Source organism: Callospermophilus lateralis, chromosome 6, assembly GCF_048772815.1.
Source record: "Callospermophilus lateralis isolate mCalLat2 chromosome 6, mCalLat2.hap1, whole genome shotgun sequence".
Classification (NCBI taxonomy): domain Eukaryota; kingdom Metazoa; phylum Chordata; class Mammalia; order Rodentia; family Sciuridae; genus Callospermophilus; species Callospermophilus lateralis.
The window spans coordinates 114,379,908-114,451,142 of NC_135310.1; the positions used below are offsets into that span (position 1 = coordinate 114,379,908).

Genomic DNA, 71,235 nt, shown 5'->3' on the forward strand with positions numbered 1-71,235 from the left:
TAAGAAGGCTCTGGATGCTCTTCCCAGGAACATGCATTGATCACCCAAAGGCCAGCAGGCAATTGGAAGAGTTCACTCGCAGGCCTGGGGAAACCACCCCTCTGTGGGCTCAGGAGACAGATAAACACTCCTCTGCAGGTTAGGCCCCACAGGCCAGCTTCTCCAGCACACGTCCCTTCAGTTCGAGGAGAGCGATGACAATAAAGACAACAGTAATGTGTGTGATGATGCTTTTATGCTACCTCTGAGATGAATGGCACGGATGGACTCCACCTGCACACACCCCATGTATGTTCTTTGGGCCTCAGGGCAAAGCGTCTGAAATCCTTCCCATCCTCCTCCTCCTCCTTTATCTACGCAATCAAAGAACCGTACTCCTAACGATGGTGGTCATGTCCTTCTTGCGTTATGCTCATATCCCTTTGTCCTCTCTGAAGGAGTCCTTTCCCTGCAGGTGGGGACCACCCATATGTGTCCCGTCACTGACCGACCCTCTGCACAGAATGCCGAGTCTTTTGTGTGGGTTCAGTGTTCACTGGGTGGATAAAGGGGTGACGGACAGGTGCTCACGTATAGCCAGCCAGTCCACAATGGGATGCAGCTGGACGCTGGTCAAGAGCTGTGCACCTGGACTTCTCTCAGGCTCCCGGCATGGTTGCTCCCCCATGCATACCCACACAGGGACACGGGGGAGGATGCCCCTCGGATGAGGGGTTCCTCCCTCCCCTCCCCTGCAATGTGCTCAGGGGCCTTTGACATTTAACTCCAGTGCAATTGGTTTGTTTTCACCAGAGTTTAAAATACCAACAAATGTCAGCCGCCTTCCCAGTGTGTCCATCACCCGAGGCTCCACCCTCACGGACCCTCAGGTCTCCACAAATCAAGGGCGAATGGCTGAGCGCTGGTGAGAGGGGTGTGCAGGCTGAGCATGGCCTCAGAGAGGGTGGTGTCAGAGATGGAGAAGGGCCAGGAGAGGTCCGTCCTGCAAGCGTCTGCAGAGGGAAAGATGGCAGGACGTCCTGTGCTCCTCGGTGTTCCAAAGGCCTACCCGCGTGTCCTGAAGCTTCCTACTTCCTTGCACCTGTGCAGATCCATCTGCCCACTGTGTAGGTCTCATGGATGGGGTTGGGATGACCCCATATACTTTGGGGAGTGATTTAAAAAAAAATTTAGATTTCTTTGGGAGTGATTAAAAAATGCAGAATTTATTCCTATGAAACAGTAATAAGTGAGGTAGTATTTTATTTCTCTCTCAGGTGACAAGTTCAGGGAGCAAGGCTTGTCTGTGTCAACAGACAAGAACCCGGGTCAACAGTGCCATGCTTACACAAGATGTCATCACCAGGAAACTGGAGAGAAGAGTCTATGGGCACTATTTATGCTATTTTCATGACTTCTTATGAATCTTAAACTATTTCAAAATTAGAATTGGTAATGAAAAGAAATTGCAGGAAGTCTTCAGGGCTATATGGAGCTGTCATCATCATCTGGTATCTGGGTCCCTCTTTTTTTTATGTTTTGCCTCCTTGAAACATGGCTATCACCTCGTGGCCCATGATGGCTGCTCAAGCTCTACACATTGGCCTATCTCCCAGTCAGCAGGAACAGAGAGGAGCTAGGAAGAGTGTGGACTTTCTAAAGGATGCCCGTAGGCATCACAGACCTATAACTCATTGGCTAGAATTTAGTCACATGACCATGCCTAGGTACAAGGGAGGCTGGGAAATGTAGTCTTCTTCTGGGCTGACCTTGTGGTCAAATAACACTTGGGGATTTTTATTATTATTATTATTATTTCAAATTGATAGTTTATAAATTGCATATTTTAGGAGGTTAAAAGTGAGGCTATAATTTATAAGTATGATAAGGAATAATTAAATACTCAACATTTGGTGGTGAAAACATTTGAAATTTATTTTCTTAGCAATTTTGAAATGTGAAACACTCTATGATTAATTATATTCACGGTATACACCTAGAGGTTCCTAGCAGGGAAAGAGGACAGCAGGAGGTTCTGCACAATTCCCTTGCAGGAAGGGCCATTTATCCCTCCGACAGCAGCAGGAAGTTGCCCCCACTTCGTTTCTTTAGCCAAAGGCCCGCCTCCTCCCCTGCTCTGCAAGTCCTCCATGCAATCTCCTGGGCTCCACAGGGAGCTGAGCCAGGGGCCTCGGTTTCCTAGGCTTGCTTGTTGTCAGATGGTGGGGTGTGCAAATGTGATGTGAATTGGGAGAACCAGGCAGGCTCCCCCAGCCCTGCAGTCCCTCCACACACCACAGACGCCATTAGGGACCCAGTGCCTGGGTTAAGGCAGTGCAGATCCTCAATTAACACAACCAGCCATTAATATTTCAACTACCTACTTAGCTGATCTTTTTGAGTATTGCAGCAAGACAAGCATCTTAAAAGGTGAGGGCTGAAAGAGGATTCATCATCTCATCGTCCCCAAATACCCCTCCTATTTTGCATTGGAAGCAACAGGGTAACGGGTCTGGCTTGGCCAGCTGTGGTCACATGCTGGCAGAAGTGGGTCTCTTTCGGCTTCAAGCTCACCCTGACCACATGACCTCTAGATCATTATTCATTCGTCCTATCTGAGGCTGGCTGGGGTGGGGTCTGGAGAGGAGCTCTCACTTGCTGAGCACACTAATCCCCACAGAATCCCAGAATCCACTACCCCCTCTCAAGACAGCTTCCTCTGTTCATGGTCCCGGTGGGAGGTGTGGGCACCTACCCAGCTCTGCAGGTGTGAGTCAAGATGAGGCCCCACTCCACCCCAGGTGTGAGGGACAGTGCTCAGGAGCACCCAGGCTCTCGGTCTCACTGCGAGGGCACCTTCCTGGCCTTTGGCACATCTGGCCTGCCCACCCCCAAGCTCTGGTGCATGCTCCTTATGATGGTTTGGATGTGAGGCAAGAAGGTTCAGAGGAAAAATGATTGGGTTGTGAGAGGCTTAACCCAATTAATCCGCTGCTGGAGTTAACTGAGTGGTAACTGGAGGCGGGTAGGGGGTGGCTGGAGGAGGAGGGTCTCTGGGGGCATGGCTTTGGGTATATATTTGTATTTGGCAAGTAGAGATCTTCCTGCTTCCATGTGAGCTGCTTTTGCCATGATGTTCTGCCTCACCTTGGGCCCCGAGGAATGGAGCCAGCCGTGTATGGACTAAGACCTCCGAAACCATGAGTCCTCAAACTTTTCTTCCTCTACAGTTACTCTGGTCGGGTCTTTTAGTCACAGCAGCGAAAAAGCCGACTAAAACACTCCCCATTCTCACTCAATTAATTATCAGTTATTGTCACTGCTTGATAATAAAGTGATTGCTGTTTGGCGAGCTTCGCCTCTGTTTCGTTGGATGGTTCCACTGGAGGAGAGCATGGTGGGCCTAAGGGTCCCTAGACCCTATTGACATCTACAGGGATATGAGTGCCCACTCACTAGGAGGGCCACCTGGGCAAGTCTTCTATACTCCAGCCTGGGAGTTGCTCATCTCACCTGTAAAGTGGGGCTGGTGCCCATGCCCACCTCCCGGGTGGAGGCCGACAAAGAGGGTTACAGCAGGAAGCGCTTAGCATACAGTTGGCCCTCGCTAGCCTTTGCCATCAGATGAGGAGGAGGAGGAAGAGGATCTACATTTGAAGTAACAATGAGTGACAATTGGTTGAGCTAAATGCCAGTCAGTCACCTTCTGAGAAGTTCACTGAAAGATAAAGATTGAGGACAAACTTTCAAGATTCCAGTTAGGTCACCTGGAAGCACCCCTGCCCCGCCCCCAGAGTGGCAGCTCTGCCTATGGAGATGCTAAAATGGCAGCCAGATTTGGAAAGAGAAAAGAAAGACCGAGGGCGTGGCCCATCTCAGAGTCTGTGGTTGGTGTCACAACATAATGGCAACTTTAAAGGTAATTAGTATCTCCCAAGTGTGGTGGCACATGCCTGTTATTCCAGTGCCCCAGGAGGCTGAGGCAGGAGGATCTCAAGTTCAATTTGCCAACCCCTGCAATTTCAGTGAGAACTTGTCTCAAAATAAAATAGTACTTTAAAAAAAAAAAAGGGCTGGGGTGTAGCTCAGTGGTCAAGTGCTTGCATAGCCTCTGTGAGGTTCTGGGTTTGATCCCCAGTACCACACGTACACACACAGGGGGTAAGCAATGTCCAAATTTATACAGGACCAACTGCGACATACTATGGGGACATGCTTTGTTGGAGGTTAATAGAAGTTCCTGGGGTCTTCTGTCTTGCACAAAGAGGAAATAGAAATTCTTGGAGAACTACGATCATGGAGAAGGAATGGAAGGCCCCAGGGTGGCCAAAAGGGAGCCTCCGTCTGAGGGAGTCAGCCCCCCACCTTTCTCAAGTTCCAGTTTGAGGAAGAGGCTGCCAGCTTTTTCCTCCTGTCACTTGTCCCCTGCCCCATACAACTCTCCCTGCCTCTGGAAGAAGGAAATTGTGTGTCTTCCCTCTCGGGAGCATTTCTGTCTCGAGTGTAAGAGATGGAAGCCTCCCAGAGGACAGAAGGGAGCTCTCGCTCAGACGGCAGGGAGCTCAGCACAGCAGGTGCTCAATAAATATTCATAGCTGATAACGATTCAGCTCAATAAATAGTGCAGCCTCCTGGCCGCAGCAGAAGACAGCACTCAGCAGCCGTTGGTGGTTAGGAACCAGAGGGGTGGACGTTCTTAAGAGACCTATGGTGACCCCAGAGGAGGCTGGGACCTCTCTCCTCTGTGGCCCCCATGGTCACAGTAGGTGGCCAGAAGTGTCAGAGCAGGGTTGCACATTCCTCTCATGGGCTCTGGACCCTTTTGCCTGTACCCTTGACCACCTTTCTCCTGGACCAGAGACCTGCACCCTACCCCGCCCAAGCCTGTACCCAGGGGTGGCAGGTGGAGAAGAGTTGGTGGCCCAGGGTCCCGGCCTTCCCTGTGCTCTCCTATCCACACAGCCCACGACATCCAGCATTTCTTCAACTAGTGGCCCAGGTCCCCCAGGAGCGCTGAGTTCTGCGATAGGGCTTTGCGGTTTCACGTTCTATTTCAGTGGCAATCGAAAATCCATTCTGTACCCAACTTCCATCTGAGAGCAGCCAGTCCACAGAATAAGAATTCTACCAGGCAGCACCATTTTGAGATTTCACAACGTGCCTCAGTGTTTTACCCAGTGCATCCGCCCAATGAGACAATTTTACAGATGAGGAAAATTGAGAGCCCCTGAGAGGTCAAGTAACCTGCCCAAGATCACACAGCTGGTGAGAGGTAAGGCGGGATTCGAGGTGAGGTGAATCCCTGGCCCATGAGGGCGAGCCCATGTGTTTACCTCCTGTCACCTCTCTGCTAAGTTCTTAAGACGCACTTCTTATACTTGGGCCTCCCACAGGGTCTTGCTTTAAAGGGGATCTGTAATGGCCCCCTTGGTCAGCAATGCCTCTCCCCAACGACACCTGGAACCTCTGTTCTGCCTTCTAGAACATCCCCATTAAGCACCTCGCCCTTGCATTTGCTACATAGATCCTCCCATCTGTCACTCAAGGCCACAGTCAGCGGCACCCATTCCAGGAAGTGTTTCCTGGCTGTGAGGAGGAAACTTCTGCAGAATTTCCATAGCATGTTGTCCCTTCCTTTTCTACCATGGAAACGGTGTCACCTGTGATGGGGCAGGGCACACCTGGGCTGGGGTCTCTGCTCTGGCTCTTGTCATGGGTCATGGAACACATTACATAAGCTTCTGAGCCTCCGTTTCTCTGTCTGTGGAATGGGCCGACAGTATTGCATTCTGGAATGGTTGGCATGAAGTAGCACGTGTCGAGGGCCAGAGTCACTGTGAATATTTCCCTCCTCCCCTGATCACAGTCATTGTGGGGCGTGTTTGTAAGCTAAGCACCTTTGAGAAGAGGGAGTCGGCCCATCCAGCCCTGCCTGTCCCTCCCGCCCCGTGAATGAGCTGCCTGACAGGAGCCTGAGGCAGGGTCTGCCGAGGTGCCGCTGAGCAGAGCGTGTCCCCCTGTCTCAGGGTAAGGTGGGGGTGGGTGGGAAGGAGGAGTTGATTGCAGGGGTCTGGATCCCGGCTCCAGATGAGGTCTCAGGGAGGAGGCCAAAGGAGGGGGGAAGAAAAGCGATGGAGAAGAGAGACGCAGAGGGAAACGCAGCACCTTGAGAAGAAGGGGGGAGTCTGTTTGAACTCCAGGATGTTGAGGGAGACAGCCGAGGTCTCACCCTGCACACCCGAGGGCCTGGGATGGGCTCTGGTGGGTGCTGGGGTGGCCTGGGACATCCTTGCTCCCTCCCCAAATCTCATCAAACTAGGGATGGAAGTGAACTTGCATTGATGGCCGTCCCCATCCCCCTATTCAGCCAAACTGCCCAGGTGAGGAAACCGAGGCAGGAAGAGGAGAAGCACCTTGTGGAGGCCCAAGGCAGGGCCAGCATGTGGCCTGGTGAGCAGAGCTCCTGCCTCGCTCTGTCTGCTACCCTGTAGGTGAGAGCCGGATGCTCCTGTTCCAATCCGGAGACGGGCGGTATTAGGAATGCAGAGAGCAAATCCTGGGGTAATGGAGCCTGGTGTTTGCAATAAAAATTTAAATGCACCGTCCTGGTGGCAACAGTGGCTTTTATCTGATCAGCCTGTCAGCGCTTGAGAAGGCTGGATTCTGTAAATGGCAAAACCAAATTGAATTCATATTTACTGCCCTTGAGTCTATGGGGCTTGTTGTTTCCAATGGATTAATTTCTCTTCTTTCTTTTTCCTGTCTCCCCCTCCTTCTTTTTTCCTTGTATTTCTGAGGGGTTTTTTGTTGTTGTTGTTGTTGTTGTTGTTGTTGTTTTAATTATCCAACAACTCTTTGGGACAGTTGAGGAGGGGAAGGCTCTCTGGTCATTCTCCATTTGCCCTTCCATATTAACTCTCTACCTGTATTGGCAGGGCTCTGGGCTCCAAGGGCTGCTCGGCCAGGTCCAGGCAGGTGGGCTCCCTGCCCCCTGGCTCCTGGCTGGGTTTGGCCCTGGAGCCATCAGCAGGAGGTGGGGTGGGAGCGAGATGCTCATGCCCTTCACTGCTCCCTCCCAGGCGGGTGGCCAGTTGGTCCATCTGTGGACTTGGGCCGCAGCTCCTGGACTGCAAACTTCTCCTTCTCTGTGGCTAGGCTGGATGAGTTTTTGAGGGCGCCCCCCGCCATCTCACCCCTTCAAGCTTGGCACTGAGAGGGTGAAGGGGTCCCCATGCTGCCAGCCTTGGGTGCTGTACCCCCACTCCTGCTTCCTCAATCCCACCCAGGCCTCTATCAATCGTCCCCTCCTTTCACTTCCTGCAGGTGTCCCTTTGATTCTGTCATCTGCTTCCTCCCAGGACCCTGATTTTGTGTCGGGGACAGAGAGGAGTAGCATAACAAAGGTGCTAGGTTGGGAGGAGCCTGTCCCATCCGCCTTTGGCCAAGTGGAAGGGACGGGGAGGGGCTGGGGGCTCCCCCCACACCTGGTCTTCGGGAGGTCTCGGCAATGTGTGCAAAGGGGACAACGAGGACACACCAGCCCAGCACCCTGTGCCCTCAGAGGCCCTGGAAGTCTTGTCCCACATCCCATCCTGCCCCTGAGCCTACTGTGGCTTCCTTGTGACTTACGTCGGCGGAGGGACCTGGGGAGAGCTCTGACGGCTGAAAGGCGCTGAGCTTCTGTGACTCGGGCTCTCTCCTGTGAACCCAGGTTGGAAAGGCCAGGCCCAGGCATGGCACGGGAGCCCCCTGGCAGAGCACCTGCCTGCCACCTGCCAACAGGTGCAATCCAACAGGCAAACACACACCCATCGAGAAGCAAATTTCATTCTCTACATTCTATTTGTCTTAATAACTGTAAGTGGTATCAGGAGCCTGATATCAGAGGGCCCACTCATGACCGCCGGCCTGTGTGAGGCCCGGTTCTCAGAGCAGACTCTGAGCTGTCCTGAGACTCGGAACGGCCCGTGTCCCTGACGAGGCCCAGATATACAGCACTGGGAGGGGTGTCCAGGAGACCAGGCCTCACAGGGCAGCTTCCTGGAGGAGGTGGGGGGACATTGTGAACATCTGCCTCGGACCTAGGAAGCAGGACTTTAGTGCTTGAGATAAGGGAAATGGACACTGCCCCATCTTCAGAGGGCCCCAGGCTGCTGGCAGAAACACAGCCCCTCCCTCTAATGATCTTCAAATCTGATGTCCCTCACAAGATGTCACTGCACAATCATGTCCCCCGGTCACAATGGACTTCAACACTATCTCGCCTGGGCTAGCCTCCAGCCTGGGGGGGTCGAACGTGAAAAGCCAATTTTAATTTTAGCCTGAGCCAAATGTAATGAGGAGAGTAAATCACAGAGTGAACATTCTCCAGCCAAATGGAAATGAGGTTTGGATGATCTGCTGCTTTGAATTATTCACCCCACTGCCCCTTTGCTAGCCCCATCCTGCAGAGGACCGGGACACGTGGTCCTGGGGCAGAGCCAGAGGGCACTGGGAGGGCGGCGTGCTGGGCAGTCTGGGGCACCTGTGATTCAGGTGTGAAGCGTGGAGATGGCGAGGGCTGGGTCCTTGGGTTTCACCTGCTGGAGAAGACCCGGGGCAAGGGACAAAGTCCTCGAGAGTCCCCAGTGACCGGAAACAGACCCCCGGGTGTCCACATTCTCCATCCTGGCTCTCTAGGGTGAGAAGGTCATGTCCCCTCAGGTTTCTAGAGCTACTTCCTAGCTGAAGATTTCGAGTGATGAACCCCAAAAGATGCTTGGAATCGGGGCAGGGGCGGATTTTAGAGAAAGAACCTTGAGAGTCACAACTGAACCAAAGCAGAAGTCTGTATGTGTGTCACCTGAGCCCCTGCGGCTCACACCTGGGGCTCGAGTGGAGGCTGGCAGGCAGGAGGAGGGTGAGTCTGAGGCTGAGAAGGATGCAGAGAGCTGCCAGCCGTGGGCTGTCTGTGTCCCCAACACAGGGACAGATCACAGGCAACCATGGAGATTAATGCATTTGAAGGTGACAAGGCGGCAGCAAAACGGCATTTGTTTCCATCAAAGCCAAACCAACCGGCCGCTGTCCCTCTCCTTCCTCCTGCAGCCTCAGTACATCCGGGTGGTTTGGGGAACCAGCCCTCCTCCACCCACAGGGGCCTGGTCATGGGGGCACACCCTTCCCTCCCTCCCTCAGCCCCACTCATGCCCCGCCGCTCTGTCACACGCACACACACACACACACACACACACACACTCAGAGGCTGTCACTCACACCCGCTGTCCCACCACGACCTTCCTCACAGGCACGCCCAGACCCTCTCCACGCCAACTCCTCATCACCTCACCCCCACACAGGCCTGGCCATGCTCCATCCGCACTCGGAAGGTCACTAACACAGGGGCTCCCACCAGGTCACGGCCACTCTGGGCAGGAGACATTTCCATTAAAGGGTGGCCACCCATCATTCGTGTGCAAACTGAGGTCTCCTTCCTCCAGTAACTTGCTGGGTCCGTTGGTCATTGAGAAGAAGCCGCGTGGTGTTCCTAACGGTTTTCATTCTCCTGTATCTCACATTGCCACGGTGCCCGGGCTGTCGGTAGCTTATATAATGACAGCTATAATTAAGGACTTTGCCTTGGGCTGGCTTCCTCAGAAGTGGAACAAGGATTTGAAACGAGGGTTTGAGTGTAAGTGGTTTATTTGGGTGATTTCAGGAAACATGGGAAGAGAAGTGGGGAAATGAGTCTGGGCCAGGGAAGGAGGCCAGCAGACACTGCATTAAGGAGCAGGTGACTTCAAGGGAAACTGAGACTCGGTCCCACTGGGGTTCTCTAGGGGACACTGTAGAACATGCCTCAGTGTTGTCTCTGCCAAGGCAAGAGGGAATCGAGGTATTCATCCCCCGTCTCCTACTAGCATTGGTGGGGGACTGTCCTCCGGGTGGAGCACTCATTCTCCAGCAGACCTGGCCAGCCCACAAGGACAAGCCCTCCCCCTGCAGCAAGTCAGAGGGCACAGGCTGTGACAAGTACCAAAGGCTGTGGCCATTCCTGGTAGAGCACCTGTTCATTCACTCATCAGACCCATCCGGGTGCCTACTTAGTGCTGGGTACTGGGCTTGCTACTGGGGATTCAGAGCTGAACAAAATTCAGTCCCTGCCAAGAAGGGGGTCCCTGGTGAATGGGGGGTAGAAGGCAGGCAAACACATAATTACCTTGCAACACAATAAAAGCCATGGTGGATGCCGTGTCAGAGAGGCGTAATGCTGTCATTGAGCGCGGGGAGGAAGCGTTCTGTGCTTAATAACTTAGGCTAACAACTGCTTATCTTGCACAATAGAAGTTTAAACAGCCTCAATGGTCGCCTTCTTCCCTTGCCACGTTTTAGACGTTGTTTTCCCTTTTCTTCGCTGTTGTCTGTGCCAACAGAGGCTGCTCTTCTTCTCTGGTTTATGAAGGGGTTTGGCGGTTCAATGTGTGGCTCCTTGTCTCCACCAAGCTAGTGATGGAGTGGGCCAGGGGCCTCTGGGTGATTCTCTCTCTCCCTGTCTGTTTTCTTTCTCTGGAAGCCAAGATTCCAATGTCAAAATCGGGGCTTCTGAGGTCACGGGTTGTGCCTCTCCTGTCCGGCCAGGGCTCTCTTCTTCCCCAACACACACTCATCACACACCTTCTTGTGGTTCTAGAAGGATCCCTGTAAGTGGTGGTGCTGGGGAGGGGAATGGGAAATCCGCTTCTGAAGCCTACTGGCTTTTCTTGCTCTTAGAATAATTGTGGTCCAGATTGTCACTTTCCGAGTCTCTGGGCACCGTGGGGCCCGGGATCCCCCGACCCCTTGCCCCAGAGCCAGTGCCCCAGGCTCCTCTGGAGTGGTGTGAGTAGGAGCAGCAGATTGCTGGGAGGGGAGTTGGAGAGGAGCTCAGGCAGGCAGCTGCCTCTAGGTGGCACATCCCAGCCCCTCCCACTCTGATTAATTCACACTTTCCCAGCCTGGAGCACCCTGGAGGGGCTGGCTCTCTTTACCTGAAGCCCGAGACAAGCATCTTGCTTGATTTACAGGCTGGAGGGGCGGGTGGCTGGGGCTGGTTGCTAAGGTATCTTTTAAATGGAAATCAGGGTGGAGAGATGGCACAGACACTGAGCCAGCCATCTGCTAAATGCTGCTCCTTCTGTCTGGAGCAGCTTGGAGGTGATGCTGACAGGGAGGCGGCCCCAGGAGGGAATGGAGGCCGCGACTGGGGTGGGAATGACGGGGCCTGCAGTCCTCTGGCCCAGGAATGGGACCTCTCCTTTCTGCTTCCATTCTCTGTCCAAACCTTTCTTTTTTTTTCCTTTTGTTTTAAATATATAATTCTGTCTGGAGCCTTTGATTACAAACACTCAGCCTTGTTTCACAATTCTGTATTCACGGCCAATGCATTTCTCTCTCTCTGTGCGTGCACGTGTGCATGTGTGCACGCCTGTGTGTGCACGTGCATGTGTGTGGGGTGTGTATGACTCATCTCTGTTGGAGCCTTGACATGCAGGTCTTTCTGAGCCGGTGCAGTTTCTGAGAACCTCCGTATTCCTTCCAGGCCTTTCTCCAAGACTGTAGTGGAACAGCTGGGGCATCACCAATTCCTAGGCAATCCTGTCGTGGAAACAGCCAGTTTCTCTGGGTATACCCAGAGAAGCCTCCAAAAGGGGACTCCTGCACTCTGAGCATGGCGTGGAGCCAGGCAATCCTCAGTGTGAATCGTGGTTCTTCCCAGGGTAGCTAGGGGAGTTTGGGGAAACCCAACCTGCTTTGAACCTCACTGCATAGTGGTTAAAATGTTGCTAACAGTGCCCAGGGCCACAAGGAAAGGTGGGGCAGGTTGCTCACTGGCCTGGTGACAGCACTCCCCTTGCAGTTTTTCAAGGACTCATGAAGAAATCCAATCAAGGGAGGGAGGAGATACTGTTCCTACACTGGATAAACTCCCAAGCCTGAGCTGACTGGGGACTGCAGGCTGGAGCCCGGAAAGAGTTTCTTCCTCTTCCTGCTCATCTGATTCTGCCTCTCCTGGTGTCCCACCCTCTCCCCTAGTGCCAGTGCACAGCCTTTCTGAGCTGAGGAGCTCACCTGGACTCCTCCTACAAAGCCGATCCTGACATTTGATTCCAGCATCTATTCCACAGTCTGGCTTCTGATCTCAGTACAGCTCCCAGCTTTGCCCACAGATAATCCTCTGGCCCTTCCACCTACTTTCCTTTGTGATCTTGTACCTGGTCCCAGCCCTTGTCTCCTAATGGCCACCTCGCCCGTTTCCCTCCACCACCCCCACCACCGGGGCTGATGGAGTGACCTACCCGGGCTGCCTCCTCCAGCCCCTTCCCACCCCGGATTCACACCATTGCAGAGTCTCTCAGTTCATTGTCTCCCTCTGTTCTTGGGGTTTAAAGTGCCTTTTGTTTGACTGTTAGAAGAATGTGTTAAGTGACAGTTCTCGGAATACAATTTTAATTAAGATTCAATAGTCACTTCTCTGTCAGTAATCTTCCATGCTGATTACTTAAAATATATTTACCCGGCTCTATTATGTCACAGATTTGAATTCATTAGACATTTGTTAATCCCCCAAAACTTTTTTTTTCTTTTTTTAAAGTGTGGTTGTTTAGCATCATTTATAAAGACGGAGCTAATTGAAGTAATAGGCCCTGGGCTCCAGCTCGGGCTCCAGGGGCTGCATCCCAAAGTGGCCTTCCTTCCCTGCTTGCTGCCACCTCCTCTGCCAGCTCCTGAGGGCAGCAACAGAGCCACAGGATGTGGCAGGCAGACATCCGCATGACCCTGGTGTAGTCCATATGGGTCACCTGCCCAGGACACAGAACAGCTGGGGAGGAAAGAGGATCCCAAGGAACAAACGGATTCATCTGACAAATATTATCATTTCTTTTTTTGTATCAGGGATTGAACTCAGGGGCACTCAACCCCTGAGTCACATCCCCAGCCCTATTTTGTATTTTATTTAGTGACAGGGTCTCCCTGAGTTGCTTAGTGCCTCTCCATTGCCAAGGCTGGCTTTGAACTTGAGACTCTCCTGCCTCAGCCTCCCAAGTGGCTGGGATTACAGGCGCTAACACCGCGACTGTCAATATTATCATTTCTGAGCTATGCCACAATGATCCAATGTCGGGCAGCGTCACTTGGCCTCACAACACCGCAGCAGTTACTGACAAGGGCTTACGAGGAAGACAGCCTTCCTCATGGGGCCACAGAGCACACACAATCACCTCCTGCCATGTTAGCCAGGGGCTTCCTTGGTTCTGGCTGTCCCTGACCCGCAAGGAGTATGGGGTACCTCTCAATACAGTCAGGCGGCCATGGCAGGTAAAGGAATGTCACCTCCTTCACACTGCATCATGGGGTCCAATAGCTGGAAAGCCTGAGAGGACTCAAGGCACAGGGAGAAGACTCCGGTTGCTCAATCAGGCCACAGCTGAGCAGGGACCCAGAAGGCCAGAACACGTGTGAGCACAGCGCAGGGTAGCAGGTGGGAAGCTACCATCTCTCCACATGGCGGGATAGATGTACTTACATGGCAGGACGTGGGGCGGGGTGGGTGTGCCCACCTCAGCCAGGAGCTTGGTGAGAATAGGTGCTGGGGGGCGGGGCAGCTGCCCATGGGAAGCCCAGAGCAGAACTGGGTGGAATTAGGCATTTGGTAAATGCTTTCAAACAGAGTCCCCACAATAAAGAAGATGAAAAGAAATTAAAATCCTCTAGAACAGAGGTCAGAAAACATTTTACGTGAGGACAAGTAGTAAGTATTTTCAGCTTTGCTGGCTACATGCTATCTGGTGCCACTGTGGTGGGAAAGAAGCCCTAGACGGTATGCAAATGAATGAGAGTGGCTGTGTTCCAATAAAACTTTATTTACACAAACAGGTGGCAGGAGAGATTCGGCCTTTGAGCTACAGTTCTCATCACTGTCCATTATGGAAACCAAAGTCCATCTGTGGTGGACAAGCTTTTGACACGTGCGCTAAGTATAAAATACACACCCGATTTTGAAGATTTCATACAAATAAAAGAATGTTCAACGCCTCATTAATAATCGTTTTGACGATATACTCAAATAGGATTTTGGATATAGTGAAATAAAATATGTTATCAAAATTAATCTCACCCATTTCTTTTTTAGGTTTTTAAAAATATAGCCGCTAGAAAATTTACAGTTACATTTCTGGCTCACATTGTATATCTGCTTGACAGGGCTGTCTTTAGAGTACCACTGTCTCCAGCTGAAACGAAGGGTGAATCACTGGCCCTTGAAGGGTCTCAGGTGGGGATTTACCCTTCAGCAGGCCCCATAATGGAATTCGAATCTACATGATAAAGATTCTGATTGGAATAGTGTTTTAAATTACTACAGTATACATCCCTTTTTTAAAACTCTGCCAGTTTTTTGTGTGCAGCAATGGTCTTCACATTAGGACCTCAAGATGTTAATAACTGTTGCTTACGAGGGATATCTTTAGGGTTTAAAAAATGGGAGCAAAGTGGAATTAAATGTTAACCAGTGTCTGACTGCCGCAGCCTCCCTCAACTCTTCTGAACTGGTGAAATGGGTGTAGAGCTTCTGCAAGAGCAAAGGAGTAGGCAGCACTTCCCCAGCTTATTGGCCTCAGAAGGCGGTTTTGCAGAATCCTAATTAGCACTCCTAGAAGGCAATTTGAGGAGTGCTGGTCTGCAAGATGCTGCACAAGAGTGTGCATGATTTTCCCAGAGTCCAGCTCAATTGGTTGTTTTTAGTGCCACACAAATAAGGTTCAGAAAGTTGCTCTAACATGGATGACTGAGAAAACTGGAGGATTAGGAGGCACAGAGGCTGCAGCCAATGGTTGTTCCACTCTGCCCTAGAGAGTAGATTCATGCAAAAGTGTCTACTAAGTGCCAGTGGTGCACACAGTGGTAAGTAAAAAAGAGCCCCTTCTCCTGGGGGCTTTGTCACCAGACAGTACTGTGTCTGCCAGAACCTGTCTGAGTCACTGGGGACCCTGTGCCCCTCCAAGGAGCTGCTCTTCGTGCCCCCCGACATAGACCGGAGGATAGTAAATTAAATAGGATGTTAGAAGATGGTAAGAACTAAGGAAAGAAGAAGGACAAACACTAAACCAGACAAGTAGGTGAAATATCAAGTAAAGTAGACCATGGAAGGTTCCAAAGAAGAGAGACCCAGCAGGAGAGAGGAACATGCTGAGTGGGGGACCACAGGGGAGGGTTGTCAGGAAGCCAAAATGACTTTTGAATGAAGACCCCAGGAGACTCTGTGGCTACCGATAGTCCTGGCCTGCATGCGTGGGCAATTCCTTCCTTGTAAAGGATGTCCAAATACGTGAGGGGCGACACAGAGGTCCCTGCAGGAAGAAAGTGCTCAGAAGTTTGTTCCTTTGCCTCCCTTCCTGTGTCTCTCTTCACTCCCCACAACTCTCAAAGATATTGTGCCCATGTATAACTGAAAAAATATTTTTAAAAAGTCTAAACCAACTAAGCAGATAACACTGTACTTCAAAAGACAGTTGTAATATACCTTCAAACTCAACTACCATTGGATGAACCCTTGATATGGTATCATCCATCCATCCATCCATCCACCTACTCATCCATCCATCCACCTACTCATCTGTCCATCTATCCATCCATCCAACACATATTTGTTGATCACCAACTGTGTTCCAGGCACTGTGCTAGATGCTTGGGATACAGCAATTCTTGGAGCATGGAGCTGGAGTTCTAGCAGCCGGTATAGGAAACAATCAATAAGCACAATAAATGAGTAAATTAAATAGGATGTTAGAAGATGGTAAGAACCAAGGAAAGAAGAAAACTAAGACCTGAGTTAGTGGGACTGAATGAGAAGGCAGGAGAGCTCGCCTGGGCACTGCCAGCCTCTGCCTCTCCCTGAGGCAGTGGGTTGGGGGAGGGAGAAAGCTCTGAGAGGGCATTAGGAAGTCACTTCTTGACCTTGACCTTCTGTGCCCCCCTTTCAGGCGCCAAGGCGGAGTGACCAGACCATGGAGACCCTGCTTGGTGGGCTGCTGGCGTTTGGCATGGCGTTTGCCGTGGTCGATGCCTGCCCCAAGTACTGTGTCTGCCAGAACCTGTCTGAGTCACTGGGGACCCTGTGCCCCTCCAAGGGGCTGCTCTTCGTGCCCCCCGACATCGACCGGAGGACAGTGGAGCTGCGCCTGGGCGGCAACTTCATCATCCACATCGGCCGCCAGGACTTCGCCAACATGACGGGGCTGGTGGACCTGACTCTGTCCAGGAACACCATCAGCCACATCCAGCCCTTCTCCTTCCTGGACCTGGAGAGCCTCCGCTCCCTGCACCTGGACAGCAACCGGCTGCCCAGCCTGGGAGAGGACACCCTCCGGGGCCTGGTCAACCTGCAGCACCTCATCGTCAACAACAACCAGCTGGGTGGCATCGCAGATGACGCCTTCGAGGACTTCCTGCTGACGCTGGAGGACCTGGACCTCTCCTACAACAATCTGCATGGCCTGCCCTGGGACTCCGTGCGGCGCATGGTCAACCTCCACCAGCTGAGCCTGGACCACAACCTGCTGGACCACATCGCCGAGGGCACCTTTGCCGACCTGCAGAAACTGGCCCGCCTGGACCTCACCTCCAACAGGCTGCAGAAGCTGCCCCCAGATCCCATCTTTGCCCGCTCCCAGGCTTCTGCTCTGACCGCCACGCCCTTTGCCCCGCCCTTGTCCTTTAGTTTCGGGGGGAACCCGCTGCACTGCAATTGCGAGCTGCTTTGGCTGCGGAGGCTGGAGAGGGACGATGACCTGGAGACCTGTGGCTCCCCGGGGGCCCTCAAGGGGCGCTACTTCTGGCACGTGCGTGAGGAGGAGTTTGTGTGTGAGCCGCCTCTCATCACACAGCACACACACAAGCTGCTGGTCCTGGAGGGCCAGGCGGCCACGCTCAAGTGCAAGGCCATCGGGGACCCCAGCCCCCTTATCCACTGGGTAGCCCCCGATGACCGGCTGGTGGGCAATTCCTCAAGGACCGCTGTATATGACAACGGCACCCTGGACATCCTCATCACTACGTCTCAGGACAGCGGCGCCTTCACCTGCATTGCCGCCAACGCTGCGGGGGAGGCCACGGCCACCGTGGAGGTATCCATTGTCCAGCTGCCACACCTCAGCAACAGCACCAGCCGCACGGCGCCCCCCAAGTCCCGCCTCTCGGACATCACCGGCTCCAGCAAGACCGGCCGAGGTGGTGGAGGCAGCGGGGGCGGGGAGCCTTCTAAAAGCACCCCCGAGAGGGCTGTGCTGGTGTCCGATGTGACCACCACCTCGGCCCTGGTCAAGTGGTCGGTCAGCAAGTCGGCGCCGCGGGTGAAGATGTACCAGCTGCAGTACAACTGCTCCGACGATGAGGTACTGATCTACAGGTGAGCGAGTGGCTGTGGCAGAGGCAGGGGCTGCATCTGGCGGGAAGGAGGAGGGGGCCACCAGGGTTTTGAGCTGTTGCCACCTGTACCCCTTTCCCCCGGGTGCCTGTGGGGCTCACCGTACCATTCATGCAAGTAAAAGGAGATAGATTACTACAAATCTAAGAAAAGGACCTGCACAGGGTAGTGTGCAGCAGAACTGAGCCCTTCAGTGGCTGTGGTTGCTGGTCCTTGGTCTGGAGCCTCTGAACGTTCTGCTAGGAGCCCAGCTAGGCATCCTACAAGAGCCATGAGGAAACCTCTTGGTGGAAAGAGGTCCAAGGAGGAAGGCACTTGGCCTTCGCCTTGGTTTCTGTGCAATTGTGGTAAAAGCTTTTGTCATGGCTCTTCCACTTGCTAGTCATTTGATTATTCTGGTCTATCTCAGTTTCCTCATCTGTAATTTGGTATCATCTACGCCTGACTTAGTACGTACATCTGGTGGCAGAGAGTTACATCAGACTGGCTAAAGAAAACCGAGGGCAGGGGGAGAGAAGGAAAAGAGCACAGTAATGTGCTGATTTATGTAATTGGAAAGTCAGGATCCCATTTCAGGCTTAGCTGGGTAGAGGTCCCCACAAATGCCTTGCCTTTGTTTCTGACCTCTCCTACATTCTGTTTCCTTCTGGACTGGCTCCACCCTCAGGCAGCCTCTCTCCTTTGGGAGACCTCTGCTAGGTCTTCTAAGCCACCCTAGAGGGAGAAGAGCATCCCTTTCTGGGTTGCGCTCTGCTGTGTGGGGCCAGGGTCTCAGATGAGGTTCATCCTGCCATCCGTGCTGACCCCACTGGGCTCCATTGTGCTGATGGAGGTGGAGACAATGATGGTGACCTTGCAGACTTACTGTGAAGGTCAAGGGGATCATTTCCTAAGCCTGGTAGAAAGAAAGGAGCAGAAAGCTGCAGTAGCTGCCTACCTTACTTGCAGAGGGACACACAGAGGCCTAGGGGCCCATGTTTCATTTTACACATGCTGGTTTGAGAAGGGAGCCCATAGGCTCCACCAGACAGTCAGAGTCCCCGGGACAAGAATCCTGGATCCATCATTGAGGACTTTGTGATTTGCCTAGTCTCTGGATGGGAAGCGGTGGGAGAAGAGAGCTCAAGAGGGAGAACAGGTACATGTGATTGAGATGGAAACCAGAATGGGACTAGGGAACTCCCCCTCTCCACATCTGCAGGACTGCTCTGCAGTTTCATATCTCAGAATGGAAAGGAAGCAGTATTAGATTTGAACTCCAACATATGCACATACATATATATATATCAAAATATAGAGAGATATATCATTCAACTTAAGAATACATGTATTGTTCTACTTATAAAAGCCATAATCTTCGTAGAAAATTTGGAAAGAAAAGAAAAATTATAAAGAGAGAAATAAAAATGACTTGCAGTTTCATTATCCAAATGTAACCAGAAGCATTTGGAAAGTGCCTTCCGTTTTACATCAGTTCTAAGTGATATTTATGGTCAATCTAGTATATGCTATTATATCTTAATTCTTTCCACTCAACATTACAGCTGGCTTAGTTCCCATGATATGAACATATTTTTCATTTCTCTGGACCATAATTTATTTAACCAATCTCCAATCCTTGGACATCCAGGTTGTTTCCCATTTTTCCATATTAAAAGTAGCACAAGGATGGATATTTTCGTACATAACTATGTTGCTGCAACTTCAGTGATTGCCTTAACCTATTTTCCTAGAGTCGAATGATGGATTTAACAAGTCAATTTCCATGTTTGCACGTACATGTGAGCGCTTTCCGACCCTTCCCTGGTGGTGGGTGACGGTGACCCCCACTTGACCACACCTTTGCCGATATTGAGTACACAATGCCTTTTATCTTTGCCAATTCCAGAGATGAAAAATGGAACTTGTTTTAATTTACATTCTTTGATAACTTAGGAGGCTGACCTTTTGAAAATAAGTCTATTTCTTCCCTGGTGAATTTATTATATGGTCTTGACTTTGATAAAAAGCATGAAGGGAACGAGCCACCAGCTCTGTGGCTGGCCCTGGCATGGGGGGAGGGAAACACAGCTGAGGATTGCAGAGAAGACGTGGGCATCTAGGCAGCGGCCCACCCATGTCACCAAAGTGATGTCTCAAAAACACACTGGGGGTTGGGGGAAGGCAGGGGAAGGCTTCAGGTAGTCTTCCTGGAAGAGGAAGTTTAGATATACAATTCAGTCTTATCTTTAAGAAGACAGACTTCCAGAATTTGGGAGAAAAATGTTAAACGTGGGTCTGGAGCCAAATAATAGTGAGAGACTCCCTAGCCAGCATGTTTGCAGGCTTACTGTGTGTTTGATGCTCTCAGCTTTGTAGGTACTATCTCATTTAATCCTCCTGCACACACCAAGAAGCATAAAAGGTCAAGAGAATTTGACAACTCCCAAGGTCACTCAGCCAGAAAGAGGCAGGGCTGTTGCTAGAGTTTAGATGTGTGTCCCTCAGAGGTCCGTCTATAAAGGCCTGGTCCTCTCCCTGGTGGTATCAGAAGGTGCGGTGGGCCTCTAAGAGGTGGGGCCTCATGGGACATCCTTAGGTCTTAGTGCCCCAGAAAGGATTGTGGGGCCCACAGAGTCTCCCTTTCTCCCTCTGAGTGGTTTGCTCCCACCTGGCTTCCAGTCACTGGCATCTGATGGCCTCATCAGAGGCCCAGAACCAAAGGACTCCTAACTTTGGACTTGAACCTCCAGAACCATGAGCCAGATACACTTTTTCTCTTTATTGAGCTAATTGCTTCAGCTACTCCTTTATGGAAACACGAAACCGAGCCATAAACCATATGTGTACCCTGGCCCCTGCCTTCAATGGCCAGCTCAACCACTGTGGTCACTGTCGTCATGGGACCACGGCTAGCAGACTTTAATCAAGAAACTGGGTTTTTAGAAAATGAATTATCCCCATGAGGAAACAAACAAACAAACAAACAACAACAAACCAGATGTCAGCAGGCTGCATGGACTCTCTACCAGGCTTAGGTTTTAACCAGAAGATGGACCAAAGGAAGAAGGAAAGTCCTGTCGGAAGGTGAATATTAAAGGCAGCCCCAAAGCAGCACCAAAGCAGCCCCAAAGGGCGTTTTAGTCTGTATTCATAGCAGGAAGAAATAATGCTGGTCAGGAAAGAGGTTGCAAGGCACAGATAGAGGCAAAGATGGGCACCTTCCACTGGCCTCCATCTCCCCCAGCAAGGAGAAGGGCACAGCGGGGTGGCGCAGGCTGCCCAGAGGGAGGCCTTGCCGTGAGTGCTGTTCTAAGGGCTTTAATGCACACAAATGGCCCTAGTTCCCGAGGAACCCCAGGGGGTCAAACCGATTACTCTGCTTTATATACAAGAAACCTGCCCAAGGTGTTCCTCTGCAGGTAAGTTGCAGAGACAGAATCCTGATGCTGACAGTCTGTGCTTGCGCAGAGCCCGTGCAGGAGGGATGAGCCCGGTACCACGGAGAGGGATGTCCAAGCTCAACAGACATGCCTCGGAATGTCAAGGACGAGTTCTGGGCTCCTAGGCCACGTTCCAGGACTGAAGAACACAGAGGCGAGAGGTGCAAGCCTTGGTGTGACTTTGAGATAGACGAGCAGGAAGAAAGACATTCTGGTTTTCAAAGAATGAACCCGATAAACCTTATGGTGCAAGACTGGGCATAAAATCCCTAGAAAATTCTAGAAAGACTTTCTTATTAGATGGCGGTGAACCCTTGACAAAGACTGCTGAGCCATATGGGTTCACAGAAGACAATTTCTTGCCCAATTATTGGAACCCATGTCTTCAGGAGACGCAGTGGGCTAGTAGTTCTCGACCTGGTTATCCCTTGTTATGTGCCCCCTTGACAGTCCTGAGGACAGTGCTCCTGGTGGACATTCTCCCTACTCAGGGCTCTCCACTGTACCCACCTGGTGCTCCACCTCTGGGGTGACCGCTGAACTGAGCAAACATCATCAGGGTTTCCACTGGACGAGTCACTACCACAAACAGCGTATTACAACTGTGTGGGATGTTGGCAAAGCTCCCTGCTGTCCCAAGGACAATATGGAGAAACTTGACCTCCTGGAGGGGACTGCAACTGGTCAGACACCCACACTGACTCAGAAGTTGATGTGAACGTGCCAGAAGGCCGTGGACTTGCACCCCAGCGGCTGTCCCCATTTCTGTGCAGCTCGGTGTCTTGTTGTTGGAACGGATATCTGCAGAGAAAATGTGCTTAGAAAATCGTCATATCTACCAGTCTATCATCAATCTGTCTGTCTGTCTAACTATCCATCTGTCTACCCACCTGCCTATTTTGGTTCAGGGACTCAATTGCAATTGCCCAAAGTCAAGGTGAGGAGACCCTGCCTTGCTGGGGTTCCGGGTGCCTAGGCTCAGAGTTGACCCTGCTCTGGAGAATCCCACAGTCACCAGTGCTGGGGGCCTTCAAACGCTGCCCTAGTCCTCAGCTGTGTTAGCAGGAATCCGCTAACAGACCGTGGGAGGTTAATGGCCGTCCTGAGTCGTTCAGACCCCCATCACAGCAGGGCCGTGAGAGGGTGAGTTCAGGACGGCCCAGATTTGGGAGTCACGTTCACACACTGCCTCCAGAGGCTGTGGATGAGTGGGATCCTGGAGGCTCATGGGAGACAGGGTGACGTTGACCTTGGAGATGAGAGGACGCAGGAAAGAAATCCTGGGTCCTTTAATGTACTTGAAGAACTTACGGGTGGGAGAAGAGAAGCTCTCTCTCTCTCTCTCTCTCTCTGTCCCCATCCCAGGGATACCAAGCCGGTGCCCTGACTTTAAGGCAGGAGTGGAAACGTGACCTACATGATCCTGGCCCGCTGAGGCCGTCGCTCCACTTCAGACTTCCACGGCTCCCTGAGCAGGACCAGGAGGCTCCCGCTAAACTCACCTGCTTCTACGGATTGGAACCACTGTGGCCTCTGGTACCCCAGCGTTAGGGACCCTGTCTCATAAGACCTTGATAGAGGGTCAGAGGGTCCAACCCAACCTGGACATAGGTCACTGACAGGTCACCATTGAGCTACCCCAAGGTCCCACAAGAGCCCCGGGGAACTGTGAGCAGTGTCTGGACACAGGAGCTGTAACCCGCGTTCCAGGGGGCGCCCTGCAGCCTTGGGTCACGCCAACACCTGCCCAGCTCCTGCGGGATCCGGTCTGACTGTGCAACCACGCATGGCTCTTGTGTCACACGACAAGACCCTTAATTACCCACTGGCTCTGGCTGCCCTCCCAAAGCATTTGTCCTCCTCGAGTACACATGGTGGACCCTGCAGGTAGACACTGGGACATGCCGTCCACAGACAGTCCTCGAGCAGGGCCTGGCCTGTTCACCAAGTGACTGGGGACAGCTGGCAGTCACGTCTCTCATGGTCAGGGCCTGCCTTCTAGGTCGGAGCCGGCATCAATGGCGACATATCACGAAAGAGGAGCAGACAGGGGATGGGAGGGGCGTCCCCCACTCCCTGCCCCAGAGAGAGTGACAACCCATCCAGCTGGACCTCATCCCTGATGTGACATGGGAAGTTAAGTGCCCTGCATGTCATTATCAGCCCGAGTGACATTCACAAACACTTGTCTCTAAGAGTCGTCAAGAACATCTGTCACCAGGCGTGACGTTGGAACAGTCCCCAGGAGGGCCAGGGGACAGCAAGCATGCTTGCAATGCACAGTGTGGAACTAGCCAGGATGCTGCTCTCCCAGCCCTACCGCTAGGTCACAGCCCGGGTCCCCTCCAAGGGCAAGGGAGGGTCTGTGAGGAGAGGGACCCTGGAGGGACCCTGGAGGAAGGGCAACCGCCCTCCCACCCTGCTCTACCAGGCTTCTCTGCTACACCCTGCCCACCCTGGAGAGAGCTGGAGGCTGTAACTCTGGCTGCTGCTCCCATCTGGGGAAAGATCAAGGAGACAGATTGAGCCAGTTTCCACCCCACCAGGACCTTCTCAGTCACGCCCTGGGGGAGCTCCAACCCCAACCCAGGAAAATATGGCCACCTCCACCATCAAGTGGAGGAAAATTTACTAATGAACCTGGCACCCAGGTTCTAGGACATGGGGAAGAGCTGGTAGGGACACATGCTCCCTCAAGGGAAGGGGGCGTGCCAGGACAGGGCTGCCACCAATCGCAGGAAGGTTCCTGGACTCAGCTGTGTCCCCAGGCTGGCTTCTCCTGAGAAGGTGGGTTGAGCTCCCACAGGCAGAAGAGAAAGGCAGGCACAGGAAATGGGGTGCCTGGGGGAGAGGCAGCTCCTTAGGCAGAGCCCAGATCAAAATCAGCCTGCCCTGAATTCCACGTTTACAGATTTTGTCCTGCTGACCATTGAAATCTGACATCCACAAGAAGGCGCCGGGCAAAGAATATTGTGCCCTCTTCGCAGGTGATAAAACCAAGTCTCCGGTGAATTGAGTAGATCCTTCCCCACCATGCCAGGCTCTGTGCTGCAGGCCTTCTCACGATGACCCAGAGTCTTCATCGAGCCTGGAGATGAGGGGTGGGTGGGGGACAACAACCAGGACCTCTCTTTATCCTGCCAGAGTCCACAGGGATCTTCTCTGTCAGCTTCCTCGCTTCCCCATGTTTCCAAATTCCAGCAATGTTGGCCCAAAGCAGAGACACGGGTGGCAGTGAGAACAACGATTCCACTGAGAAGCAGCCGCTGGGACCACCTGTAGGAATTATGGGCAAGATGGAGATCTCAGCATCCCATACCTCATTTCAATGGTGAGAAGTGGCAAAGTTGCTGGAGGTCTCACAGAAAAAAGTGGGTGAACAGAAAAGTGGATTTAACCTGGCTGACATCCACAGGAGTTTACATGCCCCTCTGTTAAGAGAAGTTCAGTGGAAGAGAGTGCCCAGATCTTTCTATCTTTCTCCCCTGCCTTCCTCTGCACACAGTTTCTGTCTTTAAGGTCTCCTCATAGCACATAAGAGCTGCTGCAGCTCTAGGTATCACAGTGCTCTTTTAGGCAGCAGGAAAAACGAACAAAAAGAAAAGCAAGAGGACAAAGTGAGAGATTTTTCAGGAGCCCCACCCAATTCCTTCTGTTCACACTTCAGTGGTGCACATGTGCACATTTCTGCAAGGGAGTCTGGGAAATTTTGCACAAGGCACCCTCAGTAATCCAGAGAAGATAGGGAGACAGCCAACCCTTCCATGGCTCCATGACCTTTGCTTGCACCTCAGCTCCATTGATTACTAGTCCTAAGACTGTACAAAAATCTCTTCTCTGCTCTCAGTCTTCATTTTTTTCATCTGTAAAGTGGGATGATTCCTTTATGTCTATTTCATAAGACGGGTGTCCCGGAATGAAATCACAGTCATCTGGGACGCACTGGTACCAGTAAGTGCTCACTGTGGTGAGGAGCCTCCCGCTTTCCCTGCTTGGGTGCTTCTTGTCTCGGTTGGCCAGGATGCCTCTTGGGTCTCCATTTTTCAAAACCTAGAGAGCTGTAAACTCGGAAAAGAATATGAAGAGAGATCTGTTGTAAGGGCTCGAGGTCTAAGGTGTGCCTTTTAGAAATATTGGCAATTCAGTTTGCAGCTCTGTAAAACCCAAAGGAGTGAACCTCTAGTGGTGGAATTTCAAACCCACTGCGGGCTCCTGCACAGGGGAGACGGCACCAGGGTGCCTTCTAAGAGCACCTTAAACCCTATCATTGGCCCGTCATCAGGTCCCTCTCTGCTCAAGAAGGTGACACCACTCAGATTCAAAAGCCTTCAGGGCAAGTGTTCCGAGGTGACTGATTTCTCTGCGTGTCTTTCCCTGTTTACTCTCAAAAGAGCTCCTCTCTGAAGACAGGGATGACCCACAGACTGAGGAGATCACAACACACAGCCACCTCCGGCCCTCAGAGGTGAGGCTGATAACTCTCTAGTAAGAGAGGACGGGAGCCACCCTGTGGTAACCTTCGACGTGTGTGGGCAGTCGGAAGGGCCGGATGGAGATACCCTTGTCTTCCTACCTTGAAACACCAGAGCATGTTTGCAGGGGGAGGGGCTGGGCTGGGAGGAGCATCAGGACTCCCGGATGGTCCTGCTGCTGATCACTAGAACCACACTGAGCCCTCCCATGACACTAGACTTTCCCCGGCGTGCGCACAGGACCCATTTCCTGAGTCCACCGGGGTCTGTATCCAGTGTTCCCAAAGCTCTCGTGGTAACTGGGCGTAGTCCCACGGTACCCAGGGTAGTCAGGGGCTTGGGCAGTGCTGATCAACAGAGCTTCTGTAAATCCGTAGCTGGGGGTTTGGTCCCTAACTCCTAGGGACAAAAGGAGCCAGGAGACCCAGGTTGGATCCTGACTCTACCATGCGCTGCTCCGACCTCTCCAGGATTTTGCTTCCTCTATAACATTGCACGTCCAAAGAGGAATGTCTGTGAAAACCCCTCGGAAGCCAGAGCCTGGGCAGTGTGGATGCTGGAGCCATTTCTGTTAGCTGAGTCTGGGGCTCTAGAGGTGGAATCCCTGACTTCCCTTGTTTGAGCCTCAGGCTTCTCATCTGTGAAATGAGGATGATAACAACCATCCTGCTACCTCCCAAAGTGCTTGTAGAATTGGAAGGAGATGACAGACGTGAAAGAGGACATCTTCAAAGCATAGACGCACTTCTAGCTGCAGAGATCTGATGACAGCAGCTCATCCAGACCCAAGGTTTGTTTCTGTCCTGCGAAAGAAGCCCATGTCCAATGGAAATTAGTGTGACCACTACCGAGGATGGCATAGAGCTTCCTCGAAAAGCTACGACGACTAGAACTGTGATGCTCCAATGTGGCATTCCTGGGTTACACCTGAAAGAACTCAAGCCAGCACAGGTAGAGGCTCTGTTCACAATGGCCAGTCATAGAATCAGCCTGGAGCCCATCTATAGATGCATGGAGACAGAAAATACTCTCTATATGCACAGTGGGGTTTCATCCAGCCATAAAGAATGAAATCCTGCCATTTGCATGAAAATGGATGGCACTAGAGGACATCCCGTCAAGCAGAATAAGCCAGACACACACCAGTGGACCAATATCACGTCTTCTCTCATACATGGAAACTTAAAAATAATAATAATAATAATGAGCTGAAAGTAGAAGAGGGACAATTAGGGTCTGGAAAAGGGGGTCAAGAAATGGGGAAAACAGTAGATAGGAGGGTGCATGCTCCAAGCTTTCTACACACATGTATGGAAAGGCCACCTGGAAGCCCTTCATTTGTATAACTGACCTGTGTTGATAATAAATAAATACCAAGCAAAAGCAGCTGGGGGGGGGGTGTTCCTGGGATGCTCTGGGAGCTCCCTGGGCCTGGGGAACTGAGGCAGGGCTCACTGTCCTGTGTCTGCTGACGCTGTGCCCGGGGCTTTCTCTGCAGTGCCAGGCCATGGCAGAGCTGGCGTCCCCAGGTGCAGCCCCTTGCCTATTACAGAGACAACGGGGGATGGATCCCCAGCTTCCTCATGATCTGGGAATCGGAGGACAGCCGCGGGGGGTGCGGGGAGGGCGGGGGCATGTTCTAGGCCTGTGGGGTCCATAGTGGAAACCTGCCTAACAAGACCGCCTGTGTCGATCCCTTCTGATTCCTTCACCAGGGCTTCTGAGTCCGCCTCCCGAATAAACTACTGCTACCCAATTTTGTCCGCCTCCTGGGAACCCAAAGTGAGGCTCCAGTCTCCAGGATGTGTCAGCCCCTGTAATGACCGAGCCCCGGAAGCCCCGCCCCCTGACTCTGCTCTGAGTCCCCCCAGTCTGCCAGGGAAGCATGTGATCAGACCCATGGACAGTCCCCCAGTGAAAGTCAGCCTTGTGCTGGGAAATGAGGAGAGGAGGGTGCGTGGCAGGGGGCTCAGGGCCCTGTCACTAATGTCCCTCTCCACCTGCCCACACACTCCCTGAGACCAGCGGCCAGTCTGGGGAGCCGAGGCCGGGCTCGGGAGGCGGGTGACCTGGGCCTCCTCTCTGTGTTGCTGAGTTGGCTTTTTTCTCCTCTCTGGGGACACCAGGACACAGAGGGAAGCTAGGAGGGATGTCTCCGTTCTCGCCAATTAGCGGCCTGGCATGTGTGTCGGGGGTGAGAGTGGGCACCCTGTGGGTGACAGAGGGCTCGGGGCCAGACGTCCAAGGGATGCCCATCATCTTCAGATATGGGGGAGTGAATGGGAGGAGTCCCAAGAGCATTATGGGATGTGCCAAGCCAGGCCAAAGGCGGGTCACAGAGGCACATCGTAAGGATGAAGGTGCCCCCTGATTATTCAGAGAAGGGTTATTTCTAACCGGGCTGGGCTCCACACGTGGGTCCCCACTTGTTCTGTGGCAGTGGGGTTGAGGCTGTGGGTACTGACCTGGACCAACTCCTAGTGCCTGGTAAAGAAGACGAGGTGTCAGGAAATCCAGCGTCACCTAGAGCTCTGACACCCGGAGCCTCTAACCAGGTCCGGAGTTAGTGATGGTACCTTAAGGAGCCTTTCCGCTGAGTAGTCAGCCTGGGAATGAGTTGCCTGGAGAAATTTGTCCTCTCGAGCTTTCTCAGGAGCTTGCTGAAGTACCTCCTGTCCTGGGCCTGCAGGGCCATGTCGGGGACCTCTGAGACCCCGAGGAGTGGAAGCTGCACCCTGCGGTACAGGTGGGGTTCCGAGAAGAAGGGAGGGTGTAGCTTTTCAGGTGGAGCCACTGAAGAAAGAGACGAGGGGGACCGTGAGGCCCGAGCGTAGGTGTGTAGGTCAGCTGCTGTGGCTGCGGGAATGTCACCCAGCACGCCGTCTCAGCATCTAGTGGCTGCAGCGGCTAACATTTGACTTCCTCGTTCGTGGTTCTGAGGTTGACATGGGTTGAGCTGGTCTCTGCGGGCTGGGCTGCGCGTGGCTCTCAGTTCCAGGTTGGGATCTCCTCACCGTGGCTTGTTCGGGAGGACCAGGGGAGGCCAGGTGTCATCCACGTATATTTTTCTCATGGTGAGAGGAGAACAGGGTGTGCCCCTGTGGGCAAGCCAGTGGCAGGGGCAAGGGTCAGGCTGCTGGCGTCGCATCTGCTAGATCGTATGTTAGCCGAGGCACGTTCCCTGGCAGACCCAGGGCGAGGGGCAGGGCAGGCATTCCCCCACCCCTCCTCCAGGCCAGGACGAGGCCATGGTTATATCGTGCAAGTGAAGAAACAGGACCAACAACTCAGGAGAGCACTCCTGACGTCCTGGGCCGACAGGCTGGCTCTGGGGCCGTGGCTCTCAAACCCGACCAAGTGTCAGAACCAGCCGTGGGCTTGTCAACACAAAGCAGGACCCGCCCCTGATCCAGTCAGCCTGGAGGGGTCTCTGGAAATCGGCATTTGGAACACGGTCTCTCAGCGAGGCTGCCACTGTCCTGCTGGCCTGGGGACCAACACTTTGAGAACCCTGGGTCTAATGAGATGACAGGAGGTTTGTGCAGGGAGGTTGGAAGAGGGCAGAGGCAGGCCTTGCCTGTCACCCACGGCTGCCATGTTCCCGAGCTCCTGCCACATTTCCTGTGAGTTCTTGTACCTGGTACTCACCACTCGCCCTGAGAGGTGGGACCCGTTATTTGTCATTTGGTGGATGAGAACTCAGCCCCAGGGAGGTGATGGGACTTTGGGCTTGCTCGTGTTGGCAGCAAGGAGCCAGGGCTAAGTTCTGAGGGGATAAATGACGTGTGCTTAGGAGAACTCTGGATTTGGCACTGATATTCATTGATTTCAATATTCACTTATTCAATCAACAAATCTGTATTGAGAGTCCAATCCAGACTCAGATAGGCAAAGTCCTTGCCTTCAAGGATCTAGCATTCTTATGGGGGAGAGAGAGATGGGATTAAAAATGTGCGCCAGGAGACAGGCTGGGGCTACTATTTTATACAGGTGGTCAGGGATGGTCCTGCTGAGGAGTGACATTGGAGTAGAGATCAGAGTGGAGTGGGAGAAAAGGCCAGGCAGGGGAAGCAGCTGGTGCAAAGGCCCTGGGGCAGGATGCACTCACAGTATTGCAGAGGCAGCAAGGACTCTGGTGCCTCTGAGGGAGAAGGTGCAGGGAGTGAGGTGAGGTCCAGGCGGGGCTTCAGCAGCAGGGCCACACAAGCCAGGGTAAGGTCTTGGATTTTATCCTGCAAAAGGTAAGAGTCATTGAGGGGTTGAAAGCAGGAAATAGGCATCATGTGACTGAGAAAGAAAATTCTGACTGCTGCAGGGAGAATACACTGTCGCCAAAGGGTGGAGCCAGGGGACCCGCTGAGTGCGGGTGCTGGGAGCTGAGCTGTGTCTGGACCCTTCTGCTCCTCCATGTCCACATCTATAAGATGGGCAGCAGGACCCGGTGTCCTTCCGGATGAGCTCAGCAGCGTGTTGCAATGGTTTTTCTGGCAGAATCTTTGGGCCTGGGACCTGGATGAGGCCCAGTTCACCATCCGAGTGGAGAAAAGGAGTTCGTGCCCTCCCTGAGCAGGGCAGAGTGTCCCATGAGGCCCCTGTCCCAGCTCCTCAGCCATCGTACCCCATCCCTGACGGGGGGAGTAATGATTTATGTTCTTGTTGAATTAGCTCATTCGGCACGTGCCGCGGCGCTTCTGATCACAAGTCCCCTTCTCTAGTGGCTCCTAGGTGCGCGTGTGCCGGCGTCTGGCCACAGGATGGAGGTGGCAGTTGCAGGTTAGAAGGTGGCCAGGGTGCCTCCCTGTGGAAGGACAGGCAGGGGTGCTGCCGAGGACAGGACTGGGCCCAGGACAGGATCCTGGAAGCTCGGGTGCTTTGGTGGCAGCCGGCACTAAACTCCAGAAAGATATTTTTACCACCTGTCAAAATGCCACCGTGTGAGAGCCACTGGCTGCTCCCCAGGGCTGCTCTGCTCCCTGTCCCTGGCTTTGAGTGTCACTGGGAAGCAGGTCTGAGTAGAAAGGGGGGGCTTGGAAAATTCGCAGGTTGGCGTGGCTTGTAATTATTAGTCTGCTCCTCAGGGAGGGGGCTGGAGGATGTCTCTGGCTTGTGGCCACTGGGTCAGGCTGGGTCCGCCACCCCTAGTGTCCCTGTTTAGACTCAATCCTATTTCCCGCCACCCTACCTGGAGTGGGCCAGGAACAGGAGCCCGTCAAAAAATACTTTTTCACGGATCAAAGGGACTGAAATCTCCCCATTAGAGGTGCATTTCTTTGCATGTGAAATGTACAGAAACCTGGGAGATGCAGAGGTGGCTTCCTCTGAGTCGGGCCAACAGGGGATGCTGACTCTATTGGAGGACACAGTGGAAACTCTTGCAGCAGCAGGAAGGAAGAGGCCAGAAGAGGTGACAAGAGACCTCAAGCCCAGTTTCCCAGTGTGGGCAGACTGAGAGAGCTGTAGACAGTTTGGGAAGAGGAGCCATAAAGCCAAGGTCCTTGGATCAGCCCAGCTGCCAGCTCATCCCAACTGTCCTGGACTCAGTTCTTCTGTCTTTAAAATGGGCCTCCTTCTTGCTGCATTCACAAGCTGAGAAATTCCCAAGTGAGAAAGGGCCAGTTCAAGGTCACGCAGACCATCCCTCCCTGTGTGAGTCCTACTTGCCCACACTTCTGCCACCCGTCACCCCTCACCCCACTACCCCTTGGGACGCTGACTGGTCCCATGTGGAGTAACTCCCAGGGACAAAAACTACCCCACATTTTCCCCAAGGCCCACACCCCTACACGGTGCCAAGGGTTAAAGAGCCCTCCTTAGTACAGCTCCCAAATCCATCCCCTCGCCTCCTGTCCTGAGATCCTACCTCTGTCCTCTGCAGAAATAATTAAAGTAATTCTTCTGTAATATGTCCATGATTGTCATGGTGCACCCAGTGCTGACTTATTCAGATTAACCTCTCCCCCTGCCGCCCTCCACCCTGCCCTTTACCTTTAGGCTTATGAAGTCAGGTCTGGGCCCCAAGCATGGGGACACAGGGCCCTCCCGCCCTCCAGCAGATCCTGTTCCCTGGGAGACAGACAGACAGACAGACGGTAAATAGAAATGCGGGCGGGGTGGGCACATCAGGAGTTAGGGCCCAGTGCTGTGCCTGTGACAGCAGGTGCTGGGGACTGTCCCAGCCCCGGGAGTCAGGGAAGGGTTCCAGGAGGAGGGACGCATGTGCAGCAGGTCTGGGCGCCACTGTGTTCCTCCCGGGGCTGTGTGTGCCTGAGGTCTGTCTCCTGGGGCCTCGCCTCCATTGTGATGACTCTGCAGTCCCAGGGCCAGCCCTGGGTGGACGCTGGCCACAGCCTAGCCAGGGCTAAACAGGCAGAGGCAGCCCCGCCCCGTCCTGGGCGGTCCTCGAGAGGCCACGCCCACGAGGCCACGCCCCTCACACTGCTCTGGGCCCTCCTGCCCCTCCGCCCTAGGCTGTTTCCAAGAGGAAGTGGCCCGGGGCCCTGTGGCAGTTCCGTGGTGGGGTGCAGAGGGGAAGTCAGTGTCTGGGTGTCACAGCAAACCGTCCTGGGGACCCAGGGCCTCTAGCTCAGGTCTGATGTTGACTTTTGGTCTTCAATAAAACATTAAAAGTTGCACTCGTCTCAGTTCTGCGTGTTCCAGATTGTGCATCTTTGAGTGGATTAAAACCATGAGGCCAAGGGATGGACATTAGGTCACAAGTGCCCAGTAAACGTGGGTGGTTTCTCCCCCAGTGACGACGAGGATAACGGCCAGCTGTCCTGAGAGCTGTTACCGCCGCTGATCAGCTCATTTAGTTCATTCAACATCCCGACCAAGAAGGGCCTGAGATCAGCTTCACTTTGCAGGGAGCACAATTTTCCGGGGCACAATTTGGTTAAGAAGTTTTGCAAAGTCTCAGCTGGGATTCGCACCCAGCTGGCTCCAGGCCTTGGGGGCAGCCTCCAGCACCCCTCTGAGTGCCTGCTGAGTCCTCCCACTGCCCCAGCATCTTCACAGCTTCCCGGGAGTAGCTATTACGCCTGCTTTACTGGTTGGACTCTCTGGGACCAGAGTGGGTAAGCTGCCTGAGGTCTCCCAGCCAGGAAGTGGCAGGTTCAGAATTTGAATCCGGGCCTATCATGCTCTAAGGAGCACTTGGCCACTCTTCTTCCTTCCAGATCTTGATAGGATGGTGAGGAATAAGTTGTCTTGGGGTCACAGGTGATGTATTTAAACTAGAAACTAGTGACTCCATTTCCTTTCACACTGTCGCCTTCTCTACTAACAACCTCCAAATCATCAGCCTTTTGTCACTCAGAGTCACCATGAGGAAACAAGTGATGTATGCACCAGACCAACCCACCCCATCCATCCACAGATACAGAGACAGGTGGGTGCTTCAGGAAGATTCTAAGTTAGACACGTGGAAGAACTTCCAGACAGTACTGGTGATGCCTGACAAAGTCTTGGATTGGAAAAAGGAGGTCTAGGGTACATAGAGAGCCTGGAGGAATCCATCTGAGTCAGGCTGGCTTTTTTTTTTTTTTTTTTTTTTTTTTTTTTATGAACCCAGGGGCGCTTTACTACTGAGCTACAACCCCTGCCTCTTTTTTAAATATATTATTTTGAGCAGAGTCTCGCAAAGTTGCTGAGGCTGGCTTTGAACTCACTCACGATTCCCCTGCCTCTGCCTCCTGAGCCTCTGGATTACAGGCGTGGGCCACCGTGCCCGGCTTGGCCATGCCCTTGAGAGTTCTCATTTATAACGTGCCATTTGGACCATGGCTGCCCCTCCCGGTTGCCGCCGTCTCCCAGGCTCAGATGAATCGGGTCATGGTCCACCCCAGTGATGGGGCGGGCCTGGGAGAGAGGGAGGAGATTTATGGTTTGGCCTTTGCCCTGCAGGCGCCAGCATCCCCCAGAGCTCCTGAGGGCGTGCGGGGCTGGAGGATGGCACCATGAATCTCTGACAGCCATGGGGCTCCCGGCGGAGGATGTCCAATGGAGGAAGCAGCCCATAGATCACAGCTGGGCTGTTGACCTTGAGTCTTAAACAAAGTGAAGAATAAAAGGTCATATTTATTCCATCAGAGCCACGGGAGCCTGAAATACGGGAGTGTGAGTAAAGACGGTGGTAAATCACTCACCACTCCGGGGAACTCGCCCGATCTGTCTTCCACCGTGTCACCCGCTGGGCCACCAGGCATCCGCATGCACAGAGGTGGAGGGAGAGAAGATGTGGGGGCTCCGGGGGACCCCAGAGGGTACTCACTCTGGATCATAGCAGTCCTGAGAGTCAGTGGAATTCACAGACCTCTAGAATGTCCCTCACCTCCAATGTCACCTTCCCGTCCCGCTTAGCCTGACACCCGGGTGGGGCTCAGCCTGTCCCCCTCACCGATGCTTCCTGTCTCTCTTAACCTGCTGAAACACCTCTTCATTTGTCCCTGGCACATCCCGAGTTCTAACCTACGGAATGAGTTACTCACGCACAAAGATGGTACCCTGCGCCTTCTCCCTCCACCTTCCCACATCTCCAGCCCCCTCAGGCCAGGACTTGTGTTGGTTGTGATGACTGCTGTACCCAAGGGCCCAGGACAGCTCCACCTATCATGTGACAGGTGCTCCGTGGACATTTTTTAGATGGATGACTCTCTGGGAGTTACCTGAGAGATGGTCTGACTCCGACCCCTCGCCATGCCAGGGAGAGCTGAGCTCCGGAGGAGGAGGGCACTGATGGGGGTACAAGCTGGGCGGAGGGTCCAGACTCCTGCTCCCAGCCAGAGCTCCAGGTCCTGCAGGGTCCAAGCTGCTCCGTTTCCACATTGCTGTCCATCATGTTCCATTAACCACCCAGAGGACCCAGGGCAGCCCAGGGCTGGGAAGGCGTGCTTGCTTCTTACCTTGACTTACAAAACAAGATAGGTGACAAGTTGACTGATAACACACCTCCTAACCCAAAGGGGCCCCAAACTATGTGTTCCATTAATTGGGGAATTCGGGGAGTTTCTTTCCTAAGAATTGTAGGGGTGGGGTGGGAAATGGGGAGGGGTGTTTCCTAAGCACCACCCCATCCTCCCGCCTGGCTGGATCCTCCCCACGGAGGCTCATCCCCCCCTCACCCCCAAGCTGCGGTGCCAACACATCCATTGAGCTGTGTGCCAAGCTCCGTTCTCAGCGCTTTCACTTACACATTCATTAAACCCGTCTGGGAAGTGGCGAGCTCCTGCCATCGTCCCCAAGTTAAAAATGAAGCAAATACACTATAAAAGAAACGCTCTGTTCCGAGTGCTGGGGACACATGAGGAAGCAGGACGACGGGAGAGGCTCCTCTTCCTGGAGGGACCGGGTTACAGCATCGTCCGGGAGCACGCTAGGATGGAGGTGCAGGGAGGAAACGGCACAGCAGGGGAGGGGCCCAGGGGACTTGGGTGGTGGGAAAATCACAGCATTGAATAGGGTGGCCACCCGGGACTGACTTGGAGGGGGTGAGCTGGCGGGAATCCCTGGGAAGGGATCTCAGGCAGGGGAGCAGCAGGGAGAAGCCCCAAGGCTGGAGAGCATCGGGACCCTGCAAGGAGGCCAGGGTGGCTAGAGTGGAGGGGGGGGGGCAGGGTACGGTGGCCCCTGGAAAGACGTTGTGTCAGGGTTCATCCCTGGGGACACATTCACAGATGCTCACAGCCTGAACCAAGAGCCTCTTCCCGCCTCAGCTTGCTCTCCCAGGGGTGCTTCCACACTGAACGGTGAACACACTTACCCACTGGCCAGTGGACACACACCACACACACTCATGCACACACGCACACACTGGACAATACACACAGCTCTCCTCCCCCCACACCCGGCTCCACTGCCACCCTCCTGCGTGGGTGTGAGTGTTCCAGAGAGGAGCAGGGCGACTCCTCCCCAGCGTCCTTCCCTCTGCCCAGCCACAGCAGGAGAGGGGGACAGAGCACCAGGTTCTGGGGCCTCAGACCCTGCACCTCGTGGAAAGCAAGTCTGCGACTTTCTCATGTGTAATTCACTCACGTGACCACTTCTAAACTAAAGGTCTCAGGCCTGCACGCGTCTTCATGCAAGGACAATGACGCCTGAGCGTGGCTCTGGTCTGTGTTCTTCATACCATAGGAGCCACCTGCGGATGGGGTCATGACACTGCTGCTTTTAGTTACCCTCAGTCAAAACTAGGACTGTGTGCCTCCCAGCGGGGGGTGGGGGGCGCCTCCACGCTCCTGGATAAGGAGTCAGGTGCCTGATGAGGCTCATCTTCCCCCAGCACAGGACCAGACCCGGGCTCCCTCCGCCCCGCATGGCTCGCCTTCACCACCAGAGGGCTCCTGCTGAGAGGGTGGGCCAGTGGTGCCAATGTTGTCTGTAAAAACGATGGACATTTAGATAGGTTATCAATTAATTCATCTACTGATAGATGATAAAGGGGAAAAAAAGCATTTGCCATATGCATACATGGGTGATGAAGCTATTTTTGATGTTGGCGCTCTGCATACGTTGATTGTAATGCTCCGACCACTGCAGTTATGATTGCAACTGCTTTTACAAACAAGAAGACTAACTGGGCATGGTGGCCCATGCCTGTCAGCAACTCAGGAGGCTGAGGCAGGAGGATCATGAGTTCAAAACCAGCCTCAGCAACTTAGGGAAAGGACCTAAGCAATTTAGCAAGACTCTGTCTCAAAATAAAACATAAAAAGGGCTGGGGATATGGCTCAGCACCCCAGGTTAAGCACCCCAGTTTCAATCCCTGGTACCAAAAAAGAAATTTAAAAAAGGAAGACTAATGCTTTCTGGAAAATCCAGGAACAGGGTAAAGACATAGAGGGAAGCTGTGGAGTCAGGATTTAGCCCAGAGCCCAGGTTCCTCTGGTGCTAAATCATGTGAGCATTCAGGGTTAGGGACCTGTCCCTGCCTTCCCACTGTCCTTCTATGGCTGTGCCCCACCTGCCCTTCCCCAGCCTCTTCCCCTCTGGTGATGTTCTTGTGGAAACTTGGAATGTCAGAAGTGAGTGTGGAAGCACAGAGAAGGGAAGTGTCTTTCCCCAGGTCACACAGGGCTCATGACAATGCTACTGCTCGAGGCTCCGTACCTGGCCTGAACCTGGGTGCCTGGTGGGTGGGAACAGCTCTGTCCCCATCCTCCTTTCCTTGGGCTCCTGGGTTTGGACTCTGTCAGAGGCTGCAGTTGTCTGGATAGAGTGGCCTCCCTCCTGAAGCCACGCCTCCTCCCTTTCCTCCCTCCTGTCTGCTGGCTGCAGATGTGGTGTCTGGGAGGATCAGCAGAACCAGCCCAGGGAAGTGCTGAGTGGGCTCCACCTGACCACTGGTGGAAAGGGCATTTCTCCAGGGGCCCAGGCAGTGGGCAGATGATGCAGCAGCTCTGCAAGCCGGATGACCAGCAGGCCACGTGTCAGGCCCCAAGAAAGCATCAGCCAGTTTCTCCACCAAGCTGTCATACCGAATATCCTCGGGACATAAAAGTGACAGCTCACACTGGTGCATGCTTTGCCACCTGCAGCCTGTCCCAGGAGGGATGCGTCTCTTTGGGCTCCTCAGCAGTCCTGAGGGGCAGGTACTAGTGTGGGCCTTCCTGTTTGATAGACGAGAGAAACATCTCTTTGTCCAAGGTCACTCAGCTGGCAGATGGCGGAGGTGGATTTGAACTTGACCTTCAGACACCTGGCTTTATGCCCACAGTATTTCCATAAAGGAGGGGTAGTCTTCCTGGGCAGAGGGGTCAGGTAATCTGCCCAGGGTCACACAGCTAGTCAGTGCCAGAGCAAGGTTTGAACTCAGGCCCAGGTGCTGCGAGTCACTGGGTTTTAATCTTCAGCAATTCCTCTTGGGCATTGGATTCCTGCCATGTCCTGCCCTTAAACTGCCCCAGTCTTCAGCCCTCAGTGAGTATGGAGAAGAGCAAGCAGATAGTCAGGGGCCACTCTCCCCTCTGGGCACCTTCTCCAATGCCACCTGTGGCCCCAGGTCTGACAGGGCCAGCCAGCCTGGGCAACAGAACTAAGCAGCCCCTGTGTGCGCTGCTGGCCACCTGAGCGTCCTCAGCCTTGCTGGAGCGACACACAGATTCCCAGCAACCCCTGTTCTTCCTGCTCCCCTGGCGGAATTTGCTTTGTGATAACATTTTATATATATATATATATATATATATATATATATATATATATATATATAGAGAGAGAGAGAGAGAGAGAGAGAGAGAGAGAGAGAGGTACAAAATGTACGCGTGTAGCAGGGACTATTTTAACCACTTTTAAGTGACAGTTTGGTGGCATCGAGTTCATTCGTGTTGTGTAACTTTCGCCTCCGTCCGTCTCTAGGAGTCATCATCCCAGTGTGAGACTGGGCACCCTCAGACAGCAACGGCGTCCCCCTCCACCAGCCCCTTAGCCACCCTCCTGCCCTCTGTCTCTATGAGTGCGTCCATGCTAAGTTCTTTGTGTACTGTGTCTCTCCATTTCACCCAATGTCTTCCAGGTTCATCCCGGTTGTAGCATGTATCAGAATTTTACCAAAAAATGGTGACAGTTTCACAGACGAGCATGTCACCTCTTACAGGGGTCACACTTGTCTCCTCTGTAAGGTTCCAGTTTTTAGTCTATGTGTGCTGAAGAGAGCACTGTGGTGGCATTCTGAAGGATGCTGGCTCTGGCTTTGCCCCTGGGTGTTGCCCCGTGAAATCACGGGTCTGCGGGTGGAGGTGAATCGTGCCATCCGCTTCCGTGTTGGGTGGTGCTGACTCGGCGCCAGCTGGTTGTCCTAGCGCATCCTGGACACAGCTGGTGGGGAATCTTCGGCTCCCACCGTTCTGTTTGTGACGAGGTGTAATTGATCTGACACCTTCTGCGTTTTTCTGCAAACGATGACTTGTTGAGCAAACTCTTCTCAGCTCCTCCAGGAGACGAATGGCAACTATTGTCATCGTAGCCATCATTGCTGTGGCCCTGAAAGGCCCCGGGGAAGGGACAGGTGTGCTTATCCCCATTGCTCGTAATTTCTCGCAGAGGGTTGGCTTTGCTATCCCATTTCAAATTGAGAGGGAAAATGATCTGGAGTCAGCTGGGCAGAGGCAAGTCTGGTCTTTGAAGAAGTTTCTGTCTGATTCCAAAATCCACAGTCTTTCCTCTAAGATACACTAAACCAGTCCCTGTGTGGGTGGAGGTTGAGGACGAATAAATCCAGAGGGAAGTCCCACATCTGTGAAGACCTGGATGAAGAGAGACAGAGAAAGGAGAGACAGACAGACAGAGGCCTTGCATGGGATAAGGGGGCTGGCCCTGGTGGGCTCAGCCCATGGCGACGGAGCACTGCTCTAAGAGAACAGAGAGAGAAAGGAGTCTCAGGAGCAGCCCCGGGGGTTTCACCGATGGCTCGGTGTGGGCCACCCATGGATGCAGCTCCCGGGAATTCAGAGTGGCCCTGAGAAGCGTGACATCTGATGGGGAGAATGTGGGTCCAAAGACAAATCACTTGATGGGAGGGGAGCGGCTAAGAAGCACTGGGAACTGTGCCTGGCAGTTGCTGGGGAGGAGGGGATGCTAATTCTGGAGAAGTGGGGTGGCGTGGCCTCACCACTGGAGAAAGTCAGCCAGGGGTAAAAGAAAGAAATAGGAGCTTTCCAGGTGGACCCCTGGGGTTGCACTAGGGACAGAGGGGTGGTCCCTGAGGAGGGGAGGAGCAGGCTTTCAGAACACAGCCCACTGAGCTGAGCATCGGAATGGAGCCTTGGGCGTTGCCCAGAACTGGGAGGGGGCAGGTCCCAGGAAGTGCAGGAGCAGAGTGCTGCAGCCAGAGGGGCCTATGTTGAGGGACTGAGGAATCCGGTGACTGTCAGGGCCCCTCTTGTTCCTGTGGTCTGAGTGGAGATGAGCAGGAGAACTAGAAAGAAGCCAGCGCTGGCTGAGAGCCAGCAAAGGCAGTGCTGGACGGAAGGGCCCAGGAGGCCCAGGGCTGCACCTAGACAGACCCCAGATCTCAGCCCACAGCAACTCTGGGAGGGACTCCATCACCTGCCCCTTTTACAGAGAGGTTAAGTGGCATGCCCAAGGTCACACACTGGTCCCTGGTGGCACAGGGGTTGGAGCCCTGGTAGTGATTACTGGCACCTGTCCCCAACCTCCTGGCTTTCTCCACTCTATGAAGGAGCACCCTGAAGCAGCAGCTGCCACACAGGCACAGGCAGCAGGGTCTGCCCTGGTTCCCCAGCCAGGAAGCAAAGGCAGGGCCTTCCTGATGGGGCAGTTCACCTGTCTCCAAGTGAGCTCTTACTCTGGGGAGATGGGTGCAGAGACAGCCTGCTGGGTCTCAGATCACTGTGGCCTAATTTCCAGTAGTGGCCAGGGCTTTGTCCTTGTGTCTGCTGAAAACAAGTGGCACATCCGTCAGTGTGCAAGCGCCACACTCAAGGTGGCTCCCTGCAAGTGCCACACCCAAGATGGCTCCCTGCAAGTGCCACACTCAAGATGGCTCCCTGCCTGCTCAGTCAGGACCAGGCACTGCCCATCTCCAGCTTCCAGCTTGATGAATCAGCACCAGGGATGCCTCTCTCTGGGTTGTGGGGTGAAGCATTGCCCACTCCTATATGTGGCTCATCCTCACGCAGACCTTCCTCTGTGCCAGACCCTGACCTGGGTTCTTCATGAATTGTAATTGACTGAAGCCTCAGGACACCCCACCCTGTAAGGCAGAGATGAAGAACGCCCCATTTTACAGAAACCGGAGATTCCTAGGACACTAAGACACAGAGGACACTAAGTCACCTCAGGATGTCGAGGGCTTACTATGTGCCAAGTGTTGTTCTAGGCCCTGGGGAAATCCAGGCACAAAAGAGAGGAAAAGTTCTGACCTCAGGGAGCTGACATTCCTGTGGAAGGAGAGAAAGACAGACACTGAGCAGTCAGCACAGGGCGGGAGAGATAATGTCTGTCAGGCAAAGTGCAATGGAGGAAAATGAACAGAGTAAAGGGCGTGGGGGAGCCAGGGTAGAGGTGGGCGGAAGCTCACATAGGATGATTGAGATGGTCTCCCTGAGGAGACATTAGAGCAGAAGTTTGGAGAAGGTAGGGAGGTGAGCATCTAGCTACCTGGAAGAAGAGCATACAGGCAAAGAGCACAGCCAGTGCAAAGGTCCTGAGGCAAGAAGCCCTGGGTGGGTCTGAGGAGCCGCAGGCAGCCAGGGTTACAGAGTGAGCAGGGGGAGTATTTGGAGAGGGAATCCATGAGGTGAGAGGCAGATCACCTGGGACCTGTGCACCATGGAGGACTCTGGGTTACCTGAGATGGGCTTCACTGGGGTGGCATTGAACAGAGGAGGGACAGGGCTGACCTGTGTTCTAACTGTATCCCTCTGACTGCTGTGGAGACGCAGCTGGGGGAGGGGAGCAAGGGAGGGCCCCCAGAGGCAGGGGTTTGACCTTTAACTCTGCCTGCAGTCCCCAGGGCTGTGGAAGGAACCTCTGGAGGCACCTGAGGCTGGAGGCCTCCGCTGGGCGCTTCATCTCAGAATCTCAGCCATGATGGAAGGCAGCGTCTCCTCGGCTCACTGACCGGTGGAGCCACCAAGGCAGGGGCACTTGGGAGGGTCCTGTGTTCTCAGGAGGGGCAAAGGCAGTCAGCAGGGTCACAGCCAGCTCCTCATCCCGGGCCCTGGCTTGCAAGTGGATAAAAGGCCTGACCCTTGGGGCCCTGAGGCTCCCCCACACTCCACCATCCCGTTCTGAAGAGCAGCCCTGCACCCCCTCCGGTCCTCACTCAGGCAAGGCCAGTGTTTGGCACCAGCAGAGGGGACTCCACGCCTTGCACTGGTGATTCTGATAATTTTGACTCCTCTAATTCCTGGACCATCAAATATGGGGCACGGGGTCTGCCAGATGCACAGCACTCTGTCCCACAGAGTTTGAATGCAACCTCAGAATCCTTCTCAACACTGGCACCCAGAAACCCCTCCGAGAGGGAACACAAGAGTAACAAATTTGCAAACCTTCTAGAACCTGGTTCCTGGCCACTGCCTTGGTGACCTCATTCCCTACCACCCTCCCTTTCTATCTCTGTTCCAGCCATGCTACCTCCTCACTGTTCCTGTCTCAGGGCCTTTGCACAGCCTTTTCAGGCAGCTCCTTCTGCCCCCAAACTGTGCCCACATGTATCCACGTGGCTCTTTACTTCCCTCAGACCTCCCCCTGGCATGAAGCCCTGAGACCACCATCATCCCTCACCAGATCCCATCTCTGTCCCCATTGACTGTGTGACCTCAGGGAGTTCATTTAATCACTGTCTCTAAAATGGGGAGCAAAAATTAAATGTACTTTCCACATAGTTTGAGAAAATACAAGGGTTCTGGGTTTTCATCTTGGCTGAGCACAAAACTCTGTAAGAACTTGGGCAAATCTCATAACCTCTCTGAGCCTCAATTTTCTCTTCTGTAAAATGGGGATGATAATAACACCCCCCTCACAGGCTGCTATACAAATTAAATTAATTAATAATGTAAAATACTCAGAACGGCGTTTGACAAATGGTAGATGCTAGTAACCGTTACCTGTTACTGCAAGGTAACATGTCTTTTTCTTTGATAATTGCCATCAAACAGTTGGCTTGACTCAAAGACTTGCTTCCTGCCAAAATCTCATTCTGCTTAGTTCAATTTAAGTAGAACAGTACAGTCATCCTTTAGTGTCTGAGGAGAACTGGTTCCAGGACCCCGGCAGGTACCCAAATCCGCAGATGTTCGGGTCCCTTATATGGAACTGGCATAGTATTTGCATATAACCTGCACACATCCTCCTGTATTCTGAAGTCACCTCCAGATTATTCATAGCACCTAAGACGATGCAATCATAGTGGTAAGAAAAAGAGTCTGTACACAAACAGTTTTTTTTTTTCTTCAAATATTTCCAATCCACGGCTGGTTGACTTTGAGGCTGCAGAATTGGAGGATTCGCGGGTAACACTGCATAGGGAAGTCTTGCTTGGTGGCCTGGCAGGCCTGTGCAGGCAGCCTATCTGCCCAGCCTCCATTTCTTCATCTGCAATGTGGGGCAACATTCCTGCATCAGAGTCAGTTTGCAGAATGAGACCCTGCCTGCAGGAAGCGCCAGCCACACAGGAAGTACCCCATGCAGGGTGTGCAGATAGAGCATCCAATCTCCTCTCCTGCCTTGGGTTTGTGCAGGGAAGCCAGCAGGCCCCTTAGGGGCTCGGTGGAGGAAGGAGAGGCTGCAAAGTCAGGGCCTCTCGTCTGGGTTTAATGAGGCCCTTTCCTGCGGTCGGAGATGTGAAGGCGGCTGAAGAGGTTGGCAGGCCGCGGGTCCATGAAGGGCTGGTAATGAGGATGCCGAGCCAGGGAAGGGGCGCGAGCAGCTTGACGCGGCCTCTCCAAATTAGTGCTGGGCTCAGCAGGCAGCTGTGCGCATCGCTGATGGAGGGGAGTGTGTGGGGGGGCAGAGCTTCTGCAAAGGGGAGGTGCTGGGGGAGCTGAGGCGGATGGGGCAGGAGGAGCCCCGAAGATAAAAGGGGTGTTTGACAACTTCAGGAGAGAAGGAGCTGCTTTCTTACGTAGACACCAGCACCCATTTCCTCCTGACACAAAAGCACCCTACACAGCCCCCCCCACCAAGCACACAGCTGCACATAGGCAGCAACTCCCCCCACCTGTCTTCTCTTGGGGTCTGCATTCCTGGGGGGGCTGTTCATTGCTGCTGCAAAAATGGAGAAGCTCAAACATAACAGGATTTGATGTCTTTCTTGGCCTCCTGCCAGGCCAGGCAGGAGACCCTCCTCACGTGCAGGCTCAGGGGGGTCTGCAGCTCCCCTCAGGGCTTATCAAGGCCAGGTTACCTCAAGGTCCAGGGGTAAAAGGAAGGAGCATGTGGGGGAGGCTCTCCAGCTCTTAGAAAGCTGGTCACCCACTGTGTCCCCCACTCCATTTGCCAGAATGTACTGTCCTCAGACATCCCTAGCTGCAAGGGAGGCTGGGGAAGAAGTCTAGAGGGGCCCCAAGAGGGGAGAGTGGCTGGTGGTGGTCATTTATGCTTCACCATGAGGCCCAGGGGGAAACTCAGAATCCCCCCCATTCCTGTTCCCACTCCCAATCCTGGGCCCTGAGGCCCCAGAGGTGTATTCTGGGGATAAACTGTGCTGCTAAGAAAGAGCAGGACCAGCTTGCAGATGTCTCTGGGAGGTCACATAGGGTGACCCCTCCCAGTGTCAGGGAATGTGGGAGTCTAGGGCTAGGCCTGGGTAGAAGAGGGGCCGAACAGTGGCTAATGTTGCCTGGGACCAGACCCTTACAAACGATCCAGGAGTAAACACCTCCACTCTCTACACACACTCACACACACACACACACTCACCTATACCCTGTACTCATGCATCCCAAACCCATACATGCACATCCATGAATAGCCTTCAGGAGCCCACGCAGTGAGCCTGAAGGACACAGAAGACCCTCTGCAGAAAGGTCACAGGCCAGCGGTATCTGAGAGCCTAGCACTAGTCCCCAGTGAGTCTCAATAAGCCCCTCCCCATGCACAAAGGGACTCCGCCCTCAGCACCTAACCAAGCACACATCCCCCAAAGAGCAACCCAGACCCCGAGTCCAGAGGTACAAAGAGGGACAGGACACAACCTGGTCCTCGAGCGGGTGGCGGCATGAACCAGGGAGAAGGGCCCTGGGGGAAGGCGCGGAGGGCTGAGGAGAGGCAGCAGGACGTGCTCTGGCTGGGGTCAGCCTCAGAGGGTGAGGACCGGGGTGGAGAAGGAGATGGCCTTTCCGGGGAGAGGGACCCCTGCATGCAAGGGGACCAACCCGTGCCTGCGCTAGTGCACTGGACCTGGCGGCCCCAGTGCAGGGAGACCTGGGGAGTGTGAGGGACGCCCCAGTTGGAGTCCCACCAGGCAGAGCCAAGATGTGAGCTGCTGGCGTGGAGGAATGCTAGTCTAATCCCACCTACGAGGAAAAGATGGTGTGAATGGGATGTTGGCATCCCGACAAAGCTACCTCCTGTGTCACTCAGAATTCGGTCAGAGAGGGGGAAAGAGCCCCGCGAGTCTTTCCAAAGAAATTTCCGAGCAAGGACTTGTGCGGATGATGGAGTGGCTGGGGGTCACCCAGGAGACAGGGAGCACTACAGATGAGCCTCGGCAAGAAGTGACCGCCCCGCCCCATCCCAGGCTGGAAGTGCATAATGAGGGGGTGTCAGCAGGACAGGGATCCAGATCTCTCTGGAAGGAGCTGGAACCAGGAGCCAGCCTCCAGAGGGGACTCAGGCTGTCAGAGAGAAAGCACTGGAAAAAGAAGAGGAAGAGAGACTGTGTCACAGCAGCTTCTCCCTCTTCCCACCCTCTAGCCTGCACTGGCCCCCAGCTGGACCTGGCAGACCCAGGGCACAGGAACCTGGGAAGAGCAAGGGAGCATGGGAAATGTAGTTCCCTGCCATGCAGAGGTTAGGGAGGGGGCCAGGGAAAGAGGGAAAGCAAATTTGAGAGAAAACAGCAGGATGACTAGGCCGCTCTTGCCTGTGAATTCTTCTTAAACTTCTGGGGTCAGCTGAAGATTGTTGGATAGTGTTCAGCTGAATGAACAAATGCCAAATGAATAAAAACACAGGGAGGGAGTGGGGGTGGGGGGTAGAGAGGGAGAGGAAGAGACTGACTCAGAAACAGCCATTTAGGCCTGCTTTGTTTTCCTGGGTAGGCGCCGGGATTGCAATTTCAAATTGTGTTTTAGAGTGTGTGAGCTTAATTAAATTTAACACGTTGGAGCAACTTAACTTAAAATAGCAATTCATATTTTCTGCTAACAGAGACGTCGCCAGTTTATGTGATGGAGGGAAATGCATCAGGGTTTCAGGAATGTGGTTTTCATAGACAGGGCGGAGACCTCTGGCTATTCAGTTAATGTCATTGACCCCAAGTGCACTCTCCCCTCCGGCACCTTGCTCTGGTGGAAGGCTGACCACTGTGACCAAGGGGCTCTGCCTTCAGTGGGCTTCTGCCATGGAGAAGAGCCCCAGAAGGTTGGGCTGGGAAGAGGGAGGTTGGGCTACTTGTTTGTCTGGTCCCCACCCCAGGAAGTGATCCTGGAAGCGCCATCACCCCAATCCTGTAGGCCATTGTGTCTCAATGAGGGGTGATTTTGACCCAAGAGACCATTCAATAATGCTTGGAGACATTTTTGGTTTGTAGAGCTGGGGGTGTGTTCTGGACTGCAAGTCCTGGAGGCCAGGCTGCTGCACACATCCTGCAGTACAGAGGGCAAAGGCCCGGCCAGGACTTAGCCAGGCCAGGGGTCCTGAGGGCTGAGGCTAAGGAACTGTGCTCCTTTGCTGCTTCTCAGATTCCTCCAAAAGGACCAGCTCTGTTTCTTCCCTGTCTGAATGCTTTTGTAATTATGTAACAGAAATCAGAAAATACCATCATGCGCTTGGATGTGACAGCCCATGCCAAGTTGCTCACAACTGTAAGGCCTACTCTCAATTTCTGGGCAGCTGATCATGGAGCAGGAACAAACAGTTCAAGGACAGGATTCTTTGGTGGGCCATCCTATGAGCAAGACCCACCTCTGTGATTCTCTGTCTTTCCTGGGACAGCAGGGGGTGACAGCTAGGTGACAATAGCCTTGGGTTATTGCCTGTTCCCTTGTGGTCCCCCATGCCCTACCCACCTCCTGGCAACGGGTCCTTTCGTAAATGCCCTCAGTTATTATCCCTCTGCCACTGAGCCCTCAGCCCGACAGGCCCCCACTGATTCTGGGATGTTTTCCTGCCTAAGTAAGCAAAGTTGGAGGTCGTGTAGGAGGGACGACAAGGAGGTGGTGTCAGGCTGCGGCTGCGACCGTAGGTCATGGCTCGCCCTTGACCAGCACGTCAGTGGCAAGGGACACAGTCACAGCCATGACTTGGGTGGATCACTCTGGAGATGGTGGGGCTGAGGGGACTTCTGAGGAGCGTACCCGATGCAGAACATCTGTGTGGCGGCTGTGCCTCTGTCCAGACCAGAAGTGGAGAGGCCCAGGCAGGGCCTGCGCGAGACATCATGAGGCAGGGGGCCTTCAGGTGGTAGAACTACCCCCCAGGGAGGGACAGGTGGGCATGAGGCGGAGTCCAGGTCCCCAATGCAGCCAGGGTCAGCAGATGGCTCTGTTGGGGGTGTGATGGGGTGTACAGAGCACGGGGTGGCAAGGGAATTCCATTTCTGTCACTAGAATTTGAAGAGTGGCCATTCTATGTGACTTTTTCATGTGGCTTGTCTTTGCTACCTGGATCCATGAGCGGCCTGGCTTCAGATGAAGAAGGGTGGGATCCCAGTGGAGCCCATCTGGTCTCCGCTCCATCATGCCCCCAGGGAAGAGTGCAAACTCTTCGGCCTCCTCTTCCTCTGAATCAGAATGATGCTAACGTCCTCAGGGGTTTGCAGGAGCTTAAATGCGATATGCATGGGAACTTCCCAGCCTGAGGTAAGGGCTCTGCAAGTCCTGGTTATTGGTGCAGCAGAGATGAACTTGACCTTGCCCACTGGGGCATGCTGAGTCAGCTGCTCTGGCTCTCCTTGACATCTGCTGCCCAGAAGCATGGGCGTGCACACACACACACACACACACACACACACCAGACCCACACACACCACATACGTACACCCATACACCAGATACATGCCACACCTGTACAACACACACACACACACACCACATACATACACCCACACACCAGATACATAGATACATGCCACACCTGTACACCACACACACACACCCCAGACCCACACACACCACATGCATACACCCATACACCAGATACATGCCACTCCTGTACACCACACACACACACACACACACACACACCCCAGACCCACACACACCACATACATACACCCATACACCAGATACATGCCACACCTGTACACCACACACACACACACACACACACACCCCAGACCCACACACACCACATGCATACACCCATACACCAGATACATGCCACACCTGTACAACACACACACACACACCCCAGACCCACACACCCCACATGCATACACCCATACACCAGATACATGCCACACCTGTACAACACACACACACACACACCCCAGACCCACACACCCCACATGCATACACCCATACACCAGATACATGCCACACCTGTACAACACACACACACACACACACACCCCAGACCCACACACACCACATACATACACCCATACACCAGATACATGCCACACCTGTACACCACACACACACACACACACACACACACACACCCCAGACCCACACACACCACATACGTACACCCATACACCAGATACATGCCACACCTGTACAACACACACACACACACACCCCAGACCCACACACCCCACATGCATACACCCATACACCAGATACATGCCACACCTGTACAACACACACACACACACACACACCCCCCAGACCCACACACACCACATACATACACCCATACACCAGATACATGCCACACCTGTACACCACACACACACACACACACACACACACACACCCCAGACCCACACACACCACATACATACACCCATACACCAGATACATGCCACACCTGTACAACACACACACACACACACCCCAGACCCACACACACCACATACATACACCCATACACCAGATACATGCCACACCTGTACAACACACACACACACACACACACCCCACAGGGGCAGAGGATCCAGGAGCTGTCCCCTGGCTCTTGGTCCTGGCCTGGGGAAGCAGGATTATTCCTCCTGCCTCGTTGCTGGGCCAGATACCATGGGGGCTTTCCCAGGCTGACCTTGCAACCCAGGTGCCAGCAGCCTGCCAAGAACCAGCTTCACCCAATGGCACCTCCATGAGCAGCTTGGTCCAAAAGGCTTTCATTCCATTATGATTTCCCTTATTTGGGAAGCAGGCAGGGCTCCAAAGTCACCCAGGGACGGCAGGAAGATGAGCAGTGTCTGAGAGGAGTGGTGGCCATGGAGTCAGACTGCCCGGTTTGGGGCCCCAGGCCATGGCTGGGTACCCTCAGGCAGGTAGTATAACCTTTCTGTGCCGCAGTTTTTTTGTCTATAAAGTGGAGATGCCTTCGTGGTAACTACCTCTGGACAATTGCTGGGAGGATTATGCGAGTATTCATGCTCCCTGAAGAGCTGAGGATGGAGCTGGCCCAAGGCAAGGCCTGGGAGCCACTCTTACTTCACTGTCATTTTAGTAATGACAGCAATAGTAGCAGCGCCTGCCTCCCAGGAGGTGGGTGCACATGGAGATCACCTCAGGGGTCTCGAGGCAGGTCCTGTGCTGGGTGGTTGGGAGTGTCAGATGCAGGAGTGATGGGGACAGCCGTGTGGCTGCAGGTGTCCAGGACTCAGCAAGCCCCCCTCCTCCGGTGGCTCTGCTTTTTCAAGTCACCCGAGCCCTCCAGGTGGTGGAGGGCAGGGATTCCCAGTGATGGCAGCTGGGCCGCTGGGCTCTGCATCCCGGCTCTGTTCCACGGCAGAAGGAGCATCATGGCAGCGGCCACCCAGAGAGCTTCTGGAGAGCCGAGCTGACGGGCACAGGGCACTACGAGAGCCTGGCACTCACTTGCTAGCTGCTAGTTGCTCTTACCACTGTCACCACTCTGGGTGTGCCCAGCTCCCGCCTCGCCAAGTTGCATCTATAGCCTCAGGAAGGAGGAACTGGGCTTGGGGATTGCCAGTGTCCCCAGGAACACGGGTCACATAGGGATCCTTGAGCTCTGTCTGGGGGGCCAGGGATCCTATGGGTGGAGCGTGAGCTGCAATGGGCCCTACAGGACTTGAAATGGAGAAATGCATCCCCGTATCTATCACAAGCCCAGACTGTGGACCTAGAAGCTAAAGTCAAAGTCCCCAAACTGCCTCATCCCAGCAGTCCCAGCTGTGTGACCTCTGGTAATCACTTACCCTCTCTGAGTCTCAGCCGTTCCTCCTGTGAAATGAGAGCCCTAAGCATTCTTTCACAGGAGGGCAGTGCCAGGTAGAACTCAGACAGATCCACCTCTCCTCCCCTCTGGCTTCTTGTGCCCCAAACCCTCTGGGATGCAGAGGGGCTTGAGGGCCTTTCCCCCAGTGTGACTTCCCCAGCAGAGGACCCAGGAGCTGGGGGTACAGCAGAGCCTCCCGGGCCGTGCACTGACGGGATGTCAATATCTGCCTGTCAGCCCTGATCTCTCAGGTGGGTGTGTTCAGGCCTCAGTATTTCACAGCTGAGATCTCAATCATGTGGCCTGTCTCAGGGCTGGAGGGGCGGACGGAGCCTTCTCGTTCTCAAGTCCTAGGGAATAGGGGTTGGGGTAGAAGAGGGGCCACCAGGGAGGCTGCAGGGCATTCCTTCAGGCCCAGGGGGGATTTCCGCAGGAGCATTTACAGGGTGATCCAGGCATCACCCCTGGAAACAGAAGCAGGCCCTCGATTAGGGCCTGCGTCCAAGCTTACGTCTGGAAGGCCCAGGTAGGAGGGGCTCGGCTGCAGTGGACGGACCCCAGTGTGGGAGACCGCTGCCCCATTGGGCCGGTTCTGAAGGTGGAGGCCCTAGCAGGGTCCTCCTGACTGAGAAACTCCCCCAGAGCTGTTGGGGGGCCACCTGCTTGGCCTGGAGTGGGGAGTGGCCGTCCCTTCCCTGGGGAAGCAGGCCCCAGTGCAGCCACCAGCCCTCCTGGCTCAGGAGAGAGCCCTGCAGGTGGGGGCAGGGCTGGTGGCCCAGGGCAGAACCCAGAGAGGGCTCAGTGCTGGGGTCCTGAGGCACCCCAGAGAACAGGACAGGCTGGAGCAGGACAGGGCTGACCAGACTCCCCCAGCCCCCACGTCCCAGAGACTGGGGGATGTTGGCAGCAGGCCTGGGAGCGGGTGGCGGGGGCCCCTTTGTCTAAGTCCTGTTTCTTCGCTCCTTTAATCTCTGCCTCTGGTGTCCCCCCTGCCTCTCCCTGTGTGTCCCCTCTGCACTGTCCTCTGCTGCTTCTCTCACCTCCTCCATCCATTTCCTGTTTCCTCTGGGTGGCTTCCTGCCCTCCTCTGCTGCGCTACTCTGATATCCTTCCCTAACTCCCCACGCTTCCCCTTCCACGGCCTTTCTCCCGCTCCCCCTCCCTGGGTCTCGCTCCTCATGTTCTTGCTTTCCCACTGTTTTCTGTGCCCATGCCTGTCACCTGCCTGTCCCCTGCCCCGTCCTCCTCCTCCTCCTCTCTTCGCCCCATCTCCCCTTTCCTGTCCCTCCTCTCCCGGTTGCTCTTTCTTTGGTTCTGTGGGGCTCTCTGTGTCCCGGTCACCTTGACCTTGCACTGCGCCCTCCCTTACCCGGTGTCTGCCTCCCTCCCCAGGATGATCCCAGCCTCCAACAAGGCCTTCGTGGTCAACAACCTGGTGTCGGGGACAGGCTACGACCTGTGCGTGCTGGCCATGTGGGATGACACGGCCACGACCCTCACGGCCACCAACATCGTGGGCTGCGCCCAGTTCTTCACCAAGGCTGACTACCCGCAGTGCCAGTCCATGCACAGCCAGATCCTGGGTGGCACCATGATCCTGGTCATCGGGGGCATCATCGTGGCCACGCTGCTGGTCTTCATCGTCATCCTCATGGTGCGCTACAAGATCTGCAATCAGGACGTCCCCAGCAAGATGGCAGCAGCCACTGTCAGCAACGTGTACTCGCAGACCAATGGGGCCCAGCCTCCACCTCCGGGCAGCGCGCCCGCCGGGCCAGCCCTGCCAGCCCTGCAGCCGCGGCCCAAGGTGGTGGTGCGGAACGAGCTGGTGGGCTTCAGCGACTCTTCCTCTTCCAGCTCACTGGGCAGCGGGGAGGCTGCGGGGCTGGGACGGGGTCCCTGGAGACTTCCACCCCCTGCCACCCGCCCCAAACCCAACCTTGACCGCTTGATGGGGGCCTTTGCTTCCCTGGACCTCAAGAGTCAGAGGAAGGAAGAGCTGCTAGACTCCAGGACTCCAGCAGGGAGAGGGTCCGGGACATCAGCCAGGGCCCAACACTCAGACCGAGAGCCACTGCTAGGGCCCCCGGCCGCCCGAGCCAGGAGCCTGCTCCCTCTGCCCCTGGAGGGCAAGACCAAACGCAGCCACTCCTTTGACATGGGGGACTTTGCAGCTGTGGCTGCCGCTGCAGGAGGGGTGGCCGCCGGTGGCTACAGTCCTCCCCGGAGGGTCTCAAACATCTGGACGAAGCGCAGCCTTTCCGTCAATGGCATGCTCTTGCCATTTGAGGAGAGTGACCTTGTGGGGGCCCGGGGGACTTTCGGCAGCTCCGAGTGGGTGATGGAGAGCACGGTGTAGCCCCCGGGTGGTACCCTCCCTCCCACCCTCCAGCAGTGGGAGAAGTAGGGCAAAGGACCTTTCGGGCAAGTCTTGTGGAGTTTCCATGGTGATGTTTACATCCAGGGGCAGTTCTGTCTCCCGGTCAAGGCCTCTCGTCCCTTGCCCCCCAGTCCCCCGCCCCCCCCATGTCACCTTCCCAGGCCCGTCCCGTCCCCACCACCCAGCAGGGTGTGCTCAGGGAATGTGACTCGCTCAAGTGTCCGCTGAGCCCTGAGTGTTTGGAGAGGCGGGGACTCCGTCTTTCTGATCACAAATGTAGCGTCCAGCAAGCGGCTTTGGATCGCTCATGGGTCCAGTGCTGTTTTTATTTCTAATTTATGTTTCCATTTCCCAGACTCCTCCTCTTCATTCACACAGATAACCGAGAGAATTCCTTCTACACGAGAAAGAGTCCTCCCTGGTTGTGGGTGACCATGGCCAGTTGGCAAGGAGTGGGGATGACTCTGGTCTCAGTCTTGTTTTGGGGATGAGTGTGGAGTTCCCTGCCCAGAGCCCTCATTACCCGCAGCCACCCCACGCCCTGCTCTGGTAGGCAGGAGTGGCCGATAGTGATCCAGTGTCCTTTGCTTCTCAAATAGGCCCTCACCCAGCACAGTGGCTACAGCCAGAGGGTGACCTCCAGGACCTACAGGTGGGCAGGGAGAGGGCTCTAGCCTGTAGGGCATAGGGACCTTGCTCTGGGGTTGCTTCTGGGCATTTGCCTCTTTTCCTGGGAAGCTGGGTCCAGAAGTTCCCATGATCATGTGCTGGCTGAGAGGGGTCTTATTAAGAGATGTGGGGTGACCAGGGGACAACAGATTTTGAGCCCAGAGCTCTGGGTGCGGTTTCCAGAGCCACAGGGACCACCAGCTGAATAACACAGGCGAGGACATTTTCTCCGTAGATCTCAGCTTTCTAACTGGCAAAATCCTGAGACAGTACTGGCAGACCCCCACTTCCCTTCCAGTCTCAGGACTCACTGGCTTTCCCCAACTCTAGAGTAGAGTGTCCAGCTCAGTGGGCCAGGAGCACCAGCTGCCAGAGCAGTCCTTATCCTCTCCGGGCACAGAGGGAACATTCTAGATGTTTGAGGGGAAACGGAATCAGAGTTTTGGAGCTTGGGGAGGTGCTGTGATCATCCCACCCTCATCCCTTCCTGCCTCTCCCTAAGAGCAGAGACGGGCCCACTGTCTCATGGAGCATTAGTGACCAAGCCAGGGCAGGGCGGAGGCTGCCTACCTCCTGGGGACATTGGGATCCATGCCCCTGTCTTCACCCCAACTAGAACAGTTCTGTGTCCCAGGTCTGTCCCGTGTCTGTTCCTGAAGAAGGAGGCTCAGGATGGGATCTGGGGTGCCTTCTGGATGGTTCCCTGAGGAGGACCCACCCCTAGAGGTGGGCAGGGTGGGAGGGGAGGCTCACCATTCCTGTCTACCTGGGATTAACCCCCCACTCCCAGAGAGCTGGGGAGAAACTCTTGAGGACACACCTGAATGTGTTCCCTGCATCTCTGTTGTCCTGGACTCTGCCCCTTTCTATGTCTCTCCCCATTGCCAACGCACTACCTCTCCCTCCCTGGGTCTCCCCGATTCACGCCTCCCTCCCCCAGCCTCCTCCACGGACCTCCACCCTCTTCCTCTTGTTCTTCTTCCTCCTCCTTCTACGTGTCCACCACAGTGTAAAAAGCACACAGGTGAGGCCATCCTGGACTTTGTAGAAGTTCTGATGGGCTTGGGCCTGATGCTGAGGCAAGCCCTGCCCTGTCTCCCAGGCACTCGCTTGTGGAGGCGGGGCTCCCTGCAGGACCGCCTTCTGGCTGCACGTGGGAGCCTCCCAGCCAGTTGTGCGCTTCCGCCCTCTCTCCCCTCCCCTCTCCTGTCTTGGTTCTTCTTTTCCTTTCTGCTGCTCTGCCCTCCCCCTATCTTTTTCTGGTTCTGACAAGGTCATTAGCAGATCAGGCCAGTCTCTCCCAAGACTCCTGGTTCATTTTCCAAGCCACTCCCCGTGCCAGGGGGATATCCCTTCCCTGTCGGGGTGGCACCCACAGAATTGGGCCACTTGATGGGACATCTCTCCCCCTCCCCCTCCCCCTTGTCTGTGACTCCTACCCTTCATCCTGTCCAAACGTAGCCATTGTGGAAGTGGTCTCAAATGCCACCTGACGTTTTGCCTTTGTCAGACCCACAGGGGGATGTGGTGGACAGCGGAAGGGGAGGACCCAACTCACTGTCGTGACACGATATGTACTTGCTCTTTGGTTGTCATGTTTCTGACTTTGGGGTTTGGGAAAGCAACATCCCTGTGGTCAGAATATAAATGCCAATCTTTTCGCAAAAGATAAAGTACAGTCAAATGTATGGTTTTCCAAAAAGCTACCAACCACACTTCCTGGGAGGGAGGAAAAAAAAAAAAACAACATTCTCCTGTCTGTGAATGTCTGCTGTTCATTTCTCTGGAAACTCTGGGTTTTCTAAAGATGACTTTGAAATGGCATTTTCTCTTGCACCTGTGTTTGTTACTGCCTGGCAAGAGCTTGCTTCCTGCCAAGTTCATGTAAAAGGTGGGGGAGTTTTCTGAAATAGAGGGTGGGGCCGTCCTCCCGGAGTAAAGGTGGACTGTGGAGTGAAACTGCAGGTGGAGAAGGGAGCAGTCCATCCCCAGGCCTGACTGCCCACCACCTTCTCTATCCCCTGATACACCAGCGCCCCCAGCCCTACCACACCTGGCCACTAGGGGCGCACGAGTACTTTCCCTCCGTTTTGGTAGAGTCCTGGGTGGTGTTTTCAAAAGGGTCTTTTATCAGAGGACCATAAAGACAAACCAACACTCAGAACCAAAGTGTAGGAACAAATAAGCTTCCTGAACACAGCTTCCCAGCCCCAGACCTTCTCTCTGTGTCTGCCTCAGTGCCACCCCAAAGGGATCAGATGTGAGCCACACTGTCATTTTAGACTTCTTTGTAGCCACAGAGTGAAACAGGTGAAATCAACATTAGTTATATATTTTATTTAACCCAATATATCCAAAGTATTATTTCAACATGCAATCATTATAAAACTAGTAAAAAGAATTTGCAAATTTTTTTGTACCAAGTTTTGGAAAGCTGGTGTGTATTTTACGCTTAGAGCACATCTCAATTCTGGCTAGCCACCTTTAAAGTGCTGGCCACTGAGTTGGACAGCACGGCTCTAGAGTGACAGCAAAATTGACTAGAAAGCAACTTTTGGAAGGTGAAAGAGATAAAAGCTTATTAAGTACCTACAGTTTCCAGATACTGTGCTTGGTAGTTCACATACTTTTCTTACGGAACCCTTTCTACATTCTTTCAAGGGAGATGTTATTATGTCCCTTTAAAAAATAAAACAATTGAAGTTCAGAAGGGTTAACTTACCCAGGGTCTGTGACGCCACACTGCCCCCCCTCTCATCTTTCAGCCTGTTACAGGTTGGGGTCTACGCTGACACAACTTCCCAAGTTTCGCCCATGAATTTAGCACCTGGCTTTTATTCAATCTTCAGTTTTGACTTTAGGCAAGAACCTGTTGTTTAAGTGGTTCATTCTGACCTCACACTGACCTTCCTGGCCCTTCTTGGCTTGAAACATACTCTCCTTCTGGCCAGGAATCTTCCTCCAGGATTCAGACTGCCTTGCCTGGCCCACCCCACGGTCACCTTTCACCTATCTTGGTGAATGAGCCTTCTCTCTCCAGTCTCCTTGGGTCCCCTCTGCCCTGGGAGCCTGTAACTTCTTGCCCTGGAGGTAAAAACCCTCACACCAGCTTGCTCCTATAACCAAACCTATTGTCTCACCTCTTCCTATTCCAAAACGCTTTCCTGTGGGGGGAGATACCTACCCACCCAGATTCGCTCTCCTGACAGCTCCCGTCTTTGGCAGAGGAGAGATGGCAGAGATGGAGGGAATGCTTGATTGTCAGGTGTTCTGGCAGACAATGCAGCTCCTTGATAATGACACATCGCAGGCTCCCCTCAGAGGAAATGTTATTTCATTTCTCCATCATAACAGTGCTGAACTTCTCCCAGACCTTAAGCACACTTTTTTTTTTTTTTTTTTTTTTTTTTTTTTTTTTTTTAGGGTTGTAATTTTCAGCCAGGTAAGAGAAAGGTCACTGTGTCAGATTTTCCCCTTCCCAAAATGGAAAGGCGCGATCGTCCAAAAGTGTGGAGTATTGATTGCTCCTAAGCACAGCCCAAGTGCTCCCAGGACTTTTGATCTCCAAGTGAACACAGTGAAGTTCTCAGGGCTTCGGTGAGCTGGGCTGAGGGCTTTCTCTGCTCTTGCAGCCACTGGGGTTTCTGCAGACTGCTGCTGGGAAAAGATACATTCAAAAGAAAACACTGTTGGCAGGCAGCAGCCAGAACACTTCAACATGAAGCTTTAAACATCACACCCAGATTCCCAAACTCAGAGTGGTCCCACGTGATGCTGTTGGCGACGGGAAGTTTGTTGTGTCATGACAGCCTCTCCCAGCAGAATACCTGGGGCTTGTCCCTTTGCAGAGCAGAACCAGATCCACCCAAGTTGCTCTCCCAACATCTAAAAAGAACATTCACCTCCATGTTTAAAATACCTCTATTTGTGCTTTCAGTCTTTAAACCAAAGATCATGGGTTCTCAGCTTCCGTTGTCTTCATGACGCTTCTCCATATCACAGCCAGGAGGTGTTCACAACCAGGCTCCTGGGTTTCCCTTCTCTGCAGTTTATAGCAGAGGAACATGGACCTGCTTCCCCAGACCAAAGAGAGGAGCTGGCCTTTACCTCTAAAGCTGTCCTGGGAACCCTGCCATAGCCATGAGGGTCGACCAACAGATCAATGGCCTTGACCCTGACCTCAGTTTGGACAATGTCTTCCATCTCTCTTCTGCTCACTGACCAGGGGAAGTGGTCCAGACTCCTAGTCATTTTCCTGGTCTTCTGGGGATCATTAACCTCTGGCCCCTTTATCCAACAGCAGGATGTGCTGCTGGGGAGTCTAGCCAGTGGCCTTGACCTCACAGGCTGGCATCTGTCTGGTCCCTCTGAGATGTCAGTGGATCTTGAAGGTATATGCTTGGCTTCTTATTGATGAAGAAATGGAGCTAGGATTTCACCCATCTCCAAAGGATCCCCAAGCCCTTCTGGCCTGTAGCCAGTCAGTCCATTTACCAGCCTCCCATGGCCTCAGGTCCCTCCAACCAGCCTGGTGATTCCATGGTGAACTCACCACCTTACTTTTGCACATGCTCAGGAACTGTGGTTGTGATGAGCCCTGGCCCACCCAGCGGCAGCTCAACATTTCAATACTTGACAATAGTTAATTTTCTTTCCTTTGAATCCCCTGAACTACATCCAAGATGTCCCTGTTCCCCAAACCATGGGTCCTTCTGTAAGCTGACCTACCTGACCCTGTTTCTACATTCCTGGGAAGAAACCCCAGAGCCTCACACCTGCCCCTCCATCATGGACTCAGCAATCCTGGTCACAAGCGAGTATCTTGCTCATCTTTTGAGGAGGACTATTGCAAGAAGAAGGAATTTAATTCCTCAGTTCCATCCGCTTCTCTCCTGGGTCCCCTCCTGTGCTCTTCCCAGCCATTGCTGTGGAATTCTGGAGGACATGGTTCTGTCTCCCAAAGATGGCCTGGCTGCCTTACTATCCAGACCAATTATAGGAAGTTCATTCAGTGGACATAAGGTCGGCAATTTTCAGGTGAATATTGAACTGCAAAATTGAATTTGTAATAATATCTGATATTTATTGAGAGTTTGCTATATGCCACGGACTTTTTATCTCAATTTTTCATCAAAGCAACACAATGAAACAGGTATCACTATTTTCTTTCTTTCCTTTTTTTTTTTGATACTGGGGATTGAACTGGGGGACATTCAACCACTGAGCCACATCTCCAGCCCTATTTTGTATTTAATTTAGAGACAGGGTTTCACTGAGTTGCTTAGGCTTTTGCTGAGGCTGACTTTGAACTCGCGATCTTCCTGCCTCAGCCTCCTGAGCTGCTGGGATTGCAGGCATGCACCACCGTGCCTGGCCAGGTATTACAACTTTCATTATGGGTAGGGAAACTAAGGTAAAGGAGGATTAACCTTGCCCAAGGTTACAGAGGTAGTGCATGGAAGAGCCGGCTAGACTGTGGATTTGTCCTGAAGTTGCTTACATAGCTGCAGAGGAGATTAGCAATGAGGACTTGTTTGGGTTTCATGTCAAAAGCTTGCATCCTGGCATGTGAACCTTGCCCTTGAGGAGATGAAGCCCAGCAGAAAAAGCAAGAGAGGTGGAGAAATCCATGTGTGCTTATTCAACATGCATTTGCTGGCCTCGCATACCAGAAACAATTTAAAGTAAAAATGACAGTTGCTGTGTATGCCCTTGAGGACTGCATGTTTCTGCGAGGGGCACAAGCTGGCATCCAGATCTCTGGTTTTACAAAGATGGGTTGTTTTTGCTCATTTTAGAACAACACATAGCCCTGGGAAAACTACTATTCGAGAAGAGACAGAGAGTTACAAAGTCTATTACGGCACCTCTGGAGGAATTCGCCAGATTTTAAGTTCCCAATCTTGGCCCATCTTAGAGGGGGGGAATTAAGATTTGGCAGGGGAAGTGGCTGGTGTTGAGTGGAGTGGGGGCCCAGTCAGGACTGGAATCCTGCACCTGGGAAAGCAGGAGCTATAGGAGGCAAATCTAGCTGTCTCAGGAGCTTGAGAGGGACAGAGCAGGGTACAGGGAGCTAAGCAGGCTTGGCAGAAGGACATCCGCGGGGAACTGGAGGTCCTGAGTAACCCCACACAGAAGCACTTGCTCCTGGGAGGAGGGGCTGTTCAGTGGGAGGAGCTGGTTGGGGGCCTATCTCTTGGCTTCTGTTTCCTTTTCAGGAAAGTATCAATGGTAAGTATTGACCTCAGCAAGTGTGCTGCGGAGTCCTGTGGAGTTACTCAGATCATCCAGCGAATTGGAAAGGCAGAATGATAACAGTCATTATTAGTAATGATATGCAACATTGAAAATATTATTATAAATTATAGCATATTAAGGGTAATTTTAGGTATGTCAGGCTCACAGACTCTCAGGAGTGGCGGAAGCTCTTAGAAGTCATCTACTCCAGAATGCCCTGTTCAATATCCATGAAAACTCTTATTAATCTTCTTACAAGGAAAATGGTGCATGATGAATTTCAGTGTTCATCCAAGGCAGGGAGTGGCTCCCTGGACTCTGGTCAGACCTAGGTCTTGTGATTATGGCTCCATGATGGGAAATGCAGAGCCCTGACAGAAAGCAGCTCCCAAAGTATGATGGAGCAATAGTTTTGGAAACTGGGTACAGAGCCAGGGCCCTGGCTGGGAACACCTCAGGGGGTGCTGTTCCTTTGCCAAATCAGCACTGGTCTTTATGCCATTTGAGAAGGAAGGAGGCAGGGGAGGGGCAGAGAGGACACACATGGTCTGTGGCCCCAGGTATACCTTTATTTCCTGACATACACAGTTCCAAACAGCTAGAAGGACCTGGAAGATTCTGGAACTCACTGCTGGGATGAGGATGGCAGTTCTACCCCTTTCTCACCAGGTATCCAATCTTTCCTCACCCCTCATTCCAGGAGCACCATAGCAGCCAGAATCTGACCAGCAGGGCTTCAGAAGGACACAAATATGGACTCAAAAACCTCCCACTAGTTGGTTTCCTTCCTCCCCCTCTCTCCCCCTCTCCCTCCCTCCTTCCGTCATCCATTCCTCCTTCCCTTCATCCCTCCCTCCTTTCCTTCCTTCATTCCTTTTGATCAGCCAACTTTTCTGGGATAGGAAAACTCTGCCAGCTACCAGGAAAATCACCCCAGGAGAGCCTGGCCCTGATCAGAGGGCTGAAAAGTGGCCCAGAGGTCCCTACGGACAAGCCGGCTCTTCCTCCCTTTAATACCCAGGGTCCCTCCGACCCCAGTGCGGAGAGGGCTGGGAGGGGGTGTGAGGGGCCCAACAGCAGTAAGCAACCTAAGTGCTCCTCAGTCTCCACACTTACAAGAGTCCCTTGGAGGGTTCCTTCCGAGGCAGGAACCATGCAAACAACTCCAGGAGCCTTCTGCCTGGACCTGGGGAAGCACAGACTAGGACTTTCCCTTGCCCTTTAAGGTTCTCCACCCTCCCTGAGTTTATGGGAAATGGGGGTCTGTGCCAATCATGGGAAAGAAGAGCAGGTGTGCCAGCTCTGCTTTCTCACAGACCAAAGGTGGCGAGGGCAGCTGAGCCCACCTGACTCCAGGGCTGGCCTTGGATCCTCTGCTGCCTGAGTCCAGTGTTGTCTGCAGAACCGTGAGGAAGAAGCACTTCTGGAGGCATTTATATGAAGAGATCCACAAAATTAGCAGAGTCAAGTTTTCCAGAAAGTTCTTTCTGGAAAAGAACCTGGATGATCACTCCTCCCAGTCTCACTCTAGACTCCCATTGGCACATTGCTGCTTCTGCATTGTGCCGATTTCCTACACTGGCCAGCAAAGCTATTTATTTATTTATTGCTGTTGTTCAAGATCTTAAGGGGTTTATGGAGCAGAAACGCGTCTCTGACTTTGAATCTCGTGACCCCAGAAGTGAAGTTCCTGTCACACATGCCCTCGGGCTCAGCCCCACAGGTAGGGAGGGCTGCCACAGTGGGCAGAGGGCAAGAAGGGAGACTGTGAGGGCCGTCCAGAGCTGGGAGAGGAGAGCTCCACACAGGGGGGCAGTCGGGCTGGGGAAGGGGGTGCAGGACACGGACTCTGGAAAGTTGGGATGGGGCTGCAAAGGACAGCTTTACCAGAATTCTCCATGGACGCGAGGTCTCTCAGCCCTCCAGAGCCAAAGGGTCTAGTGGAAGGGGTGAGAGTCTGTTGTTCCTTGTGGACTAAGCAGAAAAGAAGGGCTCCAGGCCAGGAGATTAGGGAAAAGGGGAGGGGCAGAGCCAGAAGAGTCTGGGTGGGAAGACACAGCTGTCCAGGTCCAGGATGAAGGCCCCGTCCCCCCACTGTGCACACTGAGGGGAGGGGGAAGGGGTACAGCATCCCTGTGGGCCCCCCACCTGGGGAAGCCAGGAGGCAGGCAGGGCCCACCTGGTGTGTGGTCATGTCTTGTCTGTCCCTTGAGGGCAGGAAGAGACGCCCAACCCCTCCTTCCTGCAGTTCTAACAGCGGCCCACTGGAAACCTTGGCTGTGTCCTCCCCTGCTGCAGTGGAGGAGGAAAGAACCCATTTCTCCATGAATACTGACGGCTGCAAGGCACAGCCCCACTCACTTGCCACTTCCAGGTCCCGTGAGGGGATGGATCAAGCCTAGACGGGTGGGGAATGACTGAAGGCAAGGAGCCTGGCCTTCCGGGTTGTTCTGGAGTGCACTGACTGGCCAGGTCCAGGCTCCTTGGGAGCAAGGTTGTTGCACAGAAGGGTGGGAGTTTTTCATGGGGTCTGGATTGGCCTTGAACCAGCAGAGAATGGAGAAGGTGTGAGCCCAGGGCTCAGGGCTCATTTGCCTTAGATTGTGAGGCAGCACAAATAGAAAGCCCCTTAGTAGAAATCAAAGGACTGTCCAAACATGGAAGAAGAACCCACGTTACTTATTGAGCACGGTGGTTGCCATATCGTATTTTTAACATGCATCATTCTTGCCCATCACTGTTGTGTAGGGAGGAAATGACAGGCACAGCTGACCAGAAAGGCGGTTCCTCCCCAGTCAGGGTAGGCTCACTGCAAACTCTTTGTCAAGGGCACTGGTTTTTTTTTTTTTTTTTTTTCTGCTTCTAGAATCTGCAAATGTAGAATGGCTATGGCATCTATCTCAAAGGATTTTTTGTTGCAAATTACAGTGCTCTCTAAAGTTATACAAATAAGCCATAGGAGTCCAGGAGTTACCAACTCATGATTAATGTAATGGATCAATGGTAACACTATTATAAATAATAGGACATTTATGATCATTATATGGGTATTAAGCCCAGCGTCTCAGGGATGGGAAAGATCAGAAGTCTTCACATAAACCCTCCTCCACACATCAATATCCCTTCCAGGTGGTATTATTCTAATTATAAATCAATCCATAGTTTTAATTCATAAGACCTCCAAGGAATAGAGCACAGGAGAAAGTATTCTTGTGCCCTGGGCTCTGATTAGCAAATAGCTTGATGATGGTGGCTCCAGGTTTGTACAGATCCCACGATTCCTGCTCCTCAAAAAGACCATAGAGCTGCTGGGCATGGTGGTGCACACCTGTAACACTCAGCGGCTTGGGAGGCTGAGACAGGAGGATTGCGAGTTCAAAGACAGCCTCAGCAAGGCTCTAAACAACTCAGGGAGACTCTGTCTCTAAATAAAATACAAAATAGGGCCGGGGATGTGGCTTAGTGGTTGAGTACCCCCGAGTTCAGTCCCTGGTACCCTCCCCTCCCCAAAAGATGCCAGAGCCATTATCAAAGTCAATTTCCAGACTCTTCCATGGCCACCATAGGGGTAGAAAGACAGCCAGCCAGGGCCCCTACTGAGAAGTCTTAGGAATATCCTTATTCTCACCAAATCAGCTTCCATGACACGTAGGGAAAGCCAGAAGGGGAGAGGGGCCAGGGGCAGAGGGCGCTGGGCAACCCTGAAGCCCCAGGAAGTGGATGTTTGGGGTTCTGCTCATTTCACTACCAGTTGAGGTGCAGGTTAGTTGCCCACCACCTCCCAGGTATACAACAAGGCGGAGTTTTAGTCGACTGTTCATTGCTGTGACCAAAAGACCTGACAAGAATAATCAAAGGAGGAAACGTTTATTTGGGGGTTCATGGTCTCATAGTCTCAGTCCATGGACAGCCAATTCCATTCCTAGGGACTCAGGTGAGGCCGAACACCGTGGCGGAAGTGTGTGGCAGAGGAAAGCAGCTGGGGGCAGGCACACCCACCTCCTCAGATGCCTGCCTACAATCACCAACCAGTTAATCCCTATCAGTGGATCAGCACTGATTAGCTCGAGTCTCTCATAACCCAGTTGTTTCACCTCTAAATCCTCTTGCGTTGCCTCACACTTGAGCTTTTGGGCTATACCCCGTATCTAAACCATAATAACCCAAGTTATGTCACTAGCAACCTTTTCACACTTCAGTTAGGACACCACCTCTCTCACACTAGAAATCTGCTCCCAATAGTTTCCTTTTGCCTTCATTCAAAGACCAGAACAAAGTTTCAAAAATCATAAATCAATTGCTATTTTCTCCTCCCACATCCTCTGAAGTCCTGATGTTCTGCAGGATACATCCATTCCCTTTAGTCCTTGCCCTAACACAAATACGCAGAGAAACCTTGCCAGGTGTCAAGTAAACTGGTGTCAAGTCCCTAAGATCCTGAACATTATTCAGAGGGGGAGGTGCAGCCTCGTAGCCCAGGTCCCTCCCTAGTACAAACAAAAATCCATCTGATTGGTGTAGGAGGGAAAATGGGATCCAGGGCTTTGCTTGTGAATCAGCACACTAAATGCAAGCTCAGGCTAAGCGTGCTGTCACGCCTTTATTAAACTCTTCCCGCTCTCTCCTGAGGTATGAGGGACTTTATTGGGGCCTGGGTGGCTGACCAGGCTCCTTAGGTCCCACAGGCCTCTTTCACAGAAGGGCAGTTTTGAGGAACAAGATAATGAACGAAAGAGGGAGAATATACCCTTGTGAAGAGCCAAGTTTCCATGTTGATGGTAAATGGAAAAACCTTTGGGTGAGAGCTGAGCTCTGGGACCAAACGGAGTTTTAAGGACACAGTGGGGCTCCATTGAAGGCCAGCCCGCATCTGAAGGAATTATGGGAGCCTTTGCCTCTGGAGGGCTAGGTTTTCTTTGGCTGCTTGAACTCAAATCTCCTTCCTGAAAGTAGAGTACTGAATATTTAGAGGGGGAGTCATGGGGGTGTGGGTTCAGGGAACCAGAGCCCTGGTCCTGCTAGCAGATCCTTTTCCAGATAGCTAAAGCTCAGCCCAGGCTGGGAAGGGGTGAGCCTGGGCAAGGTCTTGCGGGCGAGGGTTCTCATGAAGGTTGGCTTCCCAGTTCCTAGAAAATGGCCAAGTGGGAAAAGGGACTGGCGGCTCCGCGTTCCTTGTTATAGCTTGACAGGGCGTCCTGGCCAGTGGCTCTTCCTATGGAAGAAAATAAACAGAAACTCAAAAGGTAGAAAGGGAGCATCAGGGAAGACAGAGTTGAAATCACAAGTAAGGGGCCGCCCATCGGTTTCCAAAAGTCACAACCATTGCCATTCTCAGGAGGACTTTGAATCAGGCATGACTCGGCCTTGGCCTTTCAGGGGACACGGCATGCCCACAGAAGGCAAGGCGTCTTTCCCACGATCCCACGGAGTTTGAGAAGCCCTAGGGCTTGATAATGACATCTCCTGAGCCCAGGCCTTGGAGGGCCAGCCTCCCCAACCCTTCACCCATCACGGCAGACAGGGAGCCCAGCCATGGACCCGAGGAGACAGGAGGAAAAGGTGCCAGGCTGGGACAGGCGCTCAGGCCCCTCCTGCAGCTGGGTGTGCACCTGCCGGCCCGCGCGTTCCAGGCCCCCTCACCGCACGCAGGAGACTCGCTTCCTTGGGAGAATGGAATCCTTCTTCCACGAGAGATGCAATACCACGGCAGAGGGAGAGCGGCTGGGCAAGCGCGAGGGGTGAGTCCCCAGACCCCGAGGGAAGGGAGCCGAGGGGCTTCGAAGCAGCTCTGGCAAACTATCCCAGGGCGGGGCTCAGCACCCCAGGACCGTGGCCCCCGTGAAGGCTTCTGAAAAACTTCAGATATCAATGAGGGTAAGTGAAGGGGCCATCCCTGGTCTCCAGCACCCGGGCCTCAGTGGCTTGCCGCATCCTTAGAGGGGTCCCCATCTTCCCGGTCTGCCCACCAAGCATCTCGCAGCAAGATGTCAGCTTGGGGACATTTCTGAAAATGACTCTTGGAAAAGTAACCGCCAACGGCTGCCCTGGGCCGTTAGCCACGCCCACAACCCTGGCATCCTCCAATCAAAGGCCCGGATCCCCACCCCCTCCCCACCCCCTCACTCTCCCTGAGTTTCCAGGGCCCAGGAGACCCTCTTGGGCTCCCGGGACCAAGGAGCTGGTGGGGAGGGCTATCCTCTGGACGTGGGACGGCAGGAGCATCCTGGGCATCCCTGGCCTGGCTTCAAAGGGGCAAAGCCTCCTTCTTTGTATTAGCTGCCAAAATCCTGGGCACTGACCCTCCTCCAGTGCCCCCTTCAGATTTACCCCAGAGAAAGCAGCGTGCAGAAGACACTTGGCCAGATTGCCCAAGAGTGAGGGGTGGGGCTGCAAGCTGGACCCTCCTGATGCCAACTGCTGACCTGTCACTAGACAGAAACTCTTGAACAGGCGCAGCCAGCTCATGGGGACCCAGATTTCTAGCTGAAGGATTGGCAATACCCCCTTCAGCCCTTCTGCCCCTGATGCAATGCAGCCAGGAAGATGTGATCCTCATAGTCCTAGTATTTAGGGTCCAGGGAATGAGATAAGAAAACTTGTGGCTGAGAAGGGGCCAGTTGGGAATGCCTGTGTATTAATAGTCATTGGGGATGTGCTTGGAAAAATCCCCGTGTGGAAAAGTTCAAGTGCACCATCACATTAGAACCTCTCATATCTCTGTTAAAATTGATATAAAAGGAACATAACATAAAGTTAATTTTAAGTGTATGATTCATTGAATTTTGGTGCATTCACAAATTATGCCACTATGATCACTAATTCCAGGACTTTTTTCTTACCCCGGAATGGAGCCCTATGCACATCATGTAATCACACCCTATTCTGCCCTCCCCTCAGTCTCTGGTAACTACTAATTGGCTTGCTGTTTGAATGGATTTGCCTATTCTGGACATTTCTTATAAATGGAATAATACGATAGATAACCCTTGTGAATGGCTTCTTTCACTTGGCATGAAGTTTGCAAGATTCATCCATTTTGTTGTATGTATCAGTATTCATTCTTTTAAAGACTAAATAATATTCTGTTGCATATGTCGTTTACAGATTTATCATTTGATGGTTAATTGAGTGTTTACCACTTCATCAACAATTCTGCTGTGGACTTGTGTATAACTGTTTTCTCTGGACATGATTTCAGCTTTCTTGAGTACATACTCAAGAACTGGTTTGCTTGATCCCTTGGTAACCGTATGTGTAACTTTTTGAGAAACTCTCAAAATGCTTTCCAGGGTGACTCTACCATTTTACACTCTTACCAGTCATGTATAAGGGCCCTGCTCTTTCCTCATCCTTATCAACCTTTGTTCTTTTCTTTTCTTCCTTTTAATTATAGCTGTGCTACTATGTGTGCCATGATCTGTCTTGGTTTTGATTTGTACTTCCCTAATGTTAAAAGATTTTGATCATTTTTAAGCATATTTCTTGGCCACATCGTCTTGGTACGTTTTCTTTGGAAAAAAATGTCTACTTCAGTCCTTTGCTTGTTTATAAAATTAGATTGTCTTTTTCTAGTTGAATTTTAAAGAGTTCTTTATATAGTTTAGATACTACCCTGGGCTGCTCTTTGTTTGAACCACTATCACCAGCTCCCATGGGTACCAGAAGTGGTATATAAACAATAAAAATTTAGTTTTCACAATCACTTATATGATTGTGATCAAGTTCATGACCAAGGTGTTGGCGATTTGGCCTCTAGTGAGGGCCCACTAGCTAGTTCATAGAGGGTGGTCTTTCCACACTGCTTCCTTGAATGATGGAAGGGAACACAGGGGCTCTTGGGCCTGTTTTTATAAAGGGGCTGGCCCTTCTTCAGGACCCTCATGAATCACCTCCCAAAGAACTCACCTATTGATACCATCACCTTGAAGGTAGAATTTCCGCATACTAACGTTGAGGGAACAAAAATACGCAGTCCAAGGCAAGTCCCTTACAGGATGAATGATTTGCAAATATTTTCTCCCAGTGTATTTGTTTTTCCACTTTCTTGATAATGTCCTTTGAGGCACAAAACTTAATTTTGATGAAGTCCCATTTATCTTTATTTCCTTTGTTGCTTATGCTTTTGGTGTCGGATCTAAGAAGACATTGCCAAATCCAAGGTCACTTACCTTTTTTAAAGTAAGAGTTTTTAGTGCTTACATTTGGTCTTTCATCACTTAAAATTAATTTTGTCTATGGTGAATAGAGGTCCAAATTAATTCTTTTGCGCATTATCTCAGCATCATTTGTTGGAAATACTCTTCTTTCCTCTCACTGACTGGTCTTGGGACCCTTGGTGAAAAGCAGTGAAACATTAATGTATGAGGTTATTTCTGAACTCTGAGTGTAATTTCTTTCATCTAGGTGTCTATGCTTTGTATTTATTCATCAGTTAATTTTGATAGTTTGCATTTTTCTAGGATTTTGTTAAAATGTCATTTAGTTTACATAATGGCTAGCAAACTATTGTTCATATGATTCCCTTATAGTTCTTTTTGGGGGCAAGGTCATAGTAATGTCCCCTCTTTTGTTACTGAATTTTGTGATTTGAGTGTTCTCCCTCTTTTTCTTGGTTGGTCAAGCTAAAAAAATGTGTCAGTTTTGTTGACTTCTGTAAATAACCAACTTTGGGGTTTGTTTTTTCTCTGTTATTTTTCTAAACTCTGTGTCGTTTATCTAATCTTTATCATTTCCTTTCTTCTGCTTTCTTGAATTTAGTTTGGTTTGCTTTTCTAGTTCATTATAGAGTTTAGTTATTGATTTGGGTTATTTCTTTTTTTCAAATGGTGTATATAGCTAAAACTCTTCTGAGTGCTAATTTCACTACATCATATATACATTTTGGCAGTTTGTGATTGTGTTTTCATTTATATTCTCTGATATAAATGATTTTTAAAATAATTTTTCTTATAATTTCTTCTTTGACCCATTGGATTAGGAGTGTGTAGTTTCATTTCCATGTATTTGTTAATTTTCCAATTTTATTTGATCTCTAATTTCATTCTGTTGTAATTGAATTAAATACTTTATATGATTTCATTATTTTTATACTTATTGGGACTTATTTCAATGCCAAACTTAGGGCTCCTACTGGAGAGTTTCCAAGTAGTCTTGAGAAGAGTATTGTGCTGTGGTTGGATGGAATGTTGATACGTTGATATGTAGATATCAATAAAGTCCACTTGGTTTATAGTGTTTTTTGAGTCATCTATTTGCTGGATAATCTCTTGTCTAGTTGTTCGATTCATTATTAAAGGTAGTATATTAAGGTCCCCAGTGTCTTAGTCCATTTTTTTTTTTATTTGCTGCTATAACAGAATATCTAGGACTGGGTAATTCATGATGAATTGTTTGTTTCACAGTTCTAGAGGCTGGAAAGTTCAAGATCAAAGGGCCACATACACCACGGGCCTCTTGCTGTGTTATTCAATGTTAGGAGAATGGACAGGCAAAAGAACATGTAGCATGAGAGAGGGAAGAGGACTGAACCCATCTTTTTATCAGGAACCCCCTCCCTATGTAACTAATCCATTCCCATGATAATGGCATTACCCATTTACAAGCATTCTACCCTCATGACTTAGCTATCTCTTAAAACACTGTGGATTGGGGATTAAGTTTCTAACTCGTGAACGTTAGGGAGCATATTCAAACTACTGCACCAAGAATTACTCTTGAACTGTCAATTTCTCCTTTCAGTTCTAACAGCCATTATTCCATACGTTTGGGTGCTCTGTTGTTAGGCACATATAGTGCATCATTGTTAAAATATTGACTTGATAGCTCCTTCATTATTATATAATATCCTTGTTGACTCTTTTAACCATTATGTTAGAGTCTATTTTGTCTTGCCAGATAGTGATTTGAAAAAGAGTTCCTTAAGCACCCAGAACCAAAAGGGAAAAAAGCCTTCCATCCACTCCTCTTGGGTTTCCATTTGCATGAAATGTTTCCCCATCCTTTCATTTTCAACGTATTTCCTTCTTTGAATCTACATTATGTATCTCACAGACAGCAAACCATGTAAAAAATTCATTCTGCTGATCTCTGCCTTTGAATTTGAGATATTAATCCATTTATATTTAACATAATTGCTAATAAGGTAAAGCTTTCATCATTTTTGTTTATTTATCTTTTCTATTATATTTTCTAAATTTCTTCATGTCTGCATTTTTTAGCTTTAGTAGATATTTTGAATGTGTCATTATATTTCCTTTTAGTTTATTTATTGTACCTTTAAAGTTATTTTTTTACTGTTCCCTGGGCATTATAGTTAGTATCTTACTCTGTAACAATCTAGTTAGACTTAGTACAAATGTAGAGTTTGCAAATATGTGATCTCATGTAACTCCACCCGCTCTGTTATTTGCACAAAATATGTCTTTATACATTATGTGACCATCAACATAGATTTATAATTATTGTTTTATAAAATTGTATTTAAAATCATACAGAAAAAATAAGAGTTATAAAAATATAGTAATACAGACTTTCATATTTACCAATGTAGTTACCTTTGCAGGTGATCCTTTTAAAAAAAAAAAAATGTGAGTTTGTGGTATCATCTCATGTCCTTTTATTTTGACCAAAAGGACTCTCCTTAGCATTTCGTGAGCATGTTTACTAGCCACACATTCCATTAGATTTTTTTTTTTTCAAAAATTGGGGGACTGTCATAATTTTTCCTTTATATTTTAAATATAGTTTGTCAGATATAGAATTCTTGGTTGACAGGATTTATGTTTTCTCCTTTTAGCACTTTAAATATATCAGTTCACTGTCTTTTGGCTTTCATCCTTTCTAATGAAAAACCAGCTCCTAATTTTATTGAGAAATCTTTGTACATGACAAGGACTTCATTCCTTTCTTGTTGCTCTCAAGGCTATTTTTGTCCTTGGCTCTCAGCCCTTTGTTTATAATCAACTTTAGGATAGATATTTTTGAACCTATCCTACTTGGAGTTCATTGAACTTCTTGGATGTGTAGATTCACATCTTTCATCAAATTTGGACCATGTTTGACTTGCTTTAAATATTATTTTTATGCCTTCTTCTTTTCTACGTTCCTCCTGAGATTTTCATTATGATGTAGATATGCTTGATGATGTCCCATAGGTCTCTTAATCTGTATTCACTTTTCTTTAGGTTTTATTTCTGTTCCTCCTAATGTATAATTTTAATGGGACTATCTTCAAATTTAATATTTTCTCTGCTCAAATCTGCTATTAAATATTTTATTTTTAATTGCTTTTTTTCAACTCCAGAATTTCTATTTGGCTCCTTTTTATAATCTCATTGTTGTTTACATGTCTTGTGTATATGTATCTATGTATGTGTGCATTTATATATTGATATTTATTAGTATTTCTCCTTATCATGGTTTCCTTTAGTTCTATATACATGGTTTTCTATAACTCTAAGTATATTTAAAATATTTAAAGTCACAATGTCTGGGATTCCACTGGAATTGTTTCTTTTAATTTCTTTTGTCCCAATGTATGGATCATACTTTCTTGTTTTTTTTTTTTTTTTTTGCACACCTCATATTTTTTTTTGTTAGAAACTGGACATTGTAATGTGGAAACTCTTGAAATCAATTCTGTACCCCACCCCTAGAGCTTTAGTTGTTACTTCTAATTGTGTTTGTTGTTTTATTATACGTTTAGTGAATTTTTTTGAGCCAGTTTGCATAGTTGGTATCCTGTAGATATATTCTATTCTGTTAGAAGAGTGGTCAGCTAGTGATTTCACAGACAGATTTCCTTAAATAACAGAACCAAGAGGAAAAAAGTCCTAGATTTTTAGGATGGACTCTGAATGTGTCAGCGTAAACCTTCAAAAACTAGCCAGAGAGCTGACGATTCGGCCTAAGCCTCATTTCCTGGTATGCAGAGCCTTAAGTCTGGCCACAGGTAAGAGGTAGGATTTTTTCACACACTTTCTGAGCCTAAATTATGTCTATCCTAAATTATGTGCATGACCTTCTAGATCCCCAGGAATTGTGGGAGCTTTTAAAAGAGCTTATTCTCCAAAGCCTCTCATAGCCTAGACTTTCTCCCCAAGCTTTTATGTTAGTCTATTATTTTTCTCAACTGTAATCTCTTTCCTTGGGCAGGAGCAGTTAATGCATTGGCCTTTAAATATTTTCAATAAAATTCTTTCCAGATAACTGGCTCAACCCTGGATGTGTTCCAGTTAGATGAAATAGAAGCGAGCACTTTTGAGATAGTTCTTCAGTGAGCCACCAGATAGATCAAAACAAAATCCTGATTCTTTGGAAATGAGATCTGTTCTGCTTCCTGTGGTAATTGGTACATGCTGGGCATGCTGTCTGTTGTCTTGCACCTGCCACCAAGCTGGGGAATGGGGGACAGGGCCAGGGTAAATAAAAATGTCACAAAGCTTTCTTATTAAGATATAATTCTTTTCCCCTGGATTAAATGTTCCCCTGCTTGCCTAAAGCTTTTGATTAGGTTTCAGAATTCCTAAAAAGTTGATCCCTACAGGCTTTGCCAGTTTATTCTTAAACTTTGTGACCACAGGAACAGACTCTTCCATTTCTGCTGACACCACCCTCTCCATATCCCTTGAAGTAAATATTCTTTGGGAGCTGGGCTCCATGGCA

General features: G+C 51.9%; 1 protein-coding gene across 1 annotated transcript; it reads left to right on the top strand.

The window, feature by feature from the left end:
• The first annotated feature begins 16,001 nt into the window (after positions 1–16,001).
• On the top strand, positions 16,002–51,645 carry Lrfn2 (leucine rich repeat and fibronectin type III domain containing 2). Its single transcript, XM_077109560.1, has 2 exons — positions 16,002–17,401; positions 50,679–51,645. The coding sequence occupies exons 1-2, from the start codon at positions 16,002–16,004 to the stop codon at positions 51,643–51,645; spliced, it is 2,367 nt and encodes a 788-aa protein (XP_076965675.1).
• Positions 51,646–71,235: the final 19,590 nt, after the last annotated feature.

Bases quoted from the DNA above. Each gene is read 5' to 3' on its own strand.
- Lrfn2 (XM_077109560.1), top strand. From the start codon at position 16,002: ATGGAGACCCTGCTTGGTGGGCTGCTGGCGTTTGGCATGGCGTTTGCC. The intron at 17,402-50,678 runs GTGAGCGAGTGG...CTCCCTCCCCAG, and splicing joins GATGAGGTACTGATCTACAG to GATGATCCCAGCCTCCAACA.